The 72,089-nt window shown below is 39.8% G+C and overlaps 1 protein-coding gene across 1 annotated transcript; it reads left to right on the top strand.

Moving 5' to 3' along the window:
- The first annotated feature begins 21,384 nt into the window (after positions 1-21,384).
- Positions 21,385-61,080, top strand: LOC126198656 (U3 small nucleolar RNA-associated protein 15 homolog). Its single transcript, XM_049935130.1, has 9 exons — positions 21,385-21,540; positions 21,749-21,841; positions 21,935-22,119; positions 26,173-26,296; positions 27,104-27,284; positions 27,405-27,625; positions 39,346-39,647; positions 56,812-56,945; positions 60,774-61,080. Exons 1-9 carry the CDS (start codon positions 21,451-21,453, stop codon positions 61,016-61,018), a joined length of 1,575 nt encoding a protein of 524 aa, XP_049791087.1. The 5' UTR covers positions 21,385-21,450; the 3' UTR covers positions 61,019-61,080.
- Positions 61,081-72,089: the final 11,009 nt, after the last annotated feature.

The raw sequence follows: 72,089 nt of genomic DNA, 5'->3' as shown, positions 1-72,089 counted from the left end.
GGTTTTCAGTTTATTGTGAAATACAATACTACAGATCTTCCTCTTTAAAATGACATATTAATCTTACTTGTAGCTCAACTCCAAGTATTGAAAATATTATTTTCAATAATGTGCTGTAGAGGGCATGTCGCGACATTGAATTTCTATGGATAATGTTCACTGAAAACATCGTTTTTCAAAACTTCCAGTCTTTCCAAAGATTTTATATTATGTTGGCAACACGATTTGATAGGCAATTGTTTTGTCTGCATATTGTAGTCTTTGGATACTGTTGTTTACTGTAACTGGAACTGATCAAATATGCCTCGATTTAGTAACAGAGTTTACAAGAGGAAAAAGCCTCCTCTGAGGTACACTAGTGGAACTGTGACAATTTCTTCGACCTTGGGAAATGATTCTGAAAATAGTGAGGTTATTCATGAAGTGAAATCTACTCCTGTATCTATCACAAGCAAGAAGTTGCATGGATTAACTGAAAAATACTGCAGTTTATTGGAGAAGTGTAGTGAGAATACTGTGAACGAAATAATTAACATTTCATTGCTCTCAAAGGCGATTGAGAGTTCAGTACTGCATAAGGAATGTTGCAAATTGAGTATGTCAGTAAATGTCAAGCTACACATAGGACTTGCAGCAGAAATCTGTCTCCATTGTACTAGTTGTCGTTACAGTGTTTCATTTTGGAACTCAGAATATGTCGAATAGGTCAAAGTGAAACTGATAGTGAGAAAAACGAGTACTATGGTGTAAATATCAGATGTGTTTATGCTCTAAGGTCAATCGGTGAGGGATACTCTGCTGATCAAATGTTTTGTGGTGTAATGAATCTACCACTACCACCAACGAAATTCTCAAAATATAACTCGGTTGTTGGATCCTGTGTTGAAGATATTGCCCAAGAATCCATGAAAGAAGCAGTGGAGCAGGCTGTGGAGCAGGCTGTGGCGGTGAATGAAGAAATTGCAGATGTTCAGAATCCTTGGGACCTGACCGTCGCACTAGATGGTACGTGGCAGAAGTGCGGGCACACTTCACATAGTGGGGTAATAACGGCAACAAGTGCTGATACTACAAAAGTTATAGATGTTGTAATTAAATCCAAGCACTGTATCTGTCCTAAAAGAGAGAAGGATGAGCATGCAGAAAACTGTAGAAGGAATTACAGTGGGTCTAGTGGGGCCACGGAAGTTTCCTGTGTGAAAGATATTTTCAGTCGCTCTCTTCTGTGGTACAAGGTCAGATACCTACAGTTCCTGGGTGATGGTGATTCGAAGTCTTTTGCTGCTGCATCTGAGCTGAAACCTTGTGGAAATGATGTTACCATTACTAAACAAGGGTCCAAAGGTCACGTTCAGAAACATATGGGAACCAGGCTGCGCCAACTGAAGACCACAATGAAAGGCCAAGTACTCAGTGATGGAAAACCTTTGGGTGGAGCTAAAAGATTGACAGACGATGTAATCAATAGATTTCAGAGAGACTATGGACTGGCAATAAGACAAAATACTCACAGTGTTGATGCAATGGAAAAGGCTGTAATGGCACTTTACTACCACACCTTATCGACTGAAGAGGAGCCACTACATGGACTATGCCCACAGAGACCCAATTCCTGGTGCAAGTACAACAAATATCAGGGATCTGAACGTGTATACAAGCATCATCACAGTGGGTCTAGTGGGGCCACGGAAGTTTCCTGTGTGAAAGATATTTTCAGTCGCTCTCTTCTGTGGTACAAGGTCAGATACCTACAGTTCCTGGGTGATGGTGATTCGAAGTCTTTTGCTGCTGCATCTGAGCTGAAACCTTGTGGAAATGATGTTACCATTACTAAACAAGGGTCCAAAGGTCACGTTCAGAAACATATGGGAACCAGGCTGCGCCAACTGAAGACCACAATGAAAGGCCAAGTACTCAGTGATGGAAAACCTTTGGGTGGAGCTAAAAGATTGACAGACGATGTAATCAATAGATTTCAGAGAGACTATGGACTGGCAATAAGACAAAATACTCACAGTGTTGATGCAATGGAAAAGGCTGTAATGGCACTTTACTACCACACCTTATCGACTGAAGAGGAGCCACTACATGGACTATGCCCACAGAGACCCAATTCCTGGTGCAAGTACAACAAATATCAGGGATCTGAACGTGTATACAAGCATCAACACAGTCTACCAGAAACTGTCATGAAGGCTATAAAACCAATTGCAACTGAACTTTTGAAGAAATGTCTCCAAGGATGTACACAAAATCAAAATGAGAGTGTGAATAATGTAATTTGGACCAGAATCTCAAAAAATGTGTTTGTGGAAATTCATACTGTGCATTTTGGACTATGTGATGCCATTGCCACGTACAACAAAGGTAACATTATAAAGTGCTATGTGCTGCAGAAGTTGGATGTGATGCCCGGAAAGTACATGGTGTGTGCAATGATGTCGATAGACAATGAGAGGAAACGGGATCCTGAAAGGAAAGAAAAGGAATGTGAGAGGCAAGCCAGACAAATAATGAAAGGTGTGAAAAGAAGGCTAGATTGGGAGATGTCTAGTGACAGTGAAAACCCCTCTTATGGTGCTATACTCCACCTAAATATTAGTGAAACTTTGAAACTCGTTTTCCACAAGTTCACCTTTTTGCCATATAAGGAACATTTTCTGCTAAACTATTAGAGATAAAGACTCAAAATTTTCAAGGAATGTAAACAGTGCCAATATACACCTTGTATCATAGCCTTTTTGTGATACATAATTGATAACAGACTTTATTTCAAAGATACTATGCCAAAAAATGTGTCAATTATTTTCAGTAACAAAATAATTAATATCTTCCCAAAAAACACCAATAAATTAAAATCCATATGGTACATGGTATTAAATATATGTAATATTATACTGTAAAAGTTTCATAATTCTGGTGTTAATAGTTCATAAGAAAATGTTCCTTACATTGAACATTGGAGGTATAGGACGTTCCGGGTCCCCTTAACAAGTCTGATGCAGTGTAGTGAGGCATGTTAGCCTGTTGAAACAGCGAACTCAGCAGTACTGTTCAGACTAGTGCAGCAAGAGGCAAGGCAAATTTCCACATTGATAGATGCAGTGGTGTTTTAGTATATGTGAGTGGTAGTGCTGCATATGCACAACAAGTGCGCCACTATCGACTGTAACTACTGGACATTTTAATTATAGAACTGTTTTGAGTCTCGCATCCCAACCATGATGAAGGGGCTGTGCTGGACAAGGACACCACATGGACCTGCCAGTAGAAGCTAACTGTTTAAGGCCATGGCAGGATAGCAGCTCTATGCACTAAGTCCCTTCCCAGACCTTGTTGCCATGGTAGAGGGCGCCACACCAGCTCATCCCCAGCAGCATGGCCGATTTCTGCCCACAGGACATTGGATTGCGCCCTGTGCACACCAACCATCATCCTCCATCACTGGGCAGGCATCTCCAAGTTGTGTGTGTCCCCACCTGTGATGCAGCCAGGTCTTGCCAGGGTCCACATTGGATACAGCTATGTTGTGTATGCATGCTGCTGGTGTAGGGATAGCATGGCCAACTTTTGGAATGAGACTGTCAGTGCTTTGCAGAACTATCCAGTCAGCATCACTGGGTGTGAAGGCAGTCAATCCAGCAGAATTCAGCAACCACCCACCCGCTCATCCCGTGTAACGAGTAGCACAGATGCGTCAGTAAAAGAACTTGTTACATGTGCAGCTGCCTTTCTGCCTACCTCGCTTCCATGTCGCTTCCAACAGCTGGTTGCACCTTCCTCATTGCCTCCCTCCCCCACCCTGCACCAGGGGCGCTATATGTTGGTGTCAGAATCTGAGGCGGCGTCTTGATGCAGCACAGCATCTGGACCTTGTCGTACCGTGTCAGCATGGTGCGGTGAGTGATGAATGATTTGGTTATATTTTGAAGGGTACAATAGACATGTAAGTCATTGCAACTTGAAGATAATCTTGTTTATGTTGGAAGAGTTGACTGCATTATCTGAGTTAAAGGGCAGTTGTAGAGAGTGGTATGTTATAGCTTATGTGGAATCGAGGGTAATAATGTGAGACCCCTTGGGTCAGCAACATAGGTTTTCGGATAGAGACTGTTCGATTTAAAAAGTGTGTAGAGGTGATACTGCGTGTAAGCGAGGACTACAGCATAATCTTTAGGTCTGACTTTTTGTATCAAAATTGTGCTAAAATTGATGGAACATACAGTATGACTTAGTGGAATGACATTCCAACTAGGGGAAGCTGTTGCCAGTGTAGAACCGTTTTGAGGGGCATCTAGCATATTGGATAAACCAGAGGAACTGCATGTAATTGCACTAAGACTTGATTTGCAAGACTAGACCAGGTGACATGGGGAATTAACTTGATGAATGTGGAGTCACATCTACGTTTGGATATGTTATGTTTGTGAAGCTGCTGGAAAAGAACGATATACTGGATCCAGCAAGTTGTTTTATCAAGAAAAGTATAATACTTGTATAAGAAAGGTATGGCAGGAGAATGGTTCGTACAGATATAAATATTTTGGCACTGAGGAAGTGAAGTAAAGCAAGGAGATGTTAAAAGCGAATTTAGACATTCTGGATGAGAATTCCTGGTGCATGAAGAGTGTGAACCAGAAGCAACCATGAGCTGCTGTTAAGAATTCGTTATGTAGGGAGACAGAGTACCTAAAGGGAATAGAGAGAGAGAGAGAGAGAGAGAGAGAGAGAGAGAGAGAGGGAGGGAAGAATTGTTGTTGAAACTTCAAGATTTATTTTCTCTACAGAGTCTATTGCCAGCAACACCCGTGATTCAGCACTGGATATCAACATGGAATGATGGAAGGGTATCAGAAACCATATCACATGCCTGGTATTCGCAGCCTTTTATCAAAGCTTTTACTAACCAGCTGTTAGTTGACAGTTTAATGGAAGAGATAATAGTCCATGTGATGCAGGAATTGTGGTCATATCCAAAACAGTCTATGGATGGTTTTAGTCAAAGCAGGCCCTCCTATGATTACTGTCACTTGAACAGCAAGGCCGTAGCAGATGCACACCCCAACCCAGTATTACTGAGACCATCGATAACTTGAGAAAATGTCGGTACTTTTCGGCTATGGATTTGAGGACTGGTTACCATAAATTGGAGGTTATTCCAAAAGACTGGCTAAAGAAAGCATTTTGTTACCTCAGGGACAGTATAAGTCCAAGAGAACGCAGTTCGTATTGAAAAACGCCCCTGAAACGCTTAAGAGATTATTTGAAAGTGTGCTGGGAAGTTTGAAACCGCAACACTATCTGGTTTAGATAAACAATATCATGGTATTTTCAAAAGACAAGGAATAGCATATAAAATGTCTGAAAGAAATGTTTAAGAGATTGTGGGCCATGTGTCTGACATTCAGCACACAGAAGTGCCATTTTGCATTAGAAGAATTAAGGTATTTACGTCATGTAATTGGTAAATATGGAATAAGGGCACACCCAAGGCTAGTACAAGTTCTATGAGAGTTCAAAATACCTAAATACGTTCGAGAACTACAATATTTTTGGGGACCCCAAATTAATACAGAAAATTCGTAAAAGGGCTTGCTGATATAGCACAATCATTCATGCAGTTGCTAAGTAAAGATGTAAAACTCATATGGCCAGAACAGTGTCAGGGTACATTTGAAGAATTAAAGAGAGGTTTGACATTCAGCCCACTTATAGCTTTTCCTGGCTTTCAGAAGGAGTCTGTCGTTTATGTGACGTATCTAACAAATCTTTGGGATGTGTTTTAAGCCAGGAGATTAGTGGGGAGGAGCAGTCTTTAGCATAGACATTGAGACAGTTCAGTGCAGCAGTGGAGAACTTTTCAATGATAGAGGAGCAGATTTTGAGTCTCATATATTGTCTCCCATATTTTAGGTATTATTTTTAGAAGAAAGTTTTGGGTCATTACCAAACACACTACTTTGAAGTGGTTATTGGGTATGAAGGACCTGTCTAGCAGGCTGACAAGATGGGCCCTGAGACTTTACGAATTTGACTGTGAAGTAGCACACAAGCCAGGGGAGACGCACAGGAAAGCAGATGCATTAAGCAGGAAGATAGCACTGGTGAAAGTTCTGAGTCACGGTCTTGCAGAAAGTGAATCACTGCAGAGAGCTGATAGTTACTGTAAACAATACAGGATGTAATCACAGTTTAGCACAAATGATGGACTGTTGAACAAGAAAACAAGGCTAGGATCATGAGTAGTAGTACCAGTGAACTTTAAGAAAGAGATTCTGAAGGGACCACATGATCTTGTGTCGTCTGGTCATGGCAGGTGCACAGCAACAAACTGGAGTATAGTTGAAAGATGATGGTGGAGAGGAAGTGAAATGGATGTGCATCAGTGTGTGAGGAACTGTTCACAGTGCACAAAGCAAACAGACGTGAACTGAAAATGAGTACCATTTCAGTGGCTACCAGAAGCATCAAAACCACTTGAAAGGCTTGGGATTGACATAGTAGGACTGTTCGATCATACTTCAGCAGGAAACCAATTCATATTAACAACCATAGATCACTTTTCTACATACATGGAGATGGTTAATACGCTGAACCAGCAGGCAGTGACAGGTGCACAAGAAATGGTTAACAACTGGATGTTGATGTTTGGAGTACCAAGTATGATAATTATGGGCCAGGGTATGAATTTCATGTCAGACTTATTGAATGAGCTGTATTACTTATTGTGTGTGAAGCAGTTTGAACAGGTCCTCTTCATCCACAGGCCAATGGTAGCATGGAATGGGTACATGCAACAACTGGGAAACTGTTACATTACTACATGAGCACACGTCATGTAGACTGGGATACATATCCATGGTATGTCATATCACCATGTAATTCAAAAGTATAGATGATTACTAGGTTATCCCTCATATGAGGTCGTGTATAGCTGAAAAAGGTCATCATTGATCGATTTTATTAAGCCAAAGACAGCTAAAGCTAGAGAGTGAGTACCTATATTTGCAAAAAATTGTAGGGGAAATGTGGAAAAAACTGCAGAAGGCCAATACAAAGGCATTAGAGAAGTAGGAGGAATCAGTGAGACGTATGGCAAGTTCACTGAAGTACAAAGTAGGACAATGGGTGATATTATCCACTCAGTACATCCCCAAAAGGGAAGTTGAAGACATTCGTCACAAGGTATCAAGGATCTTGTCAAATGGTGGTGACTACTTCACCAGTCAGTGCCAAGCCCCAACTACGAACAAGAATGGCATTGGTACACGTTGTGTGTCTAACACCTTTTTGAGTAGTCCAGAGTCTATCGCAGGAGTCTCAAGGATGGAGCCAAACAAGAACATGGGGAAAAGCAGCCGGAGTAAGAGATTAGAATATATGGCTGAGACTATACATGAAGTACCATATGTGTTATTATCAAGAAGATGAGAGGTAATTGCCAAGGATTTTTTCTGTTTCCATGTTTCTGTATGCATAGGATATTAGTAAATAAGTTACATTAGTGTAGGGATTTTTTTTATTTACTTGTCTGTGAATGGGCTTACTAGTGGCAGCAGCTTTTTAAGAAGGGAGGAAGGGTAACATTTGTTCCTGTCCCCAGGCTGCGATACTATGAGAATAAACGAGACAAATAATGGAAGTTGTGCAACGTAGAAGATGTAAGAGGGGGTGGCTAGATGCTGGAGGCAAAATTTTGGAAACAGTGTTTCGAAAGGCAGTTGGGCATGATGTTAGAGAATTAAAAAAAGTTGTGGAATCAGTAAAAATACTTACAGAGGAAGTAAGTTGCATAAGAATCGCACACTTCACAGATAGCGACTTTAGAGAGTGAAGTGCTTAACAGCACATGGTTGTTACAGAAATTGCTAAGTAGAGTAATGGATTACAGAAGAGCATCGGAGAGCATGATGAATCGGAAGTTGGGAGTGCTGCATGCATGGTTGGAAGTATTGGACCAGTGAAATGTGGCAAGGCTGTTACAAGCGATAGCATGTGGAGTATGGGATGCACAAGGGGTTGTGTGAAACTTGTAAGATGCCACACATCATCCATTGGATGGACCACTGAGTGCTAAACTTTTTCGCCTGAAGAGTAATTGTTGGAGTTACAGAAAGCACAGAGCGAGCTCTACTGCCCGATTTGGACCTAGTTACAGAACCCAGTAGACAAAATTTATCCTTCTACTACTATGTAGTATCAGTAGAAAGGAAAAATGACTAATCATGATTGTATATTTTAATTCGATTTCTAGTAACAGGAAGATATGCATAGCTTAAGCGTTACACCTTATACCCATACCCAGCAAATCGGAGAGTACCTGGAAGATTCGTGCAGGTGAGGGCTCGCAGGATATTATTAAATTCAGAAAACAGTAGCATGCATGTAGTAATGATTACAACATTGTCGAATGCGGAAGGTGATGGTGTATCCGACCAGGATAATTTCAGCCAGCCAGAGTACTTTACAGTATGATTGTTCTTAGCCATTCAGAAGGGTCTAGATTGTCCAACGGATATAATGGAACCCTGACTCCATTTCCAGCAAACCCATTTTCATTGGATTTGCGCCACTTATGAGGACATGGTGGTGGTGAATTGCTATGAACAGGGGAAACTCACAGAGGCCAATCGGACTGAACTTTAAAAATTGAGTTATTAATCAGTAGGACCACATGCAACATAACAGGGCCACCCTTTCATCTACCAGCCACACTTGTGTGAATCATGTAAGTGAACATCTCAGAACCAGAATTGTATTGGCCAGACGTTTTATTAGCAGCAATGAATATAACATTCCTAAAACTAACTCTAGAATCTGACCTAATCTATTCCCTGGATCGATTCTCTGCCGCACAGGAAGGACACATTTCAGCTGAGCAGTTAATGCAGCACCTAGAGCAGTTCAGACGACAACCACACGACAGTGATTCTGAGTGTCACAATACCAAGTGCTACAGTGACTCTAACTCTATGGTGTGTTGCTTTTGTTCTTTTGGAGCAGAGAGCTGGCCATCAGCATAAACCACCAAATAGTTCAGAAATCCAGTGGACTGGATCCCTAGAGTATAAGAGAGAGAGAGAGAGAGAGAGAGAGAGAGAGAGAGAGAGAGAGAGAGAGAGAGAGAGAGAGCATAAACTTGTAGTGTGTATGTAGGAAAGATGTTAGTTTAGGGTTAAGAGGAAAGGAAGGGAAGCAATTGCACAAACCATGAATGTTGAATTGCCAGCAGTACAAAACAGGTGTGATAAGTCGACTCATAAGCAGACAGCATAAGCTGAATTGTAAGTTGCTTTAGTCATAAAATTTCTCTGTACTTTGGACGAACACATAGCATAATCTGAAACCTTTTAAGGTCAAGCTGAGGGATAAGTTTTGTAGAGTAGGGTAATGTAGTGTAACGACCATATATGGGCGTATTAGTGTGAGTCTGAGTAGAGTAATACAAGGGCGTTGACAGCAAGTGAGAGCAGGATGTTATCACTGTTATATAATGCAACAAGGCTGATGCAATGTAGCTTGGCAGGTTAGCTTGTTGAAACAGCGAACTCAGCGGTACTGCACAGAGTACTGAAGCAACGTGCAAGCCAGATTTCCACACTGACAGTGGCAGTGGAGTTTTAAGGCACATGTTTGGTAGTTGTACATATGCACGGTAAGGGTGCCACTGCTGACTATAAGTACCAGACACTTTTATGATAGAATAGTTCTGAGTCTCACAGCCCACTTAGGATGAAGGGCCTGCGCCAGATGATGCTTGGACCTGCCAGTAGAAGTCACTAATTCGTGGCCATGGCAGCACAACAGCTCTGTACACTAAGTCCTGCGAGGGACTTTGAGCTACGTATCAGTGGACCACACCAGGTCATCTCCAACAGAAAGGCTGGCTCCTGCCCAGGAGGCAGTGGGTCGCTCCCCAAGCATAGCAGCCATCATTACCATCACGGGGCTGGCGTCTTCAAGTGGCTGGTACCCCCACCATGACACAGTGAGGTAATCCTACAGTCTGTAGAAAATAAAGCAATGTTACATACATATGCCACTGGCACCAGGATCACACGACCAGCTTAAGTAATGAGGCTGCTGGCATTCAGTGGAATAACTGTGTCAGCTTCACTGGGTGTGCAGGCAGCCAGCCCAGCAGAATATTGTGGCCAGCCAGCGACTCACCTAGTGTATGAAGCAGCACAGACACATCAATAAAGGAACCTGTTGCTTTGGCAGCTGCGTTTCTTTGGAGCCACTTGGCTCCCACCTCACCTCGAACACTCACTTACACCATTCTCGTCATAACAGCCCCATCCTGAAAAAGGGGGCGCTATAGTATTAAGCAAGTCAAACATAAGGACAGCATGTGTACTTGTACACTAAACTACCTACAATTAAAGCAAAAAAATGCCATATGTGAAGCAACAGAAAACTCAGTCCAAAGAGAGGAATAATCTTAAAGGAACTGTACCAGTACCACCAACTTTCAATGGAAAGACGTTCGATTCAAACTATATGAAATCACTGCATGAAACATCCGCACTTTTGGATGAAAGTGAAAACACAACTCGTCCAAATTCGTGATTAGAAGCTATAACATTAGAAGCTATGTGTCACTTAGTATCACGGTACAATAGACTGCCATTTTGTAAAAACTTATAGTTTGTGGCAGAAAAACAATCTATAAATTTATATAAAATCGTAAGAAGAAAACCAACCAAAACAAATATAATGAGACTACAGTAACTAATGATGCAATGGTACATAAAGCTGAAGATGAAATACAGTGTCACATCATTCAATAATTTTAAGCTCCTTTTTTTCCGGAAAGACGGCATCAAGCCAATACTCCAGTGAGTGTGTAGATGGTTTAGACTTGCCATCGACAGATTATTTCCTGGGGACCAAATCCCACCCACCTATTATTTTTCTATGGCCCATGAGCTAAGAGTGGTTTTTACATTTCCAAATTCTTAAATAATTTGAAGATAGATAATGCTGAATGAAACGTGAAAATTATGTGAAAGTAATATATGAGCTGCTGCAAAGTTATATTGGAATTGTTCTACGTTTGTGAATATGTGTTGCCATTGACTGATAACACCCACTAACGAACGACCTGGGAGTTGAGCAGATGCAAGAAAAATCATGTGGAGCTTCTGTCTTCAGGAATAAGCCATGCCACTGTGCTGCTGCTGCTGTGGTAACATGGAGGTTTATGTTGACAGTGTTACCAGTACCATGTGTATCACTGTTCTACAATATTTACATCATGTCGATGTCGAAAGCATGAAACAAGAGAAAATTGGACCTCAAATGTCGTGCTTTTAATTCAAAATGTGCTGAGAATTGTTCTGATACTGAATTAGATGACAATTGTGTTTACTGTGCTGTAAAGCTATAGCTGTGCTAAAAGTGCACAATATGCCCCAGTATTACCAGACTAAGCATTTAGCACAATATTCCAACTTGTCTGAAAAGAATGACTGAAAATATAGAAACTTTAAATGGAATATTTTATTACAATGCAGTATCTTTGTGAAAATGAAAAATGAAAATGAGGCTCCAACTAAAGTAAGTTTACAAATTGCTCATTAGTTAGCCAAGGAGGGAAAACTATTTACTCATGGTGAGTTAATTAAATCGTGTCTAACTGTAGCAGCGAAAGACAAGTGTCTTGAGAAAATGAGTATCTTTAATTCTATCAGCCTGTCCCAAAGAACAGTTGCTTGAAGGGTTGATAACATTGGCAGCCACAAGAGTAACCAATTAATTAACAAGAAAAATGTTTCTTGATGGTTTTTCTTGGCTCTTGATGAGTCAACAACCATTACGGATACTGGCCAGTTCCTGCCATTCACTTGAAGAGTCAACACTGACTTTGAAGTGACTGAAGAAATATCTTGTATGACTTGTTTGGCTGGAATAATTATAGGTGAAAATATTTTCAAAGGCATAAAAAAAACATTAACAAGTACAACCTTCTAGAATCAACTATGGTGTGTCACAGCTGAAGGCGATGAAGGTATGTGTGGAACTGACAAATGCTTAGTTGAGTACATATACCAATCTTGTGAAAATAAAAAGTGTTCAAAACCTATGATTATTCATTGCATTATTCATTAGCAAATGTTTGAATCTATCTTGTTTTAGAACCAACTGTGTCAAAACTCTTTGTTCTTGTGGACTGAGCCATCAGCACTTCTTTGATTTTCTGTCAGAACTGCAAGCTCAATTTCCAAACTTGCTCTATCATTCACCAGTTCGATGGATTAGAAATTTTATTAACGTTTGTTGAACTCAGGGCAAAGATTGATATTTTTCTACATGAGAAATACCACCCTGAACTACTGCCATTGAATACAGAATGGCTTTGCAAATTAACTTTTGCTGCTGACACCATAGGATTTCGTAATGGATTCAGTGTGAAATTACAAGACAAAAAGCTGCTAATAACTGAAACCCATACTGCAATGAAGTGATTTCGGTGGCAACTGGCTCTGATTGAATCACATATCACATCAAGGTTCTTTATGCATTTTCCATGATGTCAAAAACTGCAAGAAGAAGTAAAATCTCCATTCCCTCACAAATCTGCATGTGGTATATTTCCCAAGTTCAAACAACATTACCGACAATTTTCTTTGGATTGTGATATAAATGCAGAAGACATTTCTATATTTCGAAATCCATTTGACTGTACAAATGAGAAACCTCCACCTAACCTTCAGCTGGAAATAATTAATCTCCTGTGTGACAGTATGCTAAAAGGCAAATTTTAAGACAAGATTATACCAGAATTCTTCAAGTGTCTAAAGAAAAAACAGCTTTGTGTAACAGACTGAAAGCAGCACTGGTAAGTGAGACAATGAAAAATTTACTATCAAGAGCAACAAACATATCAGTGGAAGCCAAAACATCGTCTGAAAATAATGATCTGAACTATGAGTTCTCCATGGTAGACATGAAGAAACCAAATCAAGATTCAAACTCTGTTGTGGATGAAGAAACAGTATCACTGCACATTAATCCAATACATGGTCCAAATGACGAAGAGCAACGACGAACAGCTAGGCCTAATGAGACTGCGCTGAAATGTAACATATCCTCAGTAGAAATGGAGACAGCAAAAAAAAGAGCACATAGCACATAATCCTCTGCAGAAGGATCAATGCTAACCCTATCAAGAGGACACTTCCCCACTGACAGCCATCAATCAAACAAGGAGACTGCACAAAATAATCTACCAATGAACAAGTAAGTCCTCTAAAATCATCAGCAGAAACAGTCTAAACTCCAAAAGCTCCATAGAAGACTCAACACCAGCAGCACCAGATACCATCCAGAAAATGTGCTTCAGACCTAGAGGAAATATAGCAAAATTATCATCTGGAACAACAGTAGCATGCAACCAGAGAATTCAGCTGAGGCCATGAAGAGCCTTTTTATGGTATCAGGTAAGAACGAGGAGAGATTCATCTCATATATACGTTATGTAGCTCAGCCTAAAAAATAATCAATGTCTATATCTTTATAAGAAATCCCCCTTCTCTGCAATGGAAGAAATTGCATTATCAGGCTCAATCGGTCCAACTATTGACAGACATAAAGTACTCACAGCACTACAAATTAGTACTTGCAGCATTAGGAATAAAGAAGTAAGAAAGTGGGTGCAGCTTATGTATTGGAACACTGGTTAACTGAATCTGAAATAGATATTTTTGTTCCTCAAGGATATGTTGTGGCCAGCATTATGTGTAGAAAAGAGAAAAAAAATGGTGGAGTTGTAGTTTTTATCAAAGGAGTGTGAAATTCACAAAATTTGATGTAAGTCAGTTTTGTTCTGAAGTAGATTGTGAGTTTAGCTGCAGATAGCTCATAGACGAGAATATGATAGTTCTAAGTCTCTACAGGTCTCGAAATGGAGCAATAGAAATATTCTTGAAAAATTTTGAGCTTGCTGTGAAAAAATATTAAGGAAAAAAGAAAACATCGCTATCTGTAGTGACTTCTATTAGAAATGGCAAACTGTGACAAGCAAGTATCAAGAACTTTTTTCAGTACCTTCAGGTCATTAAATTGCTTCTGCGACTCACTAAATTTATTCTGCTACTCATAAAGAAGCCTGCTTGGGTAACATTATTCTTAACTACTCTAATGAGATTTTTATTGTTAGACGTTCAGATGGATGCTTCTCTGACCATGAACCATTACTCCTCACACTCTCCAGGAAATGGTCAAGTCACATCAATAATATCATTGACAATGACTTTGGTGAGATGTCAGGAAGATGAATTTGTGAACTTGTTTGCTGATACAGTAAGTTACATGAAACAGGACTTTTTTATGAAACATAGATTGCACAAACAAACATTGAAACTGAGTTTGACAGATTCTTTAGAAAATATATTGAAGTGTGATACACTTGCTCACCCCTAAGAAAAACTAAGTTTGCATGTAAGCTTAAAACAAAGTTCGCAAACTGATGTACTAAAGAACTTGAAAACATTAGGGAACAAATATTGTTACTGTAAAATGCATATAAAAAGAAATGTGCGAGTGTCACTAACCTAGCTAGTATAAATTATAGGACGTATCTGAAGTACAAAAATTCTGATAAAATTAAGCTGCTTGATGGAAAAAATCAGCATATGAAAGGTTTATAGAAATTGCACCAAACAAATGTAAAGTGGCAGGGCATATTATCACACAAGAACATTCCCCTAACCGGACACAAGAAGTGTCACATGAACCAGACCAACTGAACAAATTCTTTGTGTCTTCAGTTAAAGAAATTGGAATTGAGTAAACTTGACCAATACATCCACAAGTAAACTACTTGGCAAGCAGCTGCCAGTGAAATGATCTTTTCAGTGGAAATCTCACTGATGTAATAAAAGCAGTAAAAAAATTCTCCAACTGTAAAACTATGGATAATTACTGGCTATCCAACAGCATTATCAAGAAAACTTTTCGTTTTATCTGTGAACCTTTAGGCTTCATTTTCAACAAATGTAGTCAGTTCATAATTTTCCTTGCAACATTGAAATTCAAAACTTACACTAATTTTTTAAAAAGGAGACAAAAATCTGCCCAAAATTGCCACCCAGTCTCAGTAGTTCCTGAAATTTCCAAAATAGTTGAAACTCTTAGATACAATCAATTAAGTGATTATTCTGAAGAAAATAATTTCCTTTCCAACAAACAGTTTGGTTACACATGAGGAAAAAATACCTCTTCAGCGGTTCTTGACATTGTAAAATAGATAATGACTGCTTTTGAAAATAAGGATAAAGCTTCACTGTTTTACATGACCTGAGTAAGGTCTTTGATTCCCTATGAAGTATTGTTTGAGACGCTTAAGTTTTATGGAGTACAAACTACAGCACTAAAAATAATTGATTCATACAGAAAACAATATGTTTCAGTGAGGAACAGACTTTCTCTAATAGAAAAGGTGGAGATAGGTGTACCACAGAGATCAGTGCTTGGACCACTCTTTTCCATAAGTGATTAGCCACATCAATTCCTCAGTCTGTGGCCTGCTACATAGATGATACAACAGTAAGAGCAACTCATCAGGACACATCAGCATTACTACAAATGTCACTGTAATCACTAAATGCTGCAGTAAAATAGTTCTGCTCCAAAACAGTGCCATTAATCCTGACAAGACCCAGAATCTTCTCTTATGCCTATCTGATGATATAGAAACTAGAACAGTTAAACTTTTAGAATTCCAAATCGAGCTGGGGAGAACACATCAGTTACATTTGCAAAAGAATATCAAGAGTAACAAACCTAATGATGAAACTGAGAGATTTAGTTACTTCTAACTATTGAAGACTGAGATATTTTGGACTGTTCCAGTCTCACATTTCTTACAGAGTGCTAACATGGAGCCACTCTACACATATAGGTGATATACTGAAGATTAAAAAAAATTCATAAGAGAAATGTGTAGGGCTGGACCAACAGATCACTGCCAACCTCTGTTCACAAAACTCAGTATTCAATATACTTATATCCATAAATCTATGTATATATAAACACACACACACACACACACACACACACACACACCTATATATATATATATATATATATATATATATATATATATATATATATATATATATTCTCATCACTATACATTAAAACAAATATCAAAGAATTTCATATTAGAGGAGATACACACCAGCACATCAGTGGAAAAATTGAAATTGATATTCTGACACACAGACTAGTAAAAACAGTCCAGTCACCCACAGGAAGCTCTCTAACAATCTTCAACAAATTACTACCCACAGCATGGTCCCTGCCTTCTAAATTATTTCAAGGAAAACTGTACAGCTGGCTGGCTGGCTGAAAATCCATTTTATAATATAACAGAATTTTTTGATTTAAAAATGACATATGTTAAAATGTAAAAGATATGGTTAATTTTTGTAGTTGTGAATGTCATTCAGTATAAATGCTTGTAGTTGTGTATATGATTAAGTATAAATATCTGTGATTGAGCATGTAACATAATATACCAAAAGTATCTTAAAACTTAAAGTGTGTGGTTAAAGTCATAATCATGTATATAACTAAGCATATTTGTATTATGAATAAGACATATTCCATTATATTAATCATCAACAGCAAATAAAGATAAGCAAATAATGAATCAGCTAAACTAAGACCATATGCTCAGGTTCTGATCTCTGTATTTGGTTGTACTTACTTCTGTGAAGTACATTTTCAGAGATGAAATATGTAAAATTTTATTATAAGTCAGCATTAACAGATGAAGATTTGCAGTCAGTTTTGATCCCATATTTGGTGAAATGTTATCGCAGAAACAGCAGTTTCATTCATCTACTGCGTATTTTTATTGCGATAAATTTTGATGATGGGGAGCACTAACTTTGGTCTGCAATTTGTAAAAATTTTATCTAAAAAAGCATTTCATGAATCACATTTTTTAAATTGGGTTTCAAACAACAATTGCATCTATTGAGTATTTTTACTGTATTATACTCTTGCCAATAAATAAATTAAAGTATGGTCCACAGAGTACAAAATATGTAATATTCGGCCATTTACAAAATATATTTGCCAACCCCTGATTTAGCCTACTGTGTCCTATTATCAAATATTTTTGTTCCACTATTTACGTTCATACAGATTTCTCACTGTCCATCGATACTAAACAATGTTTCACTTCATCCCTCTCATTTATGTACCAGTAATGTGTTGGATGATGATGATAACAATTTAAAGGGAATCAGCTATGAAATTATCAGTCTCTCAATTTTCATGGATTTGGTGAAGATAAATGAAAGAAGAGAGATTGTTGGGTTTTCTGCTCTTTGTAGGCTCCTCAAGGATCGAGAGACTGAGGAAGTGTTAATTGAGTGGAATGCAGAAGAGTTTTCAATGATTGTTTCATTAGGCACTTAAAGTTTTGTTCTAATAATTATTGTGGGTATGTAACAAAGTTTATCATCAGTGGTTACAATTGATCTTGGCCAGTGCTATAATATACGAAACTGATCTTGGCGTTCTAATGATTTTTCTTCTTATTCGGTTTTCACCCAGTCACTTACAAATTTGAGTTTTTTTTACTGATTTAAGTAACAAATTACCAAAAATGTGGGGGTTAACAATGAGTCACCAAATACACAGTACTGTGCTATAAAAAACAATTTTTGTATTACTATCGAACCCCAGCCGATTTACAGGTGGTGTCTTGATGGAATGTATTCATTGACTGTGTTTGGTTTGTGTGAACAGCTTACATACATCATGTGGCAAAATGTGTTAGTACAGCCTACTGAACAATCTTTGTGATGTGACTTCTTGTGTGTGGATACAAGTAGAGGATGTGCAGTATATCAACATTACAGACAAAGTTTATAAAAGAACGAGTCAACAGAAATACCTTGAGTGAAATTAATTGGAAAAATATATGAGCTCTCTGCTGGAGATATTCCACAGGAGCTACTTATTGACATGTTAATTTTCAGCAATGCTTTTATGAAGTAGAATATCATCACTTCACAACAAATCTATTAAGAGGGAGTACCTATCTTTGAAGATCACCACATTTTGCCTGGCAGGAGTAATTGTCAGCTGTTATGTAGAACTTTATTCCCAGCTATGACACAGCTGTCAGTAACGATTCGAAGAACCTGAAGGAGTTCTCTCCAATCTGTGCACTTATTCACACAAATTTAGAGGTTTTTCTGCTGAGCAAATACTTTTTTTTTGTTAAGCAATACAAGTGTGCATAATAAGCAAATACTCTTGTCTAGAGGCCAGAACAGTGATATACTTCTAAGTACAAAATATTCTAAACTGAAGATCTTGTTTAGTTTATCTGTCTTCTGACTTCATTTTTATTTATTATCCAGAGAGACAAAGCACTTATTCTCACAGAATTTCACCTAGTGTATGACCATTAAAGTTAACTGTTACTAGAATGTCCTATTTGTTTCTTTTAAATTACGTAATGTGAATTTGTGTGAAATTAACAGTAAACTGTTTCCTGCTATCTAATTGAAGGCCTTTTCAGCTATCATCTGGACTGTATGTGGTAGGATGGAGAATGGACCCTTGATTAGTGTGTGTGTGTGTACTTCATCAGCAAATGTTACAGGTCTTGAACCATTCTTTATACACACTGAACAACAAGAGTGAAGTTAGAACCAATCCTTGTGGGACTGAAAATGTTATACTCTGCAATTTTGAGGTGAGTTTCATTCGTGTAAAACGGACAGTTTTTTAGTTATAAATGTGAAATTCCGTTGGTACATGAGGAATGTCATTAATACCACAGTATTTCATTTTTGTAAGTAGAATTTTTTGGTCTACACAGTCAAAGGCTTTGGCAATGTCACAGAAATACAAATAGATTACACTGTATCCTATACCTTACCAGAACCGTATTTGTGAGGTTGTCTATGGCTTTCTTTGTGCAGAAGCTTATGAAAGCCAAACTCAGATTTAATTAACAGCTTCAGGTTAGAAAAAATGCATAAGTATTCTAAATTAGGTCACATTCACTAAAAAAGTGAAATGACTGGCCAGATTAGCTAGAGTTTTATAGGTGCATGTTGCGACAGTCTATTTAACTTTGTTAGTATCTATGTTCTGACGCAGTGACTTATGAGAAAGATAGCACAGTTGAGTCAACATCTAATTTTAGTATGCTCCTAAAATAATCACCATAGCCTGTAGAATTTCTACTTTTTAGTGTCCTGGTGAATTACATATTTTCAATATGAGTTGTATTTTTTTAACTGATTCTTATTGGTGATGTATGCAATGATTGCCAAAAAAATCTAAGTTGTTTATCACAGTACAGCATTTTCTGTCGGTGTGAGGAAGTAATTATGGAATTTATTTAGTAATGATTTTAAAGTATTATTTTCCCCATATTCGTTTTTTGGCATATCAGTGTCATCCACATGTGTATTTTTGTTTTTTTCTCTTTCAAACATATACCAAACTGTTAATGCTTTATTGAATGAATATTTTATTTGTCTGTATATAATGTATGCTTAACACCTTTTTAATAACAGACTAGTGAATTTTGCAATACTGGTTACAATGGAATTTCTATTGTTGATCCCAAACTAACCTTTGAATTAGGTCAAACTCTCTGTTACATAATATACTTCAATCCCAGTACTCGTCCATCAATGGTCTGTGTTTTTGTTTAATTTTATCGATGCTTAAGTTAGGTGTTTCAAGATAAGTAAGACTTTAAACATATTTTAAGAGACAATATTTTCACCTGCTTTGGTATTTTATATATCTGTTTCTGACATCCATCTTGTATAGTTCCTCTAAACATTATGATCTAGATGTTGTTTGATTTATGTGATACAATACATTACTCCAGTGATCTGAACGTAAGGGGAGAAAATGCTTTATGATTTTTGAACATCGTAGACATATGAACTGTATCCTATTTGATTGTTTAATCATAATAAGTACCGATCAATGTCGTTGAGAATGAGAATCTTCCTTCATAACAAAGTGGTGTTAGATGAAGCTGTGTTTTGAAAGCAATTACACCAAATCAAAATGTTCCAAGTAAGTTGATTTCTGGCACCCCATTCCATTAATTATCACTACACATTGTGATCTGATGACAAATCATCTTAGTATCATGTTAAATGCGTCATTTATTTGTTTATTCATTAAGAATTCTGTGAATCCATATTACAATGAACTGTAAGGATGTAGAATGAATCAGATTTATGTCATAATAGACATACAATAAACAAATGCACAATAATTAAACTGCAGAAAATTGATCAGTAAGCTTAAAAGTTGAAGTAGAATTCATAAGTTACAGTTCAAGTTACTTGATACAAATTATTGTAAATAACTTTAGGAACAGAAAAGTAATATTTATACATCGACCGTCTTAAACGAGGAAGGCGAATTATGGCCAACGCATTATAAATAGAAATTCTGAAAATATAAATACAAACTAAAATACAACTTTACAAAAACGGTACTGCTAATTTACTAATCAGCAAGTAATCATCATGAGTGTATAAGTATTTGGCAGAAAGTTTTTTTATTAATTTAGTTTTAGAAATTGGCAAGACAGTAATGTGCACTTTGATATCTGATGGAAGAGAGCTGAAAACTTTTTGGCACCGTAACGGACAACTTTTTCTGCAAGGCTTAAATGATTTTGGGCCCTATGTAAATGATTTGTACGGTTAGTCATAATTAAGTGTACGTTAATCTTTTTCTATTGAAGATTTACGACACTGAGCAAACCACCTTAGTTTGTTTCCTGTTGATATATTATTTGTTTTATTTTTTATTTATTATGAATTATGTGAATCCATATTTTGATGAACCATAACGATATGGAAGGAGTCAGATTCACACCATAACCGACACTGCTTTCCCATATCTAACAGCACTGTAAAAAATTTTTGCCAATAGATCATTTAATATTGTCTAACGATTGCATTTCTTTCAGTTAATTGGCAATAAGGATTCTACTAACTTCACTGTAACATCTGCGATATGACGATTCAAGTGGACTTCTTTTTTACTCTATTATTTCCCGGAGAGCTGGTGTTAAATCTTTTAACTGGTTTGATGTGGAGGCGTATTTATGTTCCTCTTTGAGTCGTGTACAGATGATCTTGAAACAATTTTGATATGTTTTTATATTCATCAGATAGTACCAGAAATTTACGATTTCAGCTGATGATTAACTTTCACACCCTTTAGGGCTGCTATATTGAAAGAAAAATCAAAAAATCGTCTTCAATTCTTAACTGCGTACGATGTAAGAATTTATCACAAGTCGCAATTTAAATGGCACCAGTTATTGGGGGTGTATGGTAGCTTTGCAGCAACTGCGGTCTTTGGGATGTTGTTTTCAACAGGTTTGGCAAGGTTTATGTTTACAGCGTGTGTGGTAATGCTTTGTAGGTTATGGCTTCATTCAAGAAAACAAATGTAAAAATATACACGAAACCGGGAGTTAAAACTACTCCCGACACTATCTACTGGAAAAAATTTGGGGTAACGTTTGCATTTGACATCCATACAGTATTACTCATCGATTTTTATTTTTCCTCGAAACTGTTATTTGTTAGTCTGCTTATGACAGTGACATAACAGTCTTAATTGTACCGTGTAATACAGAAATAATACATTTTTAAGTGATGTAACTTGGTACGGTAAATCTAAAATGGTTTTATTATGTTGATGCAGTTTGTTTGTGTTGTAGGTTCCAGTCCTGTTGAAAGAATTTGGTCCTGTAGACTTCATTGATTTTTCACCCGTCGAACCTCACTATTTTGCAGTTACTTGTTCCGTGAAAGTAAGTTTGCAATTTAAGTTATTTATATTGACTGACATTCACTTAAGACCTGTTTCAGGAATTTGAAAGTAAATTATTTAATTGCATCAACAGGTCCAAGTTTATAATGCGATCACAAGGCAAGTGTACAAGAATTTGAGTCGTTTTCGTGAAACCGCTTACGGTGGATCATTCAGGTCGGATGGAAGACTTCTCTGTGCTGGAGGTGAAGAGGCACATGTGAAACTGTTTGACGTGTCATCGAAGTCACTTTTAAGAGTGTTTAAAGGGCATAAGAGGTAAGATATTTTAAGTAGTCACCTGTTGCAAATAACGCTATAAACACTAAACTTGAAGGAGAGCTTTGTTTGAGCCTATGCTTTTCTCGTTTGATAATTTGTTTCGAATGTAAGTTCTCATGGCCGTAATCACCTAGGATAGAACTTTTCTGCGTAATTTGCCACATCATCACGTCTTTATATAGGGTCAGCATTTAGGCCACTCTTACAAGGGGCCTTCATCACGGCATGTACCGTATTTTGTAAATGTGGATGAGTGATGATGTGGTTCTGCCACTGTTAGAGTATTAGTGAAGATTGCAGCTTGTTGCTTCAGCTGTTTTGTTTACAATATTCGATGGAATTGAAATCTCATTATGATGAAATGTGGACAGTTACTCATATATAAAATAACTATTTTATTGAAGCAATGGCGGATTTGAGTGGTTATACACACCCACAGACAGTTCTGTTGACTTGCAAGTCAGCTCATAGCATAGTGCATGAGACTAGCATTGCATCAAGTGATGTCTAGCTAAGACTACACACTGTTCTCAATATTTTAACATGTAAGTCATTGTGGAAGATACATAACTATAAGTGGGTTTCAGTAATTTAGAGGAGATAAAATTTAACATTCATTTGTGCACTATCATGACTATATACTGTGTGAAGATTTGTTCTTATTAGCAAACACACCTACTTTACTGGTATTCATTGCCACTTGTGTGATACAACCATTAAAGTATTACTCTTGTCATTATTACTATTTTATGAATGCATGATGCCTGTTATTTTGGACATGCCCGTAAGAACACATTGCATTAGTAAAACAGTTATCTTGATGGCCAATGAATCCACCTTCTTCAGTGCAGATGCATAATTATGTTCAACATCCTGCACGAATCTCAAAGTAGCAAACATGGAGGACACAGATGGGGACAGCCAGTAGATAACATGAGGTGGTAATGAGCATTGGCCACGGGGCATGCGAGGTTGTCTGTACAGTTGTGATAAATACTGTGTCCAGATAGTGCAGTGGTTAACGTAACTGCCAAGTAAGCAGGAGATGCCAGGCTCGAATCCCATTCTGGCACATATTTTCAGTTATTGCCACTGATTCCCAATGCAGTTCACATGAATATTTCCTTTCCATTATGCCCCCTCCACCTTCAGTTTACATAATTGTAAATCCCTCCCCATGAACCATGGACCTTGCCATTGGGGGGGGGGCTTGCGTGCCTCAACGATACAGATAGCCGTACTGTAGGTGCAACCACAACGGAGGGGTATCTGTTGAGAGTCCAGACACACATGTGGTTCCTGAAAAGGGGCAGCAGCCTTTTCAGTAGTTGCAGGGGCAACAGTCTGGATGATTGACTGATCTGGCCTTGTAACACTAACCAAAACGGCCTTGCTGTGCTGGTACTGCGAACGGCTGAAAGCAAGGGGAAGCTACAGCCGTAATTTTTCCCGAGGGCATGCAGCATTACTGTATGATTAAATGATGATGGTGCCCTCTTGGGTAAAATATTCCGGAGGTAAAATATCCCCCATTCGGTGCTCCGGAGTGGGGACATCGTTATCAGTTGCTTTAGTGCAGTCCATTGTCTGTTGTTTTATCTTTTTGAAACTAACACGCTCCCATTAATATGGGGAAAATAAAGTTTTCTTCCTCGAAAAACAATAAAGGAGAGTCCCCTTTCTTGAAGGAAACCATGAGCACGAAGGTAGAATGTGCATTGTGTCATTCAGTTTTTTCTATTGAACACGGAGGACATGCCGATACAACACAGCACGTAAAGAAAAAGAAGTGCCTGTTGGCATTTTCTGTGAAAACTCTAGCACTGTAGCTTCCTTTGTATGTATGAATAAATAAAAACAGACGAAGATAAACATATCACTACAGAAGTAGGGCTGTTTGCATTACACGCCACAAAACACAATCATTCTTTCTGTCCAATGGTCTGCATGACTCTTCTCATCAGAGGCCTATCTGAGAAGAAATTCACATGTAGGAAGAAATGTGAGTCAATTTGAGTGAATGTGTTATCTGTGTATGCAATGCATGAAGTTCAGTCAGAACTTAAAGATGCTAAATATATATCTGTGATGATTGATGCATCAAATCACAAAAGCTTAAAGCTAGTACTGATTCTATCTAGGTATTTTATTCCCACCAAAGGTGTTCAGTGCAAAGCAATCTATCTTCAGAACACAGGTGGAGAAACGACAGAATTGTTAACTAGCTATATTGTGTGCATTTTTAAAAAAAGCAAGAGATAGTTAATGAGATTGTTGCAGCTTGTGCCGATAACTGTAATACCAACTTTGGTGAGTACAAGAGGCAGGAACAAGCAATGTTTATTCCAAACTGAACAGTGCTCTCAAGATGAACATTCAAGGCATGTGGTAATAATGGAGTTCAAACAAGGGCAGACATTCTTATTGACATAGAAACAATAGTGAATAAATTTTTTTAATATTTTCACATTTACACTGTGCATGTGGAGGAGCTGGAATCATTCTGTGATTTTGTTGCTAGAGAATACAAGTAAGTTCTAGGTAGTATTAAAACTACATGGTTGTCATTGTTGCCAGGAGTTACAAGAGTTATCAGTACTTATGAACCTTTGAAATGTTATTTTCTGTCTCAGGATAAGTGTCCTACATTTCTGAAACAGTTTTTTGAGAAGCTTCGCTTCACACAAAGCTTGAAAATGTTTTCAAATTCAATCCAAAAGTTGGAAAGAGCCTCATTTTCAGCTACAGAATCAGCTGAGGAGTTAGAGCTCCTTAAAGAAAAAATCAGTAATAGGAAATTCAGTAAATTTAAAGCTTCACTTATGTCTTTAATTTTAATTAACTTGGAAAACATAGATAGTTTCAATCATTCAAAATACGAGACAATTACCACCTTATTTTAGGACACTTTTGTGCCTTATTTGGAAAAGTGGATTTCTCCATTTCAACCTCGGAAATCAGTTCATTATATAACATGTAAAAATTCTGTTTCTTGGTCTGAACTTTTAAATTGTTTGAAACCTCTTAAGACAGTAGATTCAGGTGCAGCATTTCAGATAGATGAAGATGAATTGTTGATGAGATAGGGTGCATGAACAACATTTTGTTGAGGATTCTTGAGGAATGGGGAAAAGCTAATTTGGAAAGAGATAGAGATGGTGTGATGTATTCCGTATACTCAAAAGTGCAGGCAGTTCATGTAAAAATGTATAGACACTGGTGAGTTTTGCTCTTGCTTTACCAGGCACAAATGCTGTTGTGGAAAGGGTATTTTCAATTGTGAATTCCCTTTGGATTTATGAGAAAAACCGTTTTATCACTGAAACTATTTAAGGAATTGAAATTGTTAAAACTCTTCAGGACCCTACCTGTCCAACATCTCAACTGTTTTGTCAGTGATTACTTGTACTCCTCTGTTATATTTCTTCCATGAAAGACTTCCCAGCATCAGTTTATGTGCTCTGCAGAATACAAGTTCATAAGTTGAGCTGCTGTGTCCTTTGTAATGGAGAATAGAATCTCTCTATAGCAATAATACATTATTGTGCTCGAAGAATGATTGGAACGTAGTCACTGAAAAACCGTGTCTAAGTGTTCTCTTAGTGTGACAGGCAATAATGTAGTGATTAAGTGCTTACTGCAGTTCATGTATAAAATTACTTTGTTTAACTATCAAGTGAAACTTTAACTGGCAGCAGATATTGAAAGATTAATAGTAAAGGTGGAAAAGAAACCTCAGTGACGATTAGCATCTCCTTTAGGTTTCTATTCATTATTTTTTTGTTTGTTTGGTGATATGTTGATTCTTCATAACAGTTTGCTGTGTTGCATTTTCCTCATATTTTTGATGTTTTTTCCTATTCATATTTTGTGATGTATTATAAAAATACAATTTGATACTGTTCAGTCAACATGAAAATTCCTCAAACAGTATACTGATTAACCTATAAATTTAATGCAGTTAAATTTCATTGTAATAAAGTTTTTTAAATTTTATTTTGATTAAGTGTTTGATTTTTTCTGTAATGTTGTTCCTAATATTTATTCCAGTGCTGTGCATCGCTGTTTCTTTACAGCAGATAAAACGCATATTGCTAGCTTCTCCGATGACAAAAGTGTTTGCTTGTGGGATATTCCTAGTGAGAAGGAAGTTATCAGCTTCAGTGAGCATACGGTTAGTTTTAAAACTTGATAAAATCATTAATAAAGTGGCTACTATGACCTTTACAGTTGAACATTTTTTAATATACGTGATACAAAGAATCACGCAGTGCCATGATATGATGTGTTAGCAGATCCTCTGCTCTTAATTCAGACAGATTGTGTAATGTGGCTTATTTATGTAGTTTTGCATTTATAATACTTGAAAACATTTAGTATGATTGATATGTTAACTGAAGTAATGTATATTAATTTTCTGAAAAGAATGTTATGAAGCGATTAATTGGTTTGTCATCTGTCATGATTTCACCAAGAGTATAATATTTGAACCCAGTTTCATACCCACTAATCAAGTTTCCGTTACAATGAATGAAGTAATATCTGTTTTCTTTTTTCCCATTTCCTTCATTATCAAGAAGTACCTTACCATTTACTTTTATGCCATGTGAGCACATCTGTTTCTCTTTTGTCGTATTTAACAAAATTTAAGTGCATTATCTGCTGCAAAGCACAGTTTCTCAAGAGAGATGTTTGCTGACTTTCTGCTTTACTGGCGGGAATTCCTTGAGGTATTCTGAGTTGCCTCAGAACTTTTAATGTCAGAGTTGTCCCATCATAATTAAATTAATCCAAAACATGAGATTAGCCTGTATGTGAAGCAACTTTGACATGTATGCTAATCTCATATTTATTACTTACGATTTGCTACTGCAGGATACCTACCCAATGTATAACACATTGTAACCAATTACTGCAAACATGTTTCTGAAAATTATTTAAAGTTCTAGTGGCATGTTAATTCATTATCTAATTTGTGCAGGATTATGTTAGAGCTGGGACCGTCTCACCGGTATCTGCAGACATAATACTGTCTGGAGGATATGATAATATTGTGCGCATGTATGATACACGCGCAAAAACTGCTGTGTTCCAAGTGGACCATGGTGCACCTGTTGAAAGTACATTATTTCTCCCAAGTGGAGGAGTGTTTCTATCTGCTGGTAATTAAATTAGATTATTGTTGCCATGGTGCAGATATTATGCTCATATGTTCATTATTATTTTTGAATGGCCTGCTGGCAAATCAGAGTGTACTAATAAACTTAAATAATATTTTACAGGAGGAACAGAAATTCGTGTTTGGGATGCTCTTGCTGGAGGAAAATTGCTAGCAAAAGTGTCGCAGCACCACAAGACAATTACATGTTTGAAATTGTGTTCTGAAAATAAGAGACTTCTTTCAAGCTCTCTAGATCGCCATGTCAAAATATATGATATTTCAACATACCAGGTTGTTCATACCCTTGATTACCCCAATGCTGTATTAAGCTTCGGAGTCAGTGTAAGTGTACAGTACGTATATAAAAGTAGTTATGCAGATTGATATTATCCTTTCTGAGATTTAAGTTTTTGATCGCACTTGTTTGTTAAGTATTTCCAACATTTGTGGGTGTTTTCTTTTGTCATTGTAGAAATGGGTATATTGGCTGCTGTACATGCAAAGTAAATGCCCCCTGTGTATATCTTTTGTCCTTTTGTGCCACTGATTTGGTCATTATTAAAATGTGTACAAGAAGTGTGTCCTTCAGGATGTTCACTAGTAGTTCATCATATCCAGGATGACATGTCCAATAACATTTCAGAGAAGAGATTTAATTATATTTTGAACATATTTTTATGGTTCTGTAGTTGTAGTTTCCAATTAAAAATGTTGAGTTTAAATTCAATCAAAAGTGAATTATCTGGAATACATCTATTGTGTACCAAAAGGGAACACTTTCGAGAAATTTAGAAGGCCGTTTGTGACTAAGGAATGAAACTGTAACACAAGTTATACTGTAAAATTCTCAACTCTGCTAAAAAAATAGAAAGCAATAACAAATAATAATAATAATAATAATAATATTGTTTACCATTCACACACTCAACTGTGAATATCGATATGAGCGATGCTTCACTATGCTTACAAAGGCCATCATGTTCTCCCTCTGTCATAGGCCTCCTGTCTCTGCAGTGATTGCAGTTTTGATGTCTGGCCTATGTATGCCAGACTGGTGTGTGGCACCTTGATCATGGACATTAACTAGTAAATGGAGTCATTCATTCACTCTCTCTCCTGTGTAATTTCTGTATTGTTTGCTACACTGCTAAAGACTGATGGAATCTGTAACATTGATGTGCGTGTTCTTCAGTATACTAGCTTAAGTTCATCAATACCTTGTTTCTATAGGTTCTTTTAGTACAGATTACACCAAAGCTGACTCAAAAGTTTTAAAATGATTGTGAATGCAATAAATGTAGTACATCACATTCCTTGCTCCTTTTAATCATCTTAATTGTAATTTGGAAGTGGTACATTGCCATACATCCACTTGTAAAAGAAGCTCCTTCATTTGCTTGATTGAAAACCCATATATTTTCTCTGTATGTGGTAACAATTTTAGTTGGTATATGCCGAGGTGACAAAAGTCTGCAGATACCTCCTAATATTGTGTCAGACCTCCTTTTGCTTGACCTAGTGCAGCAACTCGATGTGGTATGGACTCAACAAGTCGTTGGACGTTGCCTGCAGAAATATTAAGCCATGCTTCCTTTGTAGCCATCCATAACTGCGGAAGAGTTGCTGGTGCAGGATTTTGTGCACTGACCTCTTGATATAAATGTTCGATGGGATTCATGTCAGACAATCTGGGCAGCCAAATCATTCACTTGAATTGTCCAGAATGTTCTTCTAACCAGTTGCGAACATTTGTGGTGCAGTGACGTGGTCCATTATCATCCATAAAAATTCCATTGTTGTTTGGGAATAAGTAGCTGAACATAACCATTCCCAGTCAGTGATTGGTTCAGTTGGACCAGAGCACCCAGTCCATTCCATGCAGACACAGCTCACACCATTATGTAGCCACCACTTGCTTGCACAGTGCCTTGTTGACAACATGGGCCCATGCCTTCGTGGGGTCTGCGCCACCCTCGAACTCACATTACCTGTTCTGGATTGTGTTAAAAGGGTGTTAGTGATTAAACTGACTGACAGTTTTCTCTAATGCCTTCTTCTAGAGGGATCTAACACTAACATACTTTAGTCTCTCTATAAAAGTGTGCTGATGGGTATGATTTACTGACATCCCTTTGATAATAGAAAATTCTGGGTCAAATGTGAACATCTGTTGCCTTTCCCTCACCTCAACCTGTTTCTACCATTTTTCATCCTCTCCTCCCTCCCCCCTCCCTCTTTCAACTCTCAAATTCAGTCCTCAATAATTTATTCCTGACCATTAAGGCAGAATTTTTTTGGTCAACAATTATATATGTGAACAATTATGAGAAAGATAGAATACTTACTTACTGTTTCATAAGTGTTGATATTCCAATCTGGACTTTCCACTGTTTGAATTGCATATCTGAGTATCACACCATCACGGATGACAGCTCTGCCAATGCACCGTCCTTTTATACCTTGTATATGTGATACTACTGCCATCTTGTATATATGCGTATCACTATCTGATGACTTTGATCACCTCAGTATATTGTATATTACAGTGAAGAGGCTATTAGGTGTACAGTTCTTTTTCGTGAACAAGAATTACTTCATTGTTTCTGTATCCTTCCACAACAACTCTGTAAATAATTAAAAAATTCCTTTTCCCCCATGTTAAACCTTTCTATTGCTCACATCCATACACATTTCATGCAGTGGCTTTATCTATCTCATTTAGCATTACTTTTGGATTTCATTATTTTCAGTATTTATAACTGTCTGTTCTGATGGTCTCTTGACCAACACAATCATTTAAGGAAATCTTTCATTGCTTGTAAAGTTTTCACCCTGTTGTCTGGTGCCGTGCTATCTGCCATCTTAACTGATGAAACACATTATCTACTCAGGTTGTTTGTTTGTTTTTGGCATGTTAAGTTACCAAAATTTTGCTGCCTCAACCCACATACTTTCAGAGCTATTTTGAAATAGTTTTGGTTCACTCAGCATGTTCTATCATTGCTTGATTGAAACTCTCACCATATTCTTAATTTCTTAGTTTCATTTGAGGTTTGCTTTTTGTTTTGCTTTCTTTGTGCAGACAACATCTATTGCTGTTTACGCAAATACCTTTGTTAAATAACTATACTTTTATGCTTTTCTAAATAACCTCACTTTGTAAGTTGTTTAATTTGAAAAACCATTAAATTGCTGAAAAATACCCATTATTCGTATTAAGTGTGTCTGTCCAACAGAGTACCAAAACCGTGAGCTGACTTGGTTAGAGGTCTCTAGAAATGCAATTAGTCAATAATCCAAAGTTTTCATTATACTGTAAGAATACCCATTCATAGACTGTCTTTTTTTCTCAAGGAAAATAAATTTCAGGGACATCTCCATACTTCTGTTTTCCTCAAAAATACTGAGAAACTGACTTGTCATAGGATACATTTCTACTCTTCTGAGAGCTATTTGCAGTTTGCCCTATGTAAATGTTTTTCTACAAGTAGAGCTATATTTGAGCTTCAAAGCGAAACTGTCAAAGAGCTAAAATTTTATAATGGGTGTGTTTATGAACTAAATTTTTTCTGCTGTCAGTCAAGATTTTATTTTTATTTATCTCTTGCATGCCCTTTTTCAAGAAATGATTCCCATTTTCAAGTACATTATTCACATTTCACACTTTTCATTTGTTTCCAATACGTGAGGTGCTACATTGTTCTGTTACCTTTGGTGTAATATTTACACACACAATTTTGTAATTAATGATCAGTCTTTACATAGAGTTAGTGGCAAATTTGGAAAAGCTCTTACTTATTATTTTCCTGTAGTCCACCTACGCCAAAACTGTCACATTTTAAACGTCACTCACATAATTTTCATTGCACAGTACATATTGAAAACAGCAAAAGTACAAAAAGAAAACAGTTGCAAAGATATTTTGACACATATAGTAGAGACAATGCTACAGGTCATCCATACATTATGATATAATATGCTTTCATGCCAAGAGTACTTATTCTTCTGTAAGTTGAATAACTATTTGTAACAATACTAGAGAAGAAATGTTGCTACTCACCATATAGCAGAGATGCTGAGTCGCGATAGGCACAACAAAAAGATTCACACAATTATAGCTTTCGGCCATTAAGACCTTTGTCAGCAGTAGACACACACACACACAACTTGCACACATGTCTGCAGTCTCAGAGAGCTGAAACCACACTGCGAGCAGCAGCAACAGTGCATGATGGGAGTGGGGACTGGGTGGGGGTGAGGAGGAGGCTGCGGCGGGGAGGGGGAGGGATAGTATGGTGGGTGTGGCGGACAGTGAAGTGTTGCAGTTTAGACGGAGGGCAGGAGAGAAGGGGGGGGGGAGGGGGTAAGTAGTGGAAAAGAGAGAAATTAAAAGACTGGGTGTGGCGGTGAAATGACGGCTGTGTAGTGCTGGAAAGGGAACAGGGAGGGGGCTGGATGGATGAGGACAGTGACTAACGAAGGTTGAGGCCAGGAGGGTTACAGGAACATAGGATGTATTGCAGGGAAAGTTCCCACCTGCGCAATTCAGAAAAGCTGGTGTTGGTGGGAAGAATCCATATGGCACATGACTGGTTTCACAGGTGGCCCTGCCTTTGATGGGATAGGTGATGTTAGTGACCGAACTGGAGTAGGTGGTGGTAGGAGGATGTATGGGACAGGTCTTGCACCTAAGTCTATTCCAGGGGTTCCCTTTCCAGCACTACACAGCCGTCATTTCACCGCCACACCCAGTCTTTTAATTTCTTTTTATTTCTCTCCTTTCCACTACTTACGGTCATTGAGATGAGAGATATCATGTTTGGCAGCGTGTTCAGCAACAGGATGGTCCACGTGTTTTGTGGCCACAGTTTGTTGGTGGCCGTTCATGCGGACAGACAGCTTGTTGGGTGTCATGCCTACATAGAATGCAGCACAGTGGTTGCAGCTTAGCTTTTAAATCACATGACTGGTTTCACAGGTAGCCCTGCCTTTGATGGGATAGGTGATGTTAGTGACCGAACTGGAGTAGGTGGTGGTAGGAGGATGTATGGGACAGGTCTTGCACCTAAGTCTATTCCAGGGGTATGAGCCATGAGGTAAGGGATTGGGAGCAGGGGTTGTGTAAGGATGGACGAGTATATCGTGTAGGTTCAGTGGATGGCGGAATACCACGGTAGGAGGGATGGGAAGGATAGTGGGCAGGACATTTCTCATTTCAGGACATGACGAGAGGTAATTGAAACCCTGGCGAAGAATGTAATTCAGTTGCTCCAGTCCCGGATGGTACTGAGTTATGAGGGGAAAGCTCCTCTGTGGCCGGACTGTGGGACTTTGGGAGGTGGTGGTAGACTGGAAAGATAAGGCACGAGAGATTTGTTTTTGTACAAGGATGGGAGGATAATTACGGTCAGTGAAGGCTTCAGTGAGACCCTCGGTATATTTTGAGAGGGAGTGCTCATCACTGCAGATGCAATGACCACGGGTGGCTAGGCTGTACGGAAGGGACTTCTTGGTATGGAATGGGTGGCAGCTGTCGAAGTGGAGGTATTGCTGGTGGTTAGTAGGTTTGATATGGACGGAGGTACTGATGTAGCCATCTCTGAGGTGAAGTTCAGCATCTAGGAAGGTGGCTTGTTGGGTTGAGTAGGACCAGGTGAAGCAAATGGGGGAGAAGTTGTTGAGGTTCTGGAGGAATGTGAATAAGGTGTCCTCACGTTCAATCCAGATAGCAAAGATGTCATCAGTGAATCTGAACCAGATGAAGGCTTTAGGATTCTGGATTTTTAGAAAGGATTCCTCTAGATGGCCCATGAATAAGTTAGCAAAACCCAGAATCCTAAAGCCCTCACCTGTTCCCTTTCCAGCACTACACAGCCGTCATTTCACCGCCACACCCAGTCTTTTAATTTCTTTTTATTTCTCTCCTTTCCACTACTTACCCCCTCCCCCCTCCGCACCGTCTTTCCTGCCCTCCGTCTAAACTGCAACACTCCACTGTCCGCCACTCCCACCATACTATCCCTCCCCCTCCCTGCCCCAGCCTCCTCCTTACCCCCACTCAGTCCCCACTCCCATCATGCACTGGTGCTGCTGCTCACAGTGTGGTTTCAACTCTCTGAGACTGCAGATATGTTTGCAAGTTGTGTGTGTGTGTGTGTGTGTGTGTGTGTGTGTGTGTGTGTACTGCTGACAAAGGCCTTAATGGCTGAAAGCTATAATTGTGTGAATCTTTTTGTTGTGCCTATCGGGACTCAGCATCTCTGCTATATGGTGAGTAGCAACTTTCCTTCTCTGGTATTGTTACATTCTATCCTGGATTTTTCATTGTTTGAATAACTATTTGTTTTATACAAAGGTACTTCTATTATTATAACTATTTTGTTTGCTTGCTTAAAGATACTATCGAAGCATGTGAAGAAGCTCAGACATTTTCCGGGTTTTCATTTGATATTTTGTCTTCATGTTTTTGTGATGTGAATAAATCTCCAATTTTTGTAACAGATTTGTTTAACAATCTTTATTTACTTGCTTGAGTAGTTCAACTTTTTGCTTTAGATTTTCAAATGGGAATTGTGTATGTTTGTGGCTATTGTTCAGTAATCTGCTCTGTATAGCTGGCATGGAAACCTGTGTCTATTTGCCCTGAGTAGAACATGGAGTTTTCCTTTCATGTTGTGTATATTGCAGTTCCTGAATATGGGTTATGATACTGATAGGCAAGATCCAACAGACAATGGAACATTTCATCACAGGAGCATTTAGCTTTCCTGGGAATGTTATACCACCTGGCCCAGAAAAACAATAAATGACAAAGAAATCATTGCATTAATCAACTTAACACACATCTCAGTTAAACAAGATTGACTCTCCAAGGTATCACTCATAGTCATCATCTCTACCAATGAATGCTAACTGATGTTGCACATTTTTTCTCTGGGTGCCTTATGCAATAGTCATCCCTAAAAATGCAGCCGAGATCGATAAAGTATTAAATCTGCAAAAATAAACAGAGGATATTACATAGAATCAATAGCAGCACTATTGACCTTCGAATACTTATTCTTACATGCTATTACATTAACTACTTAATTTATGGCAATAATAAAAGACATTTTCAAATAACAGTGGCATACCATACTAAAAGATATAAAAATTGTTTCAGTCTCTATTGATCTATTGTGGACATTTCTGTGCAGATTTTACATTCTTGTCAGTGATATAGGGTAGGGACCTGAAAATGTAGCAGCTATTTTTGGCAAAATAAGTAGCAGTTTTTGTAAATAATTGGACATATAGATTTAAAAGTTTGCCTCATTACATGCCTGAAGTCTAAAATGATCACAAAAGAAAAGAGACATTGATTGGGGATTTAATAATAATAATAATAATTAATAATAATAGGAAATAAATAGTATTTGCTTTAGGAAAACTTCAACAGCTTTTTCCAAAATAATCTTTGCTTCTTTTGGTCTTATTTAGACTTTCAGAAAATGTATGTTTTTGTTGAGAAGCAGCAGTATTTTCTCACAGGTGAACAGAGTGCGCCTCTGATTTGACGTGCATCTTGGCATTATCTTTCATTTCCTACACATCTTGATAATTACAAAATCTGTAGAACAATGATTTCAAATCTGTAGCATATCAGCACTAATTACCTTACTGTAGAGCTCTTTCATGGACTATGTGACCCATACTTGACCATACTACAGACAGAACAAACAAAGGTTAGGTTGGTGCATAAGTTTATAGCATTTTTGTTTTGCATGTAGGTATTCTGCTTGCTGTGGTTTTTTTTATCAGTTGTCATTTTTTTATTTGTAGTTCACTGTTGCTATGTTTAAGTTTGAATGTTGTAATTTTGTCATTTAGAGATAATTAGTGGAGCTGAGGATACTACAAAATTGAGTGCCAAGTGAAGAAATCTAAACATTTTCAACATAAATGGTTTGTTTTAAGGAGGATCACTTTGACATTAATGATTCTCCATGTTCAGGGAGACCTTCGAGGTTTGATGAAAATTGTTTAAATGCATTAATCACAATTATCCACATCAGTGTACTCAAGAACTGGCAAATGCCATGGACTGTGATCATTCCACCATTGTGTGACATTTGAGTGCAAAGAGCAGGGTTCAAAAATCAGGTATATGGTTGCTGCTTGCTTGTCATCAATTGGCTCATGAATAATACCAACCATTCCTACCCTGTATCATTACTGATGATGAGAAATGGTGTCTTTATGCTAACATAAGACAAAGAAGGGAATAGTTGAGCCCACACAAAGCAGCATCTCCCCATACAAAGACCTGTGCATATCCCAAAAGATAATGTCAGGCATCTTGTGGAACAGCGGTGGTGTAGTGTACTATGAATTGCTTCCCTGAGGTGTAACCATCACTGCTGACATTTATTGTGAACAACTGAGATGCCTTGCAGATGCAGTCTGAGAACAAGGACCAGGAAGACTGTGCCAAGTGATGCTACTCCATGATAACTACTGCATATATTCTGCTAGACTGACAAAAAGCACTCTATAAGAGTGGGGTTGGAAGTCATTCTGCAACCATCTTATTCACCTGATCTTGTACCTTCAGCTTTTCACCTTTTCCACTCTCTGTTGAACAGCTGTGTTCTGTGTTTCTGTGAAAGTAGAGCTGCCACATGATCATAGGGTGGCTGGACCCTTCTGGTGTCTCAAAATTCATACTTGAGCCACATGATGGAGCAGGATTAGTCTCTTCATTCATTTCAAAATAAGGATAGAAAATAATGAGCTATGCACAATGCAAAGTTAAGCAGAGTGCACAAAGCATTTGTTAATGGCTAATGCGCATATGTTTGCTGAGGTTGCCTGCATCGTAAGTGTAGCAGTTCAGGCTTGACCTTTAGTGATGTGTTATGCAACCATACTTGCAAACATCCTGCACCTAAAACTGCTACGTTAAATTGTCCACAATTTCACTTGATTCCAGTGTTACCTAACAGACAAATGTAGGCATTTCCTTGTTATACAGTGCTATGTCCCACAGCTGACTGCTATGTTGTCATACACAGTGTGTATGTCAGAGACCACTCAGCTACCCAGAGCATAACTTACAAGCTCACTGATATGTTGTTATGTTCATACATAGATCCACTCTTCATTTTGCACATGCATTTTACACACTTTCTCTTTCCACAGTGCGCTTCGCCAGATGTTGTGCAGTTCCATAACCAAATAATTGTTTATTTTTTTTGGTATTTACTTTCTGATAAAATATTTCCTCGGATTACAAACTGCTATGAAATAGAATTTGTACATATATTCACCCTTTTGCCTTTTGAGGCAGAATTCATATCTATATGTGCATTCATCACAGATGTGAATTTTTTAGGTCCGTAGGTATAGGGTGAAATTCTTATTTGGCAGCAAAATTTTTAACAACCTTATCACAAGTATTAAGTAAGTTACTTGAAATTTGAAACGGAATTAAATGATGTCTTGTTAGCAACACATTCTGTACATACCATCTGAATATTTGAGCTTGTTGTTGTGGTCTTCAGTCTGAAGACTGATTTGATGAAACTGTTCATGCTAGCCTATCTTGTGCAAGTCTCATTATCTCAGAATAATCATTGCAACCTACATACATTTGAATTTGTTTTCTGTATTCATTTCTTAGTCTCCCTCTACAACTCCAAAGTTACTTGCCATGTAAACTGAGTTACTAGTGTGGTGAGCAATGGCACTGTGTCTCTCTTGGCTATGAAAATGCATTCACTGTGCCGTTTATAGAAGCTTACCTGCATTCCCATTGTGTTAGTCATTATTAGACATACTTCTGGATTACTCCTATTTGATTTTGTATTTATAACCTTGCACTCACGTAACCAGATGTCCTGTTATTCTTGCCGAGGCACTTTGCTAATTCCACTATATCTAACTTCAGTCTATCCATTTCTCTTTCTAAATTTTCTAGTATATATACCCAGTTAAAGGATTTAACATTCCTGCTCCAGTGCGAGTTTTGTTTTTCCTGATGGCATTCTCTTGCATATGCCCACATGAAGAGCCAAATGGTGGACTATCTCATCTCCAGAATATTTTACCCAAGGGAATACCATCATTTAACCATTCAGTAGAGTTCCATGCTCTTGGGGAAAAATAACAGCTTCATAGTACCAGTGTGGCAAAACCTTGCTAACTAATGTTATTTTCAGATTCTTCCTAGCACTTTAGGGGATTGTAGGCATTGTAAATGAGACTACATTCAGTTATCCTACTGTAATAATCGGTATAATTTTTATGTTTATGAAAAGTAGAGAAGCACAGCTAACTAATATAATGAGAATAGCAGCAGATTGTTCAGTGTAGTGGCTGTTCTACTAGATTTGTAGGACATTAATTTACAGCACTTTTAAGTGATACTAGAGAATCGTAAATGCCCTCAATAATTAATGTGTCAGCACTCATTAATGCTAGTTGGTTGTTAAATTAGTCCATAGAAGCTGTTTATCATCCTTGCATCCCTGTAGAGATACATACGAGGGCTATTCGGAACGTAAGTTCTGATTGCCCACGAAATGGAAACCACTGTGAAAATCTGAAGAAGCTTTAACATATGTGTTGGACAGTGTCTGTAGTACACCCGTCGATTGCATCATGTCGCTCTCTCCACTTCTGTGTGCACAGTGAGCACATAAAGGTTACTAGAAAGTATGGTATCCAATCAAGTATGAGGGCCTGGTGAAAAATTGCGCCTAAAGCAATATAGCTCAAATAATAAAACTGTCATGCATTTCCTTCTTCAAGACAATTCTCAGCCGCATTCTGCAGGGAAAATGAAGGTGCTCCTGCAGCGTTTTCAATGGGAAATGTTTGATCACACACAGTACGTTCCGTAATTGACTCCCTTTGAGTTTCATCTCTGCTCACATGAACCACTGGCTATGAAGACAACATTCTGGCACAGACAATGAGCTGTAGACCAACATAGAGGCAGAAAGCACTGGTGGCTGCCTTTTGTGAGGAGGCTATGGGAAAGCTGGTACAACACTACGACAGGTGTCTAAGTCGAATTGGCGGCTATGTAGATAAGTAGCTGGAAGTTGCAGCTAACTGTTGCAAATAAAAAATTTTTGATTTTCACAGTGGTTTCCATTTTGTGGCCAATCAAAACTTACTTTCTGAATACCCCTTGTCTTTTGACTTGTTCTGCATTTCTGATGTCTCTTTGTCTCTGAGGATGAGGTTTACAGATAGTGGTGAGTGAATGGATGAGTGGATTGATTGATTGATGGATGTACGGGCAGATGGATGGATAGTGATTCCCAGTGAAAGTTCACTGGATGAAAGTATGTTCTGGTTAAAAGACTGCCTGTTAATACTGGATTATAAACTGATGTGTAGTAATTATAGTATCAACTTCAAGAAATTTAAAGCTCTTTTGCTTGTATAGGTGCATTTGGTTGAGCAATGTGCATGTACATGACAGTTAGTACCATTACTATTACGTACTGCATTATTTTGTAAGTTTATTTGTTGTAAGTGTCTGATAAGTACATATAGGGCAAACCAGAACTTCACCAACAAACTTTCAGAGGTGATAGTATGGACCAAAACAAGAAAAAAATTCCCAGTAAATGTGGGCTCTAAATTGCATAGCTTAAGAGTTGAGAGCATGTTTTCAGTAGAAGAGGTATGTTTCATGCCAGTGAAGATGAACAAATGCTGACAGTTCTTCAGGAATGCACTTTAGAGTCCATGTTTAGTGGATATTTTTTCTTGTTTTGGTCTATACTACCACCTCTCAAAATACAGGAAGCAAAGAGCTTTCAGTAGAAGAGATATGTCTCACAGTAATGAAGATGAAGAGATGCTCATGTCTGTTAATGTATGCATTTCAGTGATTGCGTTTACTCGGCCTATTTTCTTGTTTTGGTCCCTACCCCTCTAAAAGTCTGTTGCTGGAATTCCGGTTCATCCTGTATATTATTTCACAATTTTAGACCAGTGATGAAACAGTTATAGCTGAATTACTTGTGAGTTGCAGATAAGTATGTATATAATTTCCACAATTTCAGGCCAAGGATGAAACAGTTGTAGCTGGTATGGTGGATGGTTTGATATCAATATCTAGACGGGAAGATGAAATTCAACCATCCAGACAAGAAAGACGCAAAGTCTCATATCGTTATGCTCCAGATAACTACCAGCCAGCTTCTGTGGATGTTGTTGTACCTGAAAAGAAACTTGTGCAGATGTCGAACCATGATGTACATTTAAGAAAATTCCAATACTCAAAGGCACTGGACTGCGTTCTTAAACCATACGTTGTCAACAAGACTCCTCATGTAACAGTGAGTGTGCTTCTGGAGTTAATGAGGTAATGTACTACCTTGGATATGTTTTATGTTTGTTGATGGATGGATGGATGGATGGATGGATGGATGGAGAGGGAGACAGATAGAGTCAGAGGGTTGCGACTTCAGCCCACTCCACAGAAACACTAAAAAGTAAATAATGACATTGCTAACTCCTAGAACAACAATATTCATTGTGGAGAATAGAGGAATGTTTGGAGGGGGTTGGGGTGGAGGGGAGAGGGGACATTCACTCAGGACCTAGGAAAAGAGACATTGAAGTTCTCTGAGAAGAAATGTATAATTAAGGAAGAAAGTAACGATCTGAATATCAAAGATGGCAGATCTAATGGGTATGAGTGTATCAAACCATTAATTTAACCCTTTAAGACCCACTAGCTACAACTGTATACATTAAATTTTACTCTCTTTTAGTTGCAACAGAAATATTTTTCCCCCATTGGAAACCTCATGTACACATTTATGAATGTTCAAACATTTTACATGTTCAAGTGCTGCCACCTGTTGGGCATTACAGAAAAATATCAAGTCGCTGTAACAGTGCACAGAGCTTGTGATCCCCAGAATACACGGAAGTGGCTGGTTAGTTATATTCCGCTGTATAAATGAATATTATTAATATTGTTATATTGCATTACACACTGAAGCACCAAAGAAACTTGTATAGGCATGCATATTCAAATACAGAGGTATGTAAACAGGCAGAATATGGCACTGAGATCGGCAACGCCTGTATAAGACAAGTGTCTGATGCAGTTGATAGATCGGTTACTGCTGCTACAATGGCAAGTTATTAAGATTTAAGTGAGATTGAACGTGGTGTTATCGTCGCGGCATGAGCGGTGACACACATCATCTCCGAGGTAGCAATGAAGTGGGGATTTTCGTGTACGACCATTCCATGAGTGTACCATGAATATCAGGAATCCGGTGAAACATCAAATCTCTGACATCACTGTGACCGGAAAAAGATCCTGTAAGAATGGGATCAATGACAATTGAAGAGAATTGTTCAATGTGACAAAAGTACAACCCTTCCCCAAATTGCTGCAGATTTCAGTGCTTGGCCATAAACAAGTGTCAGCATGCAAACCATTCAACAAAACATAATCAGTATGGGTGTTTGGTGCTGAAGGCCAACTAGTATACCCTTGGTGACTGCACGACACAAAGCTTTACACCTCAATTGGGTTCAACAACACCGACATTGGACTGTTGATGACTGGAAACATGTTCCCTAGTCAGACAAGTCTCATTTCAAATTATATCGAATGGATGGGAATGGGAATGGGTATGGGTATGGAGACAACCTCATGAATCCAGGGACCCTGCATGTCAGCAGGGGACTGTTCAAGCTGGTGGAGGCTCTATAATGGTGCAGTTGTAGTGATATGGTACCCCTGGTACATCTAGATATGATTCTGAAAGGTGACACATACATAGGCATCCCGTCTGATCACCTGCATCCATTAATGTCCATTGTGTGTTATGATGGACTTGGGCGATTCCAGTAGCACAGTGCGACATCCCACACATCCAGAATTGCTACAGAGTGGCTCCAGGAACACTTTTCCGAGTTTAAACATTTCTGCTGGCCACCAAACTCCGTAGACATGAACATTCTTGTGTATATCTGGGATGTCTTGCAACATGCTATTCAGAAGGATCTCCACCCCCTTGTAATTTTATGGATTTATGGACAGCCCTGCAGGATTGATGATGTCAGTTCCCTCCAGCACTTCTTCAGACATAAGTTGAGTCCATGCCACGTCATGCTGTGGCACTTCTTCGTGCTCACGGGGGCCCTACACGTCATTGGGCAGGTGTACTAGTATTTTGGCTCTTCAGTGTAATTCTTGAATGGCGAGTTTGTTTGTCACAACAATGAATATTTCAGAATGGTATATTTTAGACCATACAAAGAAGCCAAGTTTACAAAGTGTGTTTTGGTTACATGTTTTTGAATAATCTTGCATCTAACATCATTAAAAAGATCACCTAAGAGCATTACAACATAAAGAAAAATTTTGCTTCCTCCAGAAAAAAATTGGGTCTAGAATTGTTAAACAAAGGGAAACTCTAGGTAGGAATATCAACAATGTAGGGAAAAGAAAGATTACAACTTACTGTAAAGATGACACATTAAATTGCTGACAGGCACAACTAAAAGACACTTACATATTAGCTTTCAGCCATAGCCTTTGTCAGAAAAGGAAACATGCATACATCCATTCACACTGCTCATACACATGCGACCACCATCTCTGGCAGCTTGACGAGAATGTAACAGTCATGTAGAACGGAAGCAGCAATCTGGAGGGGATGGGGAAAGGGAAGGAGTAACAGTGTGTGGGTCGGGGGAGAGAAGATTGCTGTCTGGCGGAGTGAGCAGGGACTAAACTGCCAACAGGCACAGCATCAGGAGGTTGTGGGGCAGGAAAGTTGGGGGAGTGGGGCAATTGGGGGGGGGGGGGGAGCAGGGAGGGAAAAAGGAAGGGAGCAGGGAAAGATGGGCAGGTGCGTTGGTAGAGGGTGGCACACAAAGATATTGAGAAACGTGATAGGACAGATGGGATGGAAACTATTAGTTGGTGAGTGTGGGGACAGTATGTCATTGAAAGTTGAGGGCAGGATAGTTTCTGGAGCAGAGAATGCTTTTTGTGGTAAGGATAACCCCACCTCTGCAGTTCATAAAAGCTAGTGGTGGAGGGAAGAATCCAGGTGGCTCGGGTAGTGAAGCAGTCATTGAAATTAAGCATGTTATGTTCAGCTGAATGTTATGCACCGGTTGGTCTACTTTGCTCTTGGCCATAGTTTTGTGGCAGCTGTTTATCCTAGTAGTCATACCAATATTAAAAGCTGTGCTGTGGTTGCGGCAGAGGTGATATCTGACATCCTACTTTCACAGGTGGCCTGGCCTCTGATGGGGTAGGATAAGCCTGTGACAGGACTGGAATAGGAAGTACTATTCACTAGCATTAGTAGCCACCATCAAACTTTAACCAAGAGCAAAGTAGACCACCCTGTGGCACAACATGCAGCTGAACATAATGTGCTGGATTTCAATGGCTGTCATTGTGCTGGAGTCATCTGGATCTTTCCATTCACCACTAGCTTTTCTGAATTGTGCAGGTGGAAGTTATCTTCACAACACATTCTCCGCTCCCAAAATTATTCCCACATCAGCCTTTGGTAACATGTTGGCTCTGCAGTCTCCACCCAACAGTGTCCACCCTACCCGTCCTGTCACCTCTTCCCTATTCATGTCTCCCATATCTCTTTGTGTGCTGCCCTCTACCCCCTCCCTCCACACATCTGTGTCCCACAGCCTCCTGATGGTTCACTTGATGACAGTCTAGCCCCTGCTCAATCTGCAAGACCCTTCCCCTTCCCCATGTGCTCCAGATTGCTGCTTCTATTCTATGTGACAACTGCATTCCAGTCCAAGCTGATAGAATTGGTGGTCATGAATGCGTGAGGTGTGCTTGCTTGTGTCACTGAATGTGTGAGTTCCCTTTTCATATGAAGGCTGTGGTTGGAAGCTAATGAGTGAAGTTTCTTTTAGTTGTTCCTGTCTACAATTTAATGTGTTGTCTTTACAGTAAGTAGCAAACCATTAATTTAATAAGTCATGATGTAAAAGTACCAACATATATTATGCGTGTAAGAAAGGATCAGTACTGTTAGAAGCCTGCTTGGGGGAAGATTCACTTGGGTTTCAGATAACTGTGGGCAAACATAGTGCATTACTGATGCTACAATGTATGTTACAAGACAGGTTGAAGGAAAACAAACCCTCCCTTTATGGTATTTGTAGATTTTGAAAACACTTAAGTGTTGACTAAAATAAGTGCTTTGAAGTTCTGATGTTAGCAGGCATAAAATACAGAGAGTAATAAGTTAGGTTCAACTTTCTGAGATTCGAAGGATGTGAAAGGGAAGCAGCAATTGAAAAGTGTGTGTGGCAGGTTTGTAGCCTAGACTGGATGTTATTCAGTCTGTGCACAGAGTGAACAGTAAAAGAAACCTATGAGATATTTGGTAAAGGAATTCAACTTCAGGGAGCAGGAATAAAAACTTCTTTGGTTTGCTGATGACACTGTCTTCTGGACAGAGGAATCAAAGGACAAGAAAAATCACTTGAACAGAAAGTTTAATTTGTTGAAAAGAAGTCATAAGATGAACATAAACAAAAGAATCTGTTATGACTTCAAGTTGAACAAATATATTTCAAGGAAGACGCAATACATGAAAGTCACAGATTAAGTAAACAGAGTAAGACGTATGTACACTTTAACAGTCAAATCATAACTGAGTCCAAGTCTAGCAGCCGCTGGCTGGCTGGCCGCTTAGGTGGCGCTGCTGCTGCGTGGCTGCCAGACAGCGCCGCATGTAGAGGACGCGCGTAACTGCGCGGCGGCACTTTGAAAGATCGTTGAGTCACAACAGAATCTCTGCTGGAGAAGAGAAATATTGTAATTTGAAAGAGATTCGTCACCAGTTGCACTTTTATTTTATACATGACTGGTTTCAGCCCCAAAGGCCATCAAGTGTGGCTATCTCAAGCATCGTGAATATGTTCACACACATCGCGACCTCACTTGCCTGGATGCCTTAGATGAAAGTGAAGTGTGAACAGCAAACAGCACAAAAAGAAGAGAATGGTAACTCCTGAAATGTAGTGCCACAGAAGAATGCTGGGGTTTAGATGGGTAGAATGAGTAATTAACGAGATGGTACTGAATCAGAATTTGGAGGGGGGGGGGGGAATGAATATGTGCCACAACTTGCCTAAAAGAAGGGATTATTTGATAGTGCACATCAATCAATAAAATATCCAGCCGCATCAGTTGTAGAAGGTTTAAATAAATAAACTTGACCTACATTTTGATACTACTGTGAGTATGACCTGCAGAAGCACATGATGTTACCTAAAAATTGAGGCAAAACAAACAGTAATATCTAATTACAAATTATGATGTAAAACAATTAGAATTCCCAATATTAATTGCAGTCACTGTATGTGTACTGAGCTTGTTAGCACATGATTTTTGTAACATGTTTTGATTAATGTTACCAAGTGAGTAATAGTTTCATTTTCCGGTTGAGAAATTTAATTATTTTATAATGGGTTGCTATAAGTGAGTGTTTGTCTTATCACAATTTTTTGGTAACATCATGTATTTCTGGAGAACATACTCACAGTAGTATCGAGCACATTCAAGATTGTGAAATTCCTACCTTCCCAAGTATCCAAGTCTGTAACAAATTATAAAAACATCAGAAGAAAAATACTTAACATAGGTATGGCTATCCAATTCAGTAGATGTGAAGAAATGGAGCTGCTACTGAACTGCATTAAAATCTTTCATTGGCATTAAACAGTGTATGAGAAAACCATTCAAAAGATGAGATCAACAAATAATATCAGATAGAATACATGTGCTATACAGAAAGAAGGACAATATGACTGAAGAGACATATCATTTATTTTTAGAAGTAACTAAAGTTTTTATGTGAATTTTAATTTTCAAATAGACATGCTATGGGTCTTCATTAATGAATAGCTAAGTGATTGCAAAGACAAAATTTGTGAAAGACATGAGAGGAAGCTAGCAAAATTTGAAAATATATTCCCTACAGTACAATATCATAATTTCAATATTTTTCAAAAATCTGGCCACATATTCTTCAACAGAGTGTTTAATGAAGTCTGAATAAATTTCACAGAAGAAGAAAATACTCCTTTGAGGAAAGGGCTTAAGTATGATGCAATTTCTAATATTAAATATTCATTTATAGTAGAAAATTTAATTGTAGACCTTAAAATAGCTTTAGCTAAAACAAGAATGTGAAGTTCCAAAAGTGGTCAGACTATCTCATGAAATTTATAACTCACAAAATAAAGATCTACATGTGATTAAAAATATTGATAAAAACTTAGACAAGGGCAGGCTCTTGTAACAAAATCAGATAAAGGAAATACAGTGGTTATCCTCAGTGAGAATGAATATGTAGCCCAACCAAAGAATTCTTGGAGGAGAATAATGTTTCTGAATGAGAGGAAGTTCCGATTATAAATATGCAGAAAGAAATTAGGATTTTTGAATTGAGGAAGCATTTGATAAAGCCTATTTAAAAAAAAGCAATTTATTAACATAAACCCAAAGTCTCCAAAGGTACAATCCCGGTTTAAAGTGCATAAAATAGGGTGGCCAATTCATTTTGTAGATAACAGTATAAATGGCGGATACCACGATTTAGCAAAATTTTACACACTCAGGTTGAAAAATCACATGTTTTTCAGAATAATGTTTCAGTAAATATCAGTCACAGATAGGTTGACATTATGAACCTTTACACCAATGTGACAGTTCATATCAGTTTAGAAACAGTGGAATAGAAACCGAAGGCTAATAAAAAAGAAGTAACAGATGAATAGATTACAGGATTAATACAGCTGCTGAAAGTGGTAGTAAAACACAATTATTTTGTCTTTAGTGGAAACCTTTTTTAACAATCAGATGACTTCACAACAGGTAACCCATTAGCCAGCATTCTGGCCTGAATTTTTATAAACGTGTTAGAAGAAAATTTTTTTAAAAGTCAGGCACAAACAAAATTAGGTGATCAGTTTTGATTGCAGTATGTTGATGACATCTTGAACGTGTTTAATGGGACAAAAGATGAAACTGACCTACTTTTTAAAACATTTAATAGTCTTCATGAAAAACTTACATTTACTAGTGAGTTACAGAATGAAAATTATGAATTAATTTTTTTAGATTTCAAACCTGTGATTATAGGTGCCAGAATAACTTTCAATATTTTTCACAAAACCCTAGTACAGATCATATTATACCATGTGACTCATCAAACCCTGAGTCTCGCTGGATGACTTTTTTCACTCATCCATAAATCCTGCAATAGTAACACCTTTAAATACAGAAAAAATAGTGAAAGAGATGTTGTAGCCTATAATAATGGATACACACCATCTATAGTAGACAGTAGTTGCATCTGTAGTAGACAATTTTTAGAAGAAAACAAGATATAGAGGTACCACCTTAAGTGACTGTAAAAATGAGAAAAGTGAAAATGAATGGTACATTTTGCTACCTTTTGTAGGCAATATGCAGTCTTATAGGATTAGACCATAGGTGGTTAAAAAATATAACTGCAAATTAACTTTCTCTGCTGACAGTAGCCTCTTAATTCATAGTATTAAGGCAGCAAATTAACCTTTATGCCACTGAGATGTCTATAAGGTGGCCTGATAGATGTCCAGTATTTTATATCAGACAAACTGCAGGGACATTTAAAATAAGACACGAAGAACATCTTTTAGGTGAAAAAGGTACTAATGTGCATAATTCTACATTCACAGAACACTTACTATTGTTGGGTGATAATCCAGAAATAGTCGAATAAATTGAGATCTAGCATAAAGAAGATTAGATATATTAGAAAGAATTAGAGATTTTTAGGTACAATATAAGAATAGAGGATCACCTTTTAAATAACAGTTACATTTGTGAAATAGAGACTTCTTTGATGGTTTCAAACTATTACTTGTGTGTGTGTGTGTAAATATTTTGCCGCATTACCTTGTTGTCAACATCACTTCCTCTTCGAAAGCATTGTTTTCAGTTCTTCATGAGAGAAACCTGTAATTTATTACTAAGACTTTTTATACCAATATGGTGCGAAAAATATAGTTATTTTATTTAAGTCTATTTGGTACTTTTTTATTTTTCATGTGTTGCTAAGTAAGTAATGGTTTCATTGTCCAGTTGGGGATTTTAATTATTTTACTTTATAATTGGTAGCTAGAAATTATTGTTTGTGTTGCAACAATTTTTAAGTAACTTCATCTACTTCTGAAGAAGATATTCATTGTAATATCAAAACCTAGGTCAAATTTAAATGAATAGACTTCCTGCAGCTGATAGGCTGGTTACTTCATTAGCTGCAGTTTAGTCACAGTTGCTGTTAACAGTGATGTTCAAGATTGTGATAAGAGCATATTCTGAGGCATCAAGGAATTGTCAGTTTGGCATTGGAGGGAAGTGTAAGGGCTAAAATGCTAGAGAGAGACTAAAGGGCAAATGCAGTAAGCAAATTCAAATGGTGATAGGTTGTAGTAGACACTTGGAGGTGTTGGAGATGAGGAGTCTTGCGCAGAATTGATTAGTGTGGGGAACTTCATCAAACTAGTCTTCAGACCGAAGATGATGACCACAATAATAATAATATGTTTACTTTTATTAAGTGATACTACAAAAGAGTCTATACTGGAAGATGGATGTCAGTTGTGGCAAAATATTAGATAATTGTTGGTGTAATGCTGATACTAACACCCTATTATAATCCATTTACTTGCTAAGTAATGCATGCACATGACCAAGCCTTTTGTAAGGGACTAAAGGAAAACATTTAGGCAGCAGAAGAAACATGCAGATATTACAGTAAATGTGATTCAAGATCTCCGTGAATGTGATACATGTATGTGATCACTTGAAGATCTTTCTTAGTCATCATTGATAGATAGGGATGCAAGAATGTGCTGCCCCCAGGGACTCAGCATTCATTTGCTGGGTATGGGCTTGGTGACCCCGGGGTTCCTGAACTGGTAAGTGCCGCCAGTCCCCTGTCATCGTAAGCTCTGGGCATACTTCAGCGACCACCGTGCAGCGCGGCGGTGGAATGTTGTGTGTCTCAGGGAATGAGGATCTCAGCTTGACCACCCAGATTGCGAGGATGGAATAAACCTCTATAAACAACCCCTCAATCTCAAGGTGTGCTGCGCGCTAATGAGATGCATGGCTGTTGAGGTGGAACAGTTGTTAGTGGGCAACCTCTGGGGAACCTGCCGCACGTCAGTTGTATAAGGCCTACCTAGGTATGCGGGGCTCTGTCTAGGTGGACTTCTAGTTCCCTAGCTGCTTGTGGGACCGAGATAGAACCCTCAAACTTTTATTCTTCTCCTCCCAGCGGAAAGGGTGGGCCGCTGGTAGGTTCTAACACCCAATCCAACAAGAGGGCTCATGTAGCCAGTCCTCCTGATTCAGTTACTGGTAACAGAATGCAAACTGCTTCGCAGAATGTGTTTCTTATAATTAAAAGAAAAGAGGGGGGAGTTTTGATAAAGTTTCACCATTTTATATACAGAAAGGCTCAGAAGGCATTGCTGGCACCTTAAAATCTGTAAAGCGCTTGTGAAATTGAACCTTGTTGGTTGAAACATCTAGCTTCCAACAAGTCAAGAACCTTTAGAAGGCACAATTCCTTGGGTAGTTTGCGATAGAGACTGAATTTCACAACACCTTGAACTACAGCAAAGGTGTTGTGACTGGCAGGGATCTCGTTGACATTCCCCAAGACAAAGTGAAGGCTGAATGGTCCCGGGAAGGAATTGTCGACGTGCAACACGTTATGAAACAGTTGGATTGTGCTCTTGTGAAGTCAGACTCGTTTATTCTTACTTTTAACAGCACCAAATTGCCAGAGCATGTGAAGGCAGGTTTCCTACGTCTCAGTGTACGGCCTTATTACCCCAACCCCATGCGGTGTTTTAAGTTCCAACACTTTGGGCACACTACTCTCGGCTGTAGAGGGGAAGCCACTTGCGGGAAATGTGGTAAAGCTGCCCATGAGGGAGTTGATTGCTCCTCTCCTCCCAATTGTGTCAACTGCTCTGGGGATCACCCTTTGTGGAGTAGGGAATGCAGAGTTTTCCTTGAGGAATGGAAGATCCAGGAACTTAAAACCACAAAACGCATCCCGTATGGTGAGGCGAAGAAAATATACAAGTCCATGCAACCGACCAAGTTTGCTGCCTCCTTTTCTTCTGTTCTGAAACAGCTAGTCTTGAAAACTGATGCCGCTACACAAACGGAGGTTGGTACTGTCAGCACTAGCACCTGCGTTTATCAATGTACGTGTGGTGCTGCAGTTCCCGTGAAGCCTGCCCCCCCCCCCCACCTCCCCCGGCCTTCTGACCAGGCCATGTACCTTCCTGCCCCTCCCCAGGTCAAGTCTTGTGTTCTGCCCAGCGCTGCTACACCCCCTACCACTTCTGAGGTTTTGGCTCCAATCTCCAATGCCACCTCAGACCAAAAAATCTAAGCCCAAGCCAAAGGTAAAGACTCGTGCGCTGGAGGAGACTGAGGGTATGCAGTCTGCTGATGTTGATGTCATTCTCTCTGACGTCTCTCTCGACTCCTCTTCAGAAGCGATGGAGGTTGATGTCAGACTGGGGAAATCGTCTCGCCCCAAAACTGAGCCTCCACCTGTTGTGGGCTCTCCTCCCCAACAGAAAGAGAGGATGAAGGTCACCCTGATAGATGGCTCCCATTAGACAGTGGAACATGAATGGATTCCGGACACATGTGGAGGAACTGAAACTCTTAGCACAGCAACACCCTTTGTGCTTGTGTTTACAGGAAACAAATTTAAAACCATCTGATGCTCCTGTACTAAGGGGCTATACGTTATATCGCAAGGATGACCTGACTGGGGAAAGGGCCAATGGCGGAGTTGCCGTGTTTGTCAATAATGGCCACCACTCCTCTGCTCTCTCCCTGGATATTGACCTGCAAGCAGTTGCAGTTGAAATTCATTCACGTCAGAGGCTTACCCTGTGCTCCCTTTATTTACCTCCTCTGGATGCAGTGAACTTAGAGGCTCTCACAGATCTTATCGAACAACTCCCCTGCCCATTTCTCCTCCTGGGTGACTTCAATGCCCATCATGTCCTGTGCGGCTCAACTTCTCTTTGCGCTCGAGGTCGAGTTTTGGAGAGCTTCCTGACATCTCAAGTGTTGTGCATCCTCAACACTGGTACTCCGATCCATTTCTCTGCTGCTACTGGGTCATTCTCAGCCATTGGCCTATCTTTCTGCTTTTCAACCCTCACCAACTCTGTTCACTGGGAGGTCATTGACAACCTTCATTCCAGCGATCACTTCCCCATCTGCATTCATCTCCTGGATGGTGTATTGCTGGAGCAGAGGCCGCCATTGTGGATGATTGGCAGGGCTAACTGGCCACTGTTCAGTCGGTTGGCTGTCTTTGAACGCCGCAACAGCGTACAGGAATGGGTGGATCACATCACATTTGTGATCCATCTTGCTGCTGACCTGTCCATACCAAAGTCTTTTGGCCCTCTTAAGTGGTGCCTTGTACCTTGGTGGACAGAAGAGTGCCATTCAGCCATCTGGGACAGGCGTGCGGCTCTTCGTCGATTTAAATGCCACCCAATAGCGGTCAATCTTACCGCCTTTCGAATCGTGAGAGCCAGGGACGCCATGTCATTAAAGAGAGCAAAAAAAGGTTATGGCAGGAGTTCCTGGACTCCCATCAACTGTTCCACTTGTTCCACAAAAGTATGGGAAGCCATCCGGAGGATTTCCGGTAAACGCAGCCATTTACCAATAGCTGTAGTCGTGAACCAGGGGTGCCTCCAAACGACACCCAGAGACATTGCTCAGACGCTTTCAGAGCATTTTGCACAAAGTACTGCCACTGCAAACCAGGATCCAGCATTTCATCGCTACCGTGCGACTCTCGAGAGAGCAAACTTGGACTTTCGGTCGAACTGTTCTGAGGCCTACAACTCCCTTTCTCCATGTTGGAACTCAAATCGGCACTTACTGAGACTTCTGACACTGCACCAGGTCATGACTGCATCCGGTACTCCATGCTTCGACATCTGCCAGCGTTGTCAAAGGAAATCCTCCTCGAATGTTTTAATCTCGTATGGCAGACAGGAGTGTTCCCCACCTCGTGGAGGGAGGCAATTCTCATCCCTCTCCTCAAACCAGGAAAGGACCACACATGTCCCAGTAGTTATCAGAGTATTGCCTTGATGAGCTGTGTCAGAAAGACCCTGGAAAGGATTGTTAACCGTCGTATGGTCTGGCTGTTAGAAACCAGGCAGCTCCTTAGCTGCTCTCAGTGGGGATTCCGATAATTTTGGTCCACAGTCGACAACCTGACCCTCCTAGAGGCGGCTATTCAGCAGGCTTTCCTCCATCAGCATCACTGTATTGGTATCTTCTTTGGTATCAGTAAGGCATATGATACTACTTGGAGACACTGTATTCTTGCACAGCTGCATCAATGGGCCTTTCATGGTCAGCTGCATCAAAGGGCCTTTCATGGTCGCCTCCCCATTTTCATTTGGTCTTTCCTGTCTCAGCAGTTTTCTCGTACCCGAGTTGGTAACACACTGTCTGATTGCTTTGAGCAAGAGAACGGTGTCCACCAGGGCAGTGTTTTAAGCATTACCCTCTTTGCCATAGCCATCAACAGTATAACGTCTACTGTGAGGAGTCCAGTACAGTGCTCCTTATTTGTGAATGACTTTGCTGTTTTCTGTCCCTCCTCCAGTGTTGCAACCGTGAGCCGTCAGTTGCAGCTAACAGTGCGGCAGTTAGAGGAGTGGGCTGCAAAGACGGGATTTCGGTTTTCTGCCAATAAGTGTGTGTGTGTTCATTTTAATCATTCTCGTCGTCTTTTTACTTTGCCTGCCTTGCATATGGGGGATACTGTCCTACATTTTAGAGAGACAGTGCGGTTTCTGGGCCTAATTTTTGACTCCAGGTTGTCATGGCTGCCACACCTACGAGACTTGAAAGCCAGAACCCTGAAGACACTGAACATCCTCAAGTGCCTCAGCCACAGGTCTTGGCGAGCGGACAGGGCGTGTCTCCTTCAGTTTTATCGGGCTTTTGTGCATTCACGGCTGGACTACGGGTGCACAGTGTATGGGTCAGCGAGGCCGTCTTATTTGAGGATCCTTGATGCTGTCCACCATGCAGGGATTCGACTTTCCATGGGTGCGTATCAGACCAGTCCCATACCCAGCCTCTGTGCTGAGGCTGGGGAACCGCCTCTTACCATCTGGCGGCAGCTCCTGCTGATGCAGCAGGCTTGTAAGTTTCTTGTAGCTCCCACCTCGCCTGCTCACCATATTGTTGCTCATCCACCTCTGGACCGCCCTTTTTCCCACCATCCCCAGGCTACGTTGCCATTGGGGATCTGTGTGCAACATGTGCTAGAGTCCCTCGGTGTGGAGTCTGTACAACCCCAAATCCTGGGTTTTAACCGCCTGCCACCCTGGTCACTGGAGAGGCCCAGAGTGATTTTAGATTTGGTGCAGTACAAGAGAGATTGCTCTCCTGCCACCATTTTTAATGCAGCATTTTCTGCCATTTTATCTGAACACCACGACTATGTACCTGTTTTTACAGATGGGTCGAAACAGGGGGATTCCGTTGCTGCTGTGTTGTTTTTGCGGATCGTGTCCTCAAGGTTCGACTGCCTCCGACTTTTGCTGTCTTTGATGCAGAATTGTCTGCTATCTTGCGGGCACTAGAGCAAATGAGGCATTCTTCCTGTCCTAAATTCCTTGTCTGTTCCAATTCAGTAAGTGCCCTTCACTCATTGCATTGTTTGTATCCAGCAGACAAAATAGTCCAAACCATCCAGGATGCCCTCCTCCAACTACAGCGACTGGGGAAGGTGGTGGGTTCCGGGGCACGTTGGCATTGCTAAGAATGAAAGGGCAGATGTTGCAGCCAAGGAGGCGTGTCTCGATCCATAAGTATTTCAGTGTGCTATCCCCCTGTACGCACTCACCTCGCTGTTGAGCTCACGCGTCATGCGTCGGTGGGATGATGAGTGGCTGGAAGTGACTGACAATAAGCTCCATTTAGTCAAGCCCACAACACGTGTGTGGTTTACTTTCTTTCAACCCCATCGACGGGATGAGGTTCTCCTAACTTGGCTTCAGATAGGCCACCGCCCTATGACGCATGGCTCACTGTGTGACAAGCCCGCCCACATTTTATGTAAGTGGCTAGCCAGTGACAATTTCCTGTGGCATTCTTGCTGCTACGTTTTCCCTTTCCTTACGTTTTACTTTCTTATGTAGCATTTTCCTTCTTTTCCTGCTTTCTTTGCGTGTGTGCTTCAGTTTTATTAGGTCTGTCCACATTCGTTCCTTTTAATGTGTGTCAGGGCACTGATGACCTCGACATTAAGTGTCCATAAGCCCCAACACACACACACTTACACACACAAGAATCCGCCAGTACATTTTGAAACAAAACTGTGATGTACTTCTACAAAAAGTTGTTGCATGGGGAGACTGCATTGGAAATGAATGATAGTCGCAACAGTTAGTTTCATATATTGCCATTTTATTTCACTTCTGCCTATGAAGCAGCAGAATTTCAAGACCAGATACTGGTAGTCACTAAGAGAGAGGAAAGAACTGGAGGGAGTACACTGCTCAGGGACTGATAAGCTATGCCACATTACAGAATGAGAAGGAAGTGAACACCCATAGTAATGCTAAAACTAAAAATGTGATTCTCACTCTGATGCCTTCATTATTTAATTAAATTGATAAATATGTTCAGTATTCATAGGAATATAGTCCTTCCATTTTTAATGTGCAATGAATTACTTATTGACCAATGAATACTGCTTTTTATTATGCAGTGTTGCAAATATGCTGTAGAGCTTTCATAGAATAATGTATTGAGCACATTTTGATGGACTGAGTGAGGTGGTGCAGTGAGGTGGTGCAGTGGTTAGCACACTGGGATCGCATCTGGGAGGACGATGGTTCAAAACTGTGTTCCGCTATCCTGATTTAGGTTTTCCGTGGTTTTCCTAAATTCCTTCAGGCAAATGCCGGAATGGTTCCTTGACATGCCTGTCTTTCTTCCCCATCCTTCCCAAATCCTATGGGACTGATGACCTCGCTGTTTGGTCCCTTCCCCCAAATCAACTAACCAGCCATTTTGATGGATAGTTGCCACTTGTTGGTTTTTCTCCTTCTTATTGTCACTGATGTATCAGACAATGTGAACTGCTGTTGTTGAATAATGACCATTCAAGACTAGAAACTATGCTGAGATACGAGGGCATTTCGAAAAGTAAAGATACAATGACTCGCAGTCCTTAAATAGAACATTTATTTAGAAAACGTCAGTTACATCTTATTAACTGGATTATTTGTTATTTTTCGACATAATCACCCCCGTTATCCAAACCTTTGTTAAGTCGGTGCACAAGCTTTTGTATCCCACGGTCATAGAAGGTTGCCGCCTGTTGTCGGAACCACATTTCAACTTCATCTTTGGTCTCTTTATCATCGTGGAATGATTTTCCACCAAGATGTGACTTCAGGTAACGGAAGACATGGAAGTCGGTGAGCGCAAGGTCTGGGCTGTATGGCGGATGGTCCAATATGTCCCATTTTAATTGTTTGAGTAGAGCTTTGGTTACGTGCCCTGTGTGAGGCCGAGCGAGGTCATGAAGCACGCAGACTCCACTTGTCAGCATTCCCCTGCATTTGTTTTGAATTGCTCTTCGAAGACGTTTCAAAGTTTGGCAATATGAGGCAGCATTATTTGTCGTTCCAGGAGGCATAAATTCCAACAGAAGAATGCCTTGTCTGTCCCAAAAAACAGAAGCCATGATTTTCTTCGCTGAAATCGACATTTTTCATTTCTTGGCATTTGGTGAATTCGAATGGTGCCATTGCATTGATTGTTGCTTGGATTCAGGTGTATGGTGCTAAACCTATGTGTCATCACCTGTCGCAATGTTATCAAGGAACTCATCACCTGCTTCAGCATAGCGTGTGAGGAAGTCGAGTGCAAAGCCCATCCTTTTCTTTTTGTGTTCTTCCATTAACAGTTTTGGAACCCAGCGCACACACAATTTCCTGTACCCTAACTTGACAGTCACAACGTCATAAAGAGTTGTCATTGACACGTCCGGTATGATCCGATGCAATTCGTTCAATGTGAGATGTCTATTCGCACGAATTGTTTCCTCCGTTCTCTGAAGAAGGGCATCAGAGATCACAGATGGCTGACCTGTTCTTTGTTCGTCATGAATATCAGTCCTATTGTCAGAGAAATGAAGACACCATTTTGTTACATTTTGTCAATTCATAATGTTCCCATAAACAGAAACAATTTCTTTGTGAATATCGGCTGGTCGCTGACCTTATGCATGAAGAAAACATGTGACGGAGTGCACTTCGCATTTGATTCTGAATCGGTGCATTTTAAACAAGCCCTACTCCAACCAGAAGCAACGTTCAACTGCCGAACGACTGCGAGGAGAAAGCTAACGGTTCAAGGTTAACACCAGTGTTGCCAGCTTGCTTGCCAAAACCCTTCTGTTCCTCTGGTGTACGGTGTATCTTTACTTTCCAAAATACCCTCGTACATGATCACATCATACTGTAGAGCTGATTTTCCATCAGAAAACTTTGTATTGTGTTTAGTATGTCCTGGGCTTTCTTGGCTTGTAGAACATTGATTTTGTGATGTTAATGGGATGGGCTGGTTCTGAGTTTTGGCTCTTGATGGCTTGTCCATCAGTGTCCATCCACAAGTGAATGAAATGGTCATAAAAATGTACTGAGTGAGACAACATTACATTAAAATTTCATGGCAGACTGAAATTGTATGGACTGGGGCCTGAACCTAGTATCTTACCTTTTGTGGACAATGCTATCACTGAATTATTCAGGTGTGACTCACTACCACTCTTCTACTTTCCAGACTTCTAAGAATCTCTCCTGCGTACATTATTTGACTGTCTGTCTGGAAAGATACGATGTTGCAGAGAAATGGCTTAGCTGCGATCCAAGCAGTGAGTGCTTTTTTGGAATTTCCTGGTAGTTTACTATGTGTTGGTCTGGGGCAGCCGGGTCAGGTCCTAATGCCTGGATAACTCAGTCGGTGAAAGCATTTCTCCTGAAGGGTGAGGTTTTGAATTTGAATCCTGGACTGGTGAACTGGGTTTACCTCCAGAAAGTTTGAAAACAGTGCACACTCTGCTGCAGAGTGATGAGACTCATTCTAAAAACAATTCTCTAAGCCTTTTCCCCATAGTATCTTTCTTCCAGGAATGTTAGTCCATTAAGGTATGCTATACAGCTCCTGTGAGCTTACATAGGTTAAACTGTGAGGACAGGCACTCTTATGTAGCTCAGCTCAGTATTCCCAGCAAAAGGCAACGTTCTCTGTCTGACATCCTTTTATTGTAACACTCCAATTTCTAACTTTTGTTCTGTGCATTAGTTACCAGTATAAAAATCTTTTAATGAATTTGTTTTTATCATTTTTTTAGGCGGAAGGCCTTGCGGAGTGCAATTGCTGGAAGAGAGGGGAGATCTTTGCTAACCATTCTAAGATTTCTGATTAAGTATATAGGTGACTACAAATTTACAAGAATACTAATTGATGTTACCAACATATTCATGGGTTAGTACTTAATATAACATTTTATATGCTGACTATAGTTGTTATATCAGATATTAGAGATTTTCTGAGTATATTACATTGTAGCTTTTAAAATATTAGAAGTAAATGATGAAGACAAAAATAACAACAATCTCATGCCTTGGTACATACTGTAAAGATGACCTGTTAAGCTGCATACAGGTACAATTAAAAGACTCTTACACACACATTCATTCACACAAGAAAGCACATCTCACGTGCACATGACTGCTGTCTGCAGCAGCTTGGACAAGAATGCAGCTGTCACTGTTGACGCCCCTCCCTATACACCAACATTCCTCGTGCCCATGGTCTTACACCTACTGAACACAAGCTTTCCCAATGTCCTTCAGACACAAACTCACTACATCATGCCCCATACATCTTACTAACTCTGTCCTAACTGACTACTACTTCTCCTTTGAAGGGATGGTATACCAACGAATCTGCAGCACAGCCATGGGCACTTGCATGCACCTTTCTATGCCAACCTGTTTGTGGGCCATCTAGAGGAGAACCTTCTTAGCTTTCCAAAACGCCAAACCCCTAGTCTGATTCAAATTCATTGATGAAATCTTTATGATCTGGACTCAGGCCCAAGGCACCCTATCTTCATTCTTTCACAACCTCAACACCTCTCTCATCTGCTTCATTTGCTCCTCCTCAGTCCAGCATGCCACCTTCCTGGATGTTGACCACCTCCTCTCTGGTGGCAACTGAACCACATCATTTGCCAGGACTTCGATTACATATTATCAAAAGCTGAAATAAGTGATGTCCTACCCAAGATCCTCCTCCCCCCCCCCCCCCCAACCCCCTCCCCCCAAAGTGATGTTCCAACCCCCACAACATCCTAGTCTATCCCTATGCTACTCCCAATCCCAACTCCTTGCCACAAGAGTCATATTCCTGTGGAAGATCCAGGTGCAAGACCTGTCCAATTCACCCACTCAGCACTTCCTATTCCAGTCCTGTCATAGGCTTATCCTACCTCATCAGAGGCCGGACCACCTGTGAAAGCAGCCATCTCATATACCAGCTCTGCTGCAACCATGAATGGCTTTTTATTCTGGTATGATTATCAACCAGCTGTCCACCAGGATGATGCCACTGCTAAACTGTGGCCAAGAGCAAAGTAGACTACCCATTGGCACAATATGCAGCTGAACATAACATGCTTGCTTCCAATGACTGCTTCACTACTGGAGCCATCTGGATCCTCCCTCCACCACCAGCTTTTCTGAAAGGCATGGATGGGAGTTCTCCTTACAATCTATTCTCTGCTTCTGAAATTATCCTATCCTCAACCTATGGTGTGCCACTCTCTGCCAGTGCATCCTCCCATCCTCTTTCACTCCGCCCCCCTCCCCCCCCCCCCCAAAATCTCTCTGCCCCACAGCCTTTCAATGCTGCACCTGTTGGCAGTCTAGTCGCCGCACCCTTCCCCTCCCCCTCCCTTGCCCCTCCCCATCCCCCTCCTCCTCCCCCTCTGGATTGCTACTTCCATTCCACGTGACAGTTGCTTTCAAGTCCGAACTGCTCGAGGTGGGGTCGTGTGTGTGCCCAGAGTGCTTGCTTGTGTGAAGGAGTGAAAGAGAGAGAGAATGTGTGTGTGTGTGTGTGTGTGTGTGTGTGTGTGTCTTTTTCTGACGAAGGCTGTGGCTGACAGCTAATATTTAAGTGTCTCTTAATTGTGCCTGCCTGCAATTTAATGTGTCGTCTTTATGGTAAATAGCAGTTTGTATTTTCCTTACATTGTTGTTATTACAACGAGGAGTTTCAGTTGTTTGAGGACAGAAATAATGTGTTCACAGATCGTAAGGTCCTCCATGTTTGTGTGTAGGAAGATATACTATAAGACAAATGAATTATAAGCATAACTTTTTTACAGTAGCTGCTCCTTTCGTTAGAGAGCTGTACTTGCTGATGAGACCATAGTGTACAGCATTCCACATGCACCCCCCCCCCCCCCCGCCCCACACACACACACACACATGCAATGATAAGCCAAAATATTAAACCACTTCTCGCTGCAAGACTGAATGATGCATGGTGATGTAGAGGGCATGTGAGTAGGTAAGCAATGCATATAAACTGAGCAGAGAGATGAATGAGGAATCATTCTAGTGACAATGTGTGCTGCAAATCAGGAATTCCATTGACATAATGGACTTTGACCAAGGGTAAATTGTTAAGGTTCCGTGCCTGGGAACAAGCATCTCAGACGTGGCAGAAATGGTTAGATGTTCACTTACCACTGGCATGAGAAGTTCTGGAAAGTTGTTGAAGGACAGTGAATCTATGACTACAAGGAGTTGGACATTGACACATAGTGTACGAGGTTGTATACTTCCTCACTCTGTAAAGCAGGACAGGCTGTGATCTGTGGCTGATCCGGTAACACAGTAAAATGGCAGAGGTATTTTGGAGCACACCTTTTAGCACACATTGTTGAACATGAAGCTCCACAGCAGATGATCTCTGCGCATTCCCATAATGAGCCAACAACATTGTCTGTTGCAATTTTAATAGGCACAGGATCTTCAAGATTTGACCATGTGTTAGTGGAAATGTGTCACTTAGTCAGGTGAATCACAGTTACACCAGGTTAATGGTCATGTCCGAATACACTGTTATCCATGTGAACAGCTGCTTGAAACATGCACTGCATTGTGGATGCATGATGGGGGGAGATTCACCTGGTCTTCCAAGGGATCTGTTGTAGGAATTAAAGACACCATGATAGCTGTGGACTACGTGAATATTATTGCAACCTATGTCCTCTGGAAACTTACCAAGGACTTTTTTAACCCATGCTGTACAGAAGCACTGCTGTATTGCATTCTGAAGGTGAACCAGATTTGCTCTTAAGCTGGTTTCATAATGTTTTGGCTCCTGTGTGTGTGTGTGTGTGTGTGTGTGTGTGTGTGCGTGTCCCAAATTGACACTAATCCCAATACTCTTCAGTTGTGGTGCACCATAACTGCAGTGCTTTGAAAGATTCTGGAATCTGTCTTCCGGATCTGATACAGTTAGCTCTGCGTAAGACACTGAGAAATTCTAATGTATTCCAACTTACTCAAATACTAAACACTTGCTAAATGACTAGATGTGACGTAATATGAGATGTAGGCACAAAATTTTAATTACCATTTCAAAAATTAAAGGTATGTGTCTGCAGTCCTATTACACATTATAATCCCCATGCCACAGTACTGTAGCATGCTGCTATAGCCAAAACAATATGGTGCAGCACATTAGTAATTAGTTTCCAGTAGCAATAGAAATGTTGCTGCTGTGGCAGGCAAATCCAATGGCTATACATGTCCTTTAAATTGGTCTGATAGAGCTGCAACTTTCTCTACTGCTGTAGAAAGTGAATTACAGCACAGTACACCAATTTATCAGTGAGCTGCACCATAACTTTTGGTTGATTTAAAGGTATGCTGTCATGCTGTGTTGTGGGGATTTAATTGTGTGCCAGGACTGCAGATGTACCTGTAAACAAATAAAAATTATGTAACTGTATTTTTTGAGGTGATAATTCAAACTTTGACTACCCACATACACCATGATATTGCACAGGAAGTGTTCATGTGGAGCTGTCATAATTCAGGGCATAATTTGAAAGTAGTATAAATCCGACTTGTTGCAAAATGTATACATTCTTTTGGTAGACATGGTATACAATATCACTAGTACTTCGGATGTTGAGAGAGACTGATGCTGAGATAATCAGAAGTTGAAGCAAATAAACATGCAACTAATTAAGGTTTGTAAGAAATAAGTTCAAATATATCTTATTTGCAGATGTCTACGAGGATGTAATAGATCAGGACCCTGAGGTTAGCAAAATGTGCAGTGTCCTTGCGGAGAAACTGAGGAAAGAGGAGGAGCTGACTAAACAACTCTTAGAAGTGCAAGGAGCACTTCAGCTTATTCTCTCAGCAGCAAGTGTTGGAGAGCAGAACATTGAAACCCGCTTCACAACAGAAAAATTGTATCCATCTGAGAATGCCCAAGTTAATCCAGTTGTTAATGTTAAAATTGAATAGTTTCATTGTGCTGTAAATTACTTTTGTACATATTTTCAACATACGAGTTTTCTTAAAGAAAATTTTTTGTTATTTCTGTGTGGAACATGACCAAAATTTTGAAGCAACTCAAAAGTTTTGTGTTAGCAGAAGAGCCAACACTGTGTTATGAGTGGAGGCCGAAATGCACGCATTTTAGCTCACGCAGTCTGGTGTGAGGAGGGAAGAACTATACTGACGTGAGGTCTGGAACATGACAAGGAATGAGAATTCAGAAAGCGGATGTAATTAGTTTGATACTTAACTTTAATCCATTAATGATGAACGTCGCTCTTGGCGGTACATGATTCACAATATTATCTGTTCAGAATACATTCTTGAAGTAATTATAGTAACTGAATATGGCGCCTTGCTAGGTCGTAGCAAATGACGTAGCTGAAGGCTATGCTAAACTGTCGTCTCTGCAAAAGAGAGCGTATGTAGACAGTGAACCATTGCTAGCAAAGTCGGCTGTACAACTAGGGTGAGTGCTAGGGAGTCTCTCTAGACTAGACCTGCCGTGTGGCGGCGCTCGGTCTGCAATCACTGATAGTGGCGACATGCAGGTCCGACGTATACTAACGGACCACGGCCAATTTAAAGGCTACCACCTAGCAAGTGTGGTGTCTGGCGGTGACACCACAAAAAGTGACGGTGCTATTGACCCTTAAAATACATTATGAGACTTTGATTTACTTCTTTGGATCTGACACTGAGATGAAGCCTAGGGAATCTCAAAGTTTTTCAAGGAAGGAGAAACCCAGAATATGCCATTGAAAAGGAAATTCATGGCTCTTACCTTCTGGGATATGGAGGGGTTGATTCTTATTTACAACCTTAACCTGTAATGTGTATGTACATTGCACCAACCATCTGGTGTCTTTATTTTAGTTGACAAAGTAGGGCCACGCCATAGAGGAAATTCCAAATTTTTTTGGGGCGATTTATGACCCATCCACCACACTGCCCAAACCAATGTTATCTTTTTTTTATCTTATTGGGTGCTAAAGTCACCACATGGGAATTTATGAGTCAGTAGAGGACAACGATTATACAAAATGGTGGTGAATACTTTGAGAGAGAAAGCAATCACAGCCAAGATTATCATCACAGCTTGTGTAACTCTGTTGTAGTTTTATAACAACGAAAATAATCTATTGTTGACAAAATAATGTAGATGGATAGATAAAAAATCTACTCAACACATGGTGGCAGGAGAACACTTACACAATAAAAGGTTTAACTTTTACAAGTTTTTGAAAACAGTGGCTCCTCCTCCTGGCAGAAGAATTGAAGGGGAAGGAAAAGGGGTGTAGGTAAAGAACTGGAGAAGTTTAGGAAAAGGGACAGAGTTCAGAAAAGTCACCTAAAACCCAGGGTCAGGGGAGACTTACCAGATGGAATGAGAAGGAAAGACTGTTTGTTGGGGACTGCACTGAACGAGATTTGAAATCCTGAGAGCTTATGGTGCAAGACAGGCGTAGTATGCAAGATTGAGATTATCACTAAAACCACTAAAACATCATGCAAGAATTAATAAGAATGAAAAGTTAAGGGAATTGTATGTAACAGAGGTGGGAGGGGGACAGCGAAAAATAGACAGGTCAGGAAATGACACCCAGACGTAGAAAACTAAAATGGAGTGAAGAAAGGAATAGTTACTGTGAATAAATGCTTAGACTGAAGAAATTAACAAAAATTAAGGACAGGTGGGTGGTGAGAACCAAGGACATGTTGTAATGCTAGTTCCCACCTATGGATTTTTGAGAAACTGGTATCTGGTGGAAGAATCCAAATGGCACATGTGCTGAAACAGGCACCAACGTCATGACTGTCATGTTGTACAGCATGCTCTGCAGCAGCATATTGTGTGTTGCCGGTATACACCCTCTGCTTATGTCCATTCATCCTTACTGATAACTGGGTGGTAGTCATGCTGATGTAAAAGGCCAAACAGTGTTTACATAACAGCTGGTATATGATGTATCATTTCACAGGTCGCTCTCCGTTTGATAGTATATGTTTTGCCAATTACAGGGCTGGAATAGGTGGTAGTAGGAGGGTGCATAGGGGAGGTCTTACAGTGGGGTTGGTCACAGAGGTAGGAGCCATAGGGTAGGAAGATGGGTGCAGAAGGGCGACGAAAAGCTAATCTAGGTGTGGTCGGAAAAATCTCAGACACAATGGATTTCATTTCCAGGCATGATTTTAGTAAGTCATGGCCTTGAAGTAATTGATTAATACATTCAAGACCAGGATAATACTGAGTGACAAGATGTATGTTTCAAAGTTGTTTTGTGAAGGGATCAACAGTTCCAGGATTGGATATGACGGCCTGGGAAATCTGCTTTGGAACTAAGCTGTTGGGGTAATTATGTCCAGTGAAGGCTGAGGTGAGAATGGTGGTGTATTGTTGTAAAGTGTCTGCACCCAAACAAATACATATGTCTCAACTGCCAAGGCTGCGTGGGAGTGAATGTTTGACATGGAAAGGATAGTAACTGTCAAAATGTGAGTACTGTTGTTAGTAGGTTTAATGTTGGCAGAAGTGTGTAGCTGGCCTTCGGTGAGGATGAGATCAACATCAAGGAAAGTGGCATGGGGTTTGGAATAGGACCATGTGAAATTTAATTTGGAGAAGGCATTTAGAAATTCCAGGAATTTTAACAGGTCAGCATCACCACGAGTCCATACAGCAAAGGTGTCATCAACGTATGTAAGAAACAGGGGCTGAAAGCTTATGGGTCCCAGGAAAGCCCCCACCAAGTGACCCATGAAAAGGTTGGCATAGGAAGGAGCCATCTTGGTTCCCTTGGCTGTATCCCTGATCTGTTTGTATGGGTACCCCTCAAAGGTGAAGTAATTGTTGGTAAGTATAGAGTTGATTAAGATGAGCTAGAAGGATGTCACAGTTTGGAATCAGGTGGGCATTCAATGAGAAAATGTTCAGCAGCAGACAGATCATGTATGTGAGGGATGTTGGTATAGAGGGAATGGCATCACTGGTGACAAGCAAGGTGTGTGGTTGTATTTTTAATATAGGAGGGAATTCTTTGTACTATGGATTGCGGGTGCTCATCAACTAAGGCAGAGTGGGTGCTTTGAAGCCAGCAGCTGTTGAATTGCCAGGATAGCTGGGTTTGTGTATCTTAGGAAGAAGGTGAAAGGTGGGGTTGCGTGGTGTAAGAAGTTGTATGGATTGTGAGTGGCCTGAGGTTTTTAGGAGGGATTGCGGGTTGGTTTGAATCACAGGGATGGGATCTTGATGGCAAATGCTCTATGTGGAGGTGTCAGGCAGCTGGTGTGTAGACCTTACCAACATACTCCTGTCAATCAATACCACAGTGGTAGGTCCTTTGTCTTCTGGGATGATTATGGTGGAGTCATCAGCTTTTAGGGAATGTAGAGCCTGGAGTTCAGCAGAGGACAGGTTAGGGTCATGTTGTTGGGACCTGAGGAAGGGTTGTGAAGCAATGCTGACTGTGAGGAATTATTGGAAGGCTTGTAGGGGATGATTTTGAGGTAGTGGTGGCAGTTCAAGGCAGGATTCAATGTCAGGTTTGCTGTTGGAAAGGTTTTGCGGTTGGGTTGCAAAGCGATATTTCAAGTTGACATTACGTGCAAAGGAAAGTAGCATGATTAAATGCAGGTTTAGGGCTGAAAGTGAGACCCTTGGATAAGACAGATAACTCAGGAGTGGAGAGTGATTTAGATGAGAGGTTGAGAACAATGTCCTGTTGTGACTGGTTCTCGTAATTTTGAGTTACAGCTGGTCTGGGAGGCAGTGGTGAAGACTGTGGGATATTAAGGAGGTTGGCCAAGCTCGGTTTGTAGGAGAGGAGTGGTGGTTGATGGTGTGGCTGTTGCAGGAGCTGCAGAGGGACAGGAAAGGAATCACCATTGTTGAGGTGTTTAGGAGAAGGTGGGATAGCTTTTTGAGGTGTTGCAGTTTGAAGTTGGCTTGATGGATGATACCATCCAAGGCAACATGAGGGGCAGATAACTGTAGGATTTCATAGAAGAAGAGAAGTCTGGTGGAGTGGAAACTGGCAGATGAGGAATACAGGTCACCAAGTAGTAACGTAAGTGCAAGAGATTACTGTATTTGAACCTGTAAAAGAGCCAGGCATAGAGTAGGATTACATCCAGAAACAGAGACTTTCAATGTTAAGCCTTTGGGAGTAACTCCAAGGGACAAGCATGTTTCAAGGACAGAATGTGGGACCTCAATTTTGATAGTGCAAAAGCATGTTTTCATAAAGAACGGATGTTATGTGTTATGGGATTCATCATGGCAAGAGAGGACTGTTTGGAGTGGTCCTATTGTGAACCCCATGCCCCTTTCCTTGATATTGATTTTATGATCACTTAAGGCTAGATACATACATCCGTCAATGTTAAACCTACTAGCAAACCACAGTACTTACATTTTGACAGGTGCCATCCTTTCCACATCAAAAGTTCCCCCCCCCCCCCCCCCCCCCCCATACAGCCTTGCCATTTGAGGCAAACATTTTTGTTTGGGTGCAGACGCTTTACAGCAGTGCACTACGATTGTCACCGAAGCCTTCACCATACGTAATTACCCCAACAGTTTAGTTCAAAAGCAGATTTCTTCGGCCATCACATCCAGTCCTGGTACTGTTGATCCTGCCAAAAAACAACTGCAGAGCACATAGTTAGTCTCTCAGTATTATCCTGGTCTTGAATGTATTAAGCAGCTACTTCAACAAGGCCATGACTTCCTAAAATCATGCCGTGAAATGAGTTTCACTGTGTCTGAGATTTTTCCCACCAACTAGAATAGCTTTTCATTGCCCTCCAAATCTCTGCAATATTCTTGTCAGATCTTATGCTCTTTCTGCACCCATCTCCCTACCCTATGGCTCCTACCCCTGAGACCATTCCCACTGCAAGACTTGCCTTATATACCCTCCTACCACCATCTATTCGTGCCCTGTAATTGACTATACTATCAAATGGAGAGCCATATGTGAAATGACAGGTCATATACCAGTTGTTATGTAAACATTGTTTGGCCTTTTACATCGGCATGACAACTACCCAGTTATCAGTCAGGATGAATGGACATAGGTAGAGGGTGTGTACTGGCAAGACACAATATCCTGCCACAAAGCATGCTGTACAACATGACAGTCATGACATGGTGCCTGTTTCACAACACGCGCCATCTGGATTCTTCCCCCAGATACCAGTTTCTCAGAACTCTACAGGTGAGAACTAGCACTACGACATGTCCTTGGTTCCTGGCCTTAATTTGCTTTAATTCCTTCAGTCTCAGCATTATTTCACAGTAACTACTCCTGTTTTCGCCCCATTTTAGTTTTATACATCTGTCATTACCTGACCTGTCTATTTTTGTGTTGCAGTTTTGACAAAAACTGAAGACAATCAAAAATAATATACAATACTTTGTGATTGGTAACACAGTTTGTAGCTGCATTATTTCTTTTGTACAATAGGTAAATGGTCAGCAGGATGTCACTTGGAGAGGAATCTCACTTTAGTTAAAACCAGCTGAGGAACCAGTGTTGCCCAGGAACATATTGTATTTACTCCAATATTCTATTTGTCCATTTGCTCCTCCCTCCCTCTGTCCATCTCCTCCTCATTCCCCCTTCTCTCTCCATGTCACAACTCTCATCCCAGTAGGAGCTTGCTGGATGATACCCCACAGTAATTCTTTCCAGATAATAAGTAAGATGTGTGCCTTTTTACCCGTGGCTTTGCCCACATACACAATCACATATATTTAACACAACTCACACTTATTTGAACACATATATCACCTGTACATATGAAGAAGAAGTAGATGATGATGATGATGATGACGATGACGACGACGACGACGACGACGACGACGACATACAAATTCCCAATCTTTACTTAGTCCAATCTCGCCACTTTCATGAATGATGATGATGAAACGATGAGGACAACAGAAACACCTAGTCCCCAGAACGAGAAAATCCCCAACCCGGCTGGGAATCGAACCTGGGACCCCGTGATCCAGAGGTAGCAACGCTAGCCACAAGCTGCGGACATAATGGCAAGAAATGAAACTGCTGAAGTAACAGGCACATTTCAGTGACACAAACTGTCCTGAGAGGGCTACCTTGCACACTTTCAAGTATCAACTATAAATGATTAATCCAGGAATGTACTACAGTTCTCTATGTAGCACTCCTGTATGAAGTGAGAGAACAAGATTAGACTTTGTAAAGTATGCACAGTTGCATTTAAGCTATGGCTCTTCATGCATTTAAAGTGCTATGACTCGTACAAGCAGCACAAGCATAGCTATGCGTCACACTGAGTTAGCATTCAGTATTCAAAATTAAATAGCTTCACTGCATTGGGATCACAGAAACATTTTGTTTTCAAAGTATTTGTGATTACAGTTTCATCTTAAATGATTATTACGAGGGCATGCTGAAAAGTAATACCTCAGATTTTTTTATTTTTTTTGGAAAACTCTTAAAGTACCTTAAATAAAACAAACATTATTAACATCTTTATTTTACTTGTCTACATTTTTATTTCTTAGTATAGTCACTCTGATGGTGAACACATTACTCCAAGTGAGAGACCAATTTGTTGATACAGCCTCAACCTCTCTTCTCCTCGCACCACCTCATCACTATCAAAGTGAAGTCCTCAGAGATGTTCTTTAAGTTTAGGAAACAGCTGGAAGTAGGCTGGGGCCAAATCAGGACTGTAAAGAGGATAATTGATGACAGTAAACCCAAAGTGTTGGATTGTTGCAAATGTCACAGTGCTTGTGCATGGTCTGGCATTGTCATGCTGAAGGAGGGGTGCTCCAAATGTGGAAGATGTCTTTGAATTTATTTTCTGCAGTTAAAAACTCAATTATAGCATGCTGTTTCTCATGCACTGACATTGTTACTATATACACTGCCATGTTGCAAAAAGGTGCGTGTGTCTGAAATTGTTATTGTTACCCCAAAAATTAATTACGAGCTCAGAACACCTTTAAGATCCGAGCAGAAATAATTGTGTGCAACAGAGTGATTAAAATGGAGAATTGCTTTACTTTATTTGATCAAAACATGAACATAAAAACACACATGGCTATGAAAGAACTTCGGCTGATATTACAGGTCTGCCTTGCATGAATAACACCATGTGATCCTGCTGTTTTTTAGAGTTAGATGGAGGTGAATGAAGACATACCCTTTAGAAGCAACGGACATTCAAAAAATGACCCACGCATTTGTAACTAAGCAAATGCAGTGACTAATGGTCTGAGAGTTAGATTGAGAGACGCATGTGTCCACTAAAGCAGTTCTGGACTTGAGACAGATAACTGTAATAATCTGACTACATACAGACCAAGGGTTGTTTTAAGATGGCAGTGTTGCTAATATTGCTTACCATAAATAATCAGCATGGGGTGTGCAGGATGATACCATCATGTATATGTCTCTGAAGTACAGGGCACAGGTCATGTTTCCACGGATACGAACTCTGGACCCTGATCAGCTGTTTATGTGCTCACCAAATGTGTACACCTCTCCACCTCAGAAAGAACTTCTGAATCTGCCCTTGTCTCCATCTCTATATGAACTAATTTCTTTTAACTGTTCCTACAGCCTACCAAACATGAAAGGACCACCATTCGCTGAATAAGAACACTCATCTGGCCAATGACATGATAGCTTCTTTCGCAAATATCCTGCCAAGAAAAATGGGTCATACTAAAACTCCACTCAGTCCAATTCACTTTTATGAAACATTCCAGTCTTATTCTGTGCCATCATTATCTAAGTACAGGGTGATTCTTATATTAAAAGAAAAGCGAAATACCAAGTGGCCTACTGATTTTCATAACATCCCCTTAGTAATTAAATTTTGTACCAGCAGTGATCCTCTTAAGATAGGTAGAGGAGCAGCAATAAGCAAAATTTATTACCCACAATGTATTTAATTTAGAGTGAATGTTAAGTTTGACAATCAACATCGATAACTGTCAGTATGATAGAACAAGAAACGCTGACAACCACATGTAAATAATGACCAATTGACAACCAGAGATGGTCTCAAAGAGCTTCCCCAAAACCACCCTAACGTTTATTTAATGCTGGCTTGAATACTGAAGGCAAATCCGTGATCACTTACCTAATGTTCATCACTCACAAGGATTCTATTACCAGCTTAACAACACACCTCTCTTTACCAATGCCAGAGTGAAATTATATTGTAAAGTTACATCTGGTATTCTGCCTACTATCAAATGTGGTTTCTTGTCTATTAATAACGTGCCAGGATAACATCTGGTGACAGGTAGTCCTCACATACCGAATACCATATGAAAATATTTATATAGTTACTTAAAAGTGTACCGATGGTACGTGATCTACTGATATCTGTTCAAACGATGATACGAATTTAGCTTTAAAGAAGAACTGGAACGTCCTACGGATGAACTCACTGACAAGTTCAGCAAGAGACACATGTAAAGAACAGTTTGGTAGTACACAATGATGCATAAGACAAATTAGATAACACTGAAACATACCCAAAACAAACACATGATTCCAGTAATGACTAATCTAGTTTTCAGTTACATGAGAAGTGTAATTTTCTTGTCTAAGGTGGTTCTAATCATGTTTATACCTAATCCTGAAATAAAGTCTGTTACAATTTACTAGAATAGTTTTTTGTGTAAAAAACAAGGTGTTGTACATTGGAAGAGCTGTGGATCAGTTTGTTGCATCTCCCTGTGTTTGGTACTAGCAATGTGGACATGATGCTACTGGCATGCAGGAACAGCAGTGGGTAACAGATATGTCATTCTCCATGTCTCTCGTTATAGTCAGGAGAGAGGTGTAAGTGATGGTAGGTGAGACATCATGTGTTCCGATGATGACGTGGCTCTCCTCTTCTGTAGTGTCATTTCAGTGGCAACGCAGAAACTAACAGTCTGTGGTACTTCCCACCTATCAATGAGCTGTTAACAGTGCTAGTCATTTATTGTCAGCTTGACTATATCATGACAGCATGTTGCTAACTCGCTCCCTTGAACTGAACAGTGACAAGTTGTGGAGTTGCTTGAACAATAGGTCCTTGCTATCGAGGGGTTTCGTTTGACAATGGGTTTAATGATCAGTTCTGAACAAGACGACCAATAGTGTCTGGGTATTTCACGAGAAGAATAGAAAATCTGATCCTGGATAGTGGTTAATTAGTACAAAACTGCATTGTGGTGCAGACTAATGCATAGGACCCTCCATGAGGAGAAAAAGAGGTGAGTATATACAATATTAATGTAGATCATTCATTTGATGGATTCCTCAAGGTAAAGAGTTCATTTGTTATGATATTGTAGCGGTAAGTCCAGTTATTAGGGTACTCATAGCACATGAGGTCCCCATGTTTACATTAACAGCTTTGTCGCTCTGTAGGGTGACAGCTGAGCTGCCGTCTGCCCATCTGCCCCTATCCCCCCTGAGAGCTGCTACTGAGACTCCAAACCCGTCAGTCTGCCAGTCATGTTTATGTCGCCAGTGAGTGTGTCCTGTCTGCCTTAACTGGACAACCTTTGCCTGGGCTGCCACCTGCTGGGGTGGCTGCCGCTTGCCTGCTTTTCCTGGTGCAGCTTGCCATGGCACGTAGTGCTGTTACGCCCCCACTCCCTGTGTGCATGTCTCTGCACCATACTCAGGACTAGTTCCAGTAGAAATGCTAACCTTTTACAATATAATATTGAATATAAAAATATTGCAATATAAAAATATTCTAATATAAAAATATTGTAATATAAAATATATTATAAAAATGAATTACGTGTTCATGAGTATAGTCCTTGGCCCAGTATAGTCCTTGTGACACAACTTGACTAGAAGAAGGGATCAGTTGGTAGGACATGTTCTGAGGCATCAAGGGATCACCAATTTAGTATTGGAGGGCAGCGTGGAGGGTAGAAATCGTAGAGGGAGACCAAGAGATGAATACACTAAGCAGATTCAGAAGGATGTAAGCTGCAGTACATACTGGGAGATGAAGCAACTTGCACAGGATAGAGTAGCATGGAGAGCTGCATCAAACCAGTCTCAGGACTGAAGACCACAACAACAACAACAACAACAACAACGACAAGTATAGTCCTAAGTATAATGAAAATACAAAAATAGAAAAAGTTACTTTTCTCCAGAATCTCTGTTTACTCTTATTACTAGTTGTCTTTTATCTTGTTGCTATTCTATAATGAATCAAATGCACAAATAGAACATTTTATGGCAGGTCAGTTATTCTACTTATTGTACCTCATGGAAATATTTCTTGTTGCAGATATAAAGTTAGTACAAGATAAATGGGAGATGTTTGAAGATTAGTATTGGTACCGGCCTTCCTCTCATGCCATGCCTTAAGTGGAACAATGTTAGTTATTTGCATGGTTATTGTATCCCATTAGTTATGTAGATACTGCAAGCACAATAAAAGATAGAATTATTAATAAATTAGAACATTCAAGATTATTGTATACATACAGGTGCTCACCATTGATGGTACTGACAAGAAAAACAATATTGCACTGCATATTATGCACACATCAAAATGTTTTATCCCTTTTAAAATTGGATGTGAAGATGAGCTGAAATGCTCACAATATTACCTTGTAATCCACATGACATACATACATGTGTAAGTGCAATGATCACTGTGCTAGAACTCCAGCATGGTCAACAATCTGTCTCTGCCACAATTCTGTTTCATTATTCATTTTCCATCTGCCATGCTTCCTCTCTCACCTGTAGGCTACTAAAAACAAACAAATGACACACAAGTAAAAGGTGTGTGGGAAACATAATAAAATTGATTTTTTATCTACCAAAGCTTTTATTTTTTTCAAAAAACAGTACTGTCTCCTTCAAACTAGTTCCCTTCAGCAGCTATACACAAGCAGAGTCGTCGTTCCCAGTCTTGGTAGCAATGCTGAAAGGCTTCAACTGGTAGTGCCTTTAACATGTTGCTTTCTCTTGAATGTTCTTTAGAGTCGCAAAGTGACACC

Source organism: Schistocerca nitens, chromosome 8, assembly GCF_023898315.1.
Source record: "Schistocerca nitens isolate TAMUIC-IGC-003100 chromosome 8, iqSchNite1.1, whole genome shotgun sequence".
In the NCBI taxonomy this organism is placed as follows: Eukaryota; Metazoa; Arthropoda; class Insecta; order Orthoptera; family Acrididae; genus Schistocerca; species Schistocerca nitens.
The sequence above is the reverse complement of the archived record's forward strand: the minus strand, read 5'-3'. Positions and strand labels throughout refer to the sequence as shown.

Coding starts and splice junctions, on each gene's coding strand:
- LOC126198656 (XM_049935130.1), top strand. CDS start 21,451: ATGGCTTCATTCAAGAAAACAAATGTAAAAATATACACGAAACCGGGA. Junction 21,541..21,748: donor TCTACTGGAAAAAATTTGGG/GTAACGTTTGCA, acceptor TTTGTGTTGTAG/GTTCCAGTCCTGTTGAAAGA. Junction 56,946..60,773: donor TGTTACCAACATATTCATGG/GTTAGTACTTAA, acceptor TCTTATTTGCAG/ATGTCTACGAGGATGTAATA.